Raw genomic sequence first — 70,938 nt, forward strand, 5'->3', positions numbered from 1 at the left:
GACTCTGTAATGGGACAAAACTGATATTGATATTACGCCTCTTACTTTGCACTCTGCTTGTTTAACAGGGAGTCCCCAGCCGTGCCCTTGTATCCATCAATACGAAGCCGGTATTTATTTCCCTCGTCAGCCACCTTAAATGTCGTGTACTCAGCGTATCTGACGTCACCCTCAAAGTCTTCCAAGCCAACTCGCAGCTTCATCTCTTCTGCAGCGGTCATACGGTGAAGATTGTCGTTTCCAAGCCAGAACTCACCCTTAAGATTACCAAAACCAGTTTTTTAAGCCACCCAATCAAGATAAAAGTCAACAGATCCATCCATACGTCTCTGAAAAACAGTCCATCCCCCACCGTCCGTCACCATATCACACAGAACTTTTATTGTTTTACCGCCATCTGGATTGACCATATATATTCCGTTGCTAACAAACCCATCTTGAAGAAGTTGCCAGCAACTTTTTGGTTCTAAAAAAGATCATATGAAAGAGACACATTTAGTTTTTATGGCCTGTAAGACGCTTTTTATATAGCACCCTTTTAAAGAACATCCAATTCAGTTTCAAAAGATCGTTAAGTGCTTCAAATATAATGCTTATGACCATTCCTATAATCGAAAACATCAAAATGATGTGCAGAAGAGTCTTTCTTTTTTTTTTCGCGGGGGGGGGGGGGAGGGGGGAACTATTCTTCTATCTAGTAGACGTGAAAAATGATTAGTGATCTCTGGCTTTTTGATATCATGGATTGTAACGGCAAACACACAACGCACAGACATACAGCAAAGGATGCTTTTTTTAGCTAGGTTATACGATTGTTAGTTATTTAATGTACTTACTGCAAGGTATCCCTGTGTAACCCACAGCACACAGGCAGGTGAACTTGTCTTCTTCGTAGTCAGGGATGCAGATTCCTCTTTCACCACAAAGAGAGTTTTCAGACTCACATATACTCTGTTTTCGAAGATACAGAAGACAACTTAGCTTGTCAGTTTTGAAACACAACTTTTTTGAAAAAAAAGTATAACTAAAATGTTCCTTATTTCCCTCCCCGCCCCCCGGCCCCCGCCCCCTTCCCCACAACAGAATAACAAAGTAAATTATGATCCGGTCATTCTATTCCCGGCGGCCGGGAAGATCAGGACTTGAGATCTGGGAATGCATGGTTAGACAATCTATTGAGTCGATATTAAAGCCCCATCTCACAACACATACAGTGAGCCAACTCTTAGGTTGTTGGGAACAATAGAAAACAGACATGTGACGTCTCAAAAATTCACATTTGTGAAATTATGGGATTGATTAACATGGTTGGCAGAGGTGTAGCTGCCTTTAAGCCATTGAGCCCTGATTAAACAAAAATTGGGGTTAAACTGAGTTCATGTATTGGTATGTTAAAAGCGCTGTAAAATAGACCTTTTTATCTTATATCTTTTGTTTTCCCATTTCAGACCGGTGATGGTAAAACAGAGAACTGTTTCTTTCAAATGTCGTCCTATGCAAGTGCATCCACATGCATATGTGTGTACTATTTATGAACAAACAAAAGCAAATTCCCTAAAGAACCTCACGTGGTCTGAATAAACGGGCCCAAAAGGTCTACTGTATTCAATTCAGGCTCGTGAAGCAATGTCTGTCACGGTCATGGGCGCGCAAAAAAGGGACATAATTCACTAGGAAAATCATCCTGGTTTGTCAAGTAGATTCGCTGCAGGAGTCTCTGTTGTTTTCTTTTATTATCTTGATTATGTTTATGAAAGGTTTGAACCCAGGAGTCATTTCAAAAGTAGGTTGAGTTTCATCGTCCGGGTGAACGCAGTCCTGAATAGGACTGATGTTGTTGACAGTCGTGTTTATTCCGCATTGATCGTTGTTAAAAGACAACCTTGAACAAACCAATCCAATCCATCCTAATGGTTTCTTAGAATTTAACAACTAATACAACTTGAGATTAACAGGAAAAAACGGCTGGCTACGCCCCTGGACTTGCATATTCAGAGAGAACAAGATAAAAAAAGCCCCCTTGTCAGTAACCAGTCTTTTAGTGCAAATTTATGAGGAGATATAAGCACGGCTTTGGTCTGATTACTGTGATTACTCCATTACAAATTCTTCTAAAAAATTGTCTTGGATCGTAACGTTAACGATCCAGGCCTAGTTAGGGAGATTTATTTGGAGTAATCGGAGCATAACATTGTTCATATGCTCTCCAACATTGCACCGGCAGGGTAATTTTTAGCAGAAGCACATTTTTCGTCTTGTTCTTTCTGGATATGGCAACCAATCCCATAATTTCACAAATTTAGTTTTTGTGCCGTCATCACTTCTCTTCTCTTTCAACGGAACCATCACTGAAACTTCGTTGGTGTGGTTAACCATGTCAACCTTTGATGGGCTTGGTAAATTAATGCCCCAAAACCCATCCTGATGCTGTTACCAGGCTATTGTAAGGAGGGGTCTCTAAAACTTTTTCTCTGTGAAACTAAAAAAAGTCCTTTTCACTTTAAATAGTTATATATGATTGGAGTCGACCTTTTGATAGCACAATGAGGATAAAATGGCAGTATTAATACACTTCAAGCAGAGAGAACAACTAACCTTCATTCCCCTATACAGCATATCTTCGTCCTCTGTAAAGTTTTGATGTCCACTAAATCGATCAGAGTCGCTCAACTGGCAGCTAAATTTTCCTTGCATGTCGCTTATCGTGGCAAAGTTATAAGACAAACAACGGAAATCTTGCACACACGCTAATTGACAAACGGATTCAGAATCAACTGAAATATTTTGAATTATACCTGCCGCAAGCTTTTTTCCATATATAGCCTCAGAAAAGTTAATGGCTTGGAAGTCAACGTGGTTAATACGGCTAACAGCGAATACAGCCGTACAAGCCATCAGAGCCAATATGAAGAACTGATTCATATTTGTACGAGCGGGGAAAGCAAAACACAGGTTCACAAGTTAGTGAACTAAACATTTAAGACGGTTGCATAGGATTTGGATTAAACTAACCACAAATATTATTGTTTCCATTTTGGGATTAATGGCGAACGGTGGGTTTGATACGACTTAGTTTTTCATCGAAGCAATAAAGAATTAAGAAAAAAATGTTTAAAAAAGTCTTTAGGTATGAAGTCACAGAACTAGGCTGCGACAAAACTGCGATAACAAATTAAGCCTTTTGCTTTTTTCTTAGATTAACTGGTAAACTTGGATGAGTACAGAAAATGCAATGAATAAAATTGAAAACTACTCTTTCCTTTTATAATAATTTATTCATTAACCTGATTTTGTGGGCGCGGTGAACTAACATGATATGGATTATATATTATGTTTGGAAATCCATCGAATATTAAGTTCGATACTGTTGGATTAGATTGATAAAGTTCCATTGGTTGATTATGAGATGGTAAGGGAGTAAGAGAGCTTTTATTATCTCGCGTGGGATTATTGCATTGAGTACACTAAATTACTAACTTGTTGTATTCGGAATCATACACGGACCGGCACCGCAAATTAATCGTACTTTACCGTCGAGAATTAGTATAGGTATAAAACTCCCTGAACAAGAGATTAAGGCCCTCTTCGCACTACGAAAAATTTTGCTTACTTTGCAAAAGAATCTGTTGTAGTGTGAGCCATTTTTTCACCTACCAAAATTGTTGTTAACAGGGCCTAACTGATGAAACTATGAATTAGTGTCACTTAGACACTCGCTAGCTCTATCTCGGACGTACACGCAAATTCATACCCCCAGCGTAATACAAGGGGGCCCCTAGAGTTTTTATAATGTTGCAGAATTCCGAAACGATTTTGCCTTCAGTGGAAAGCTTTGTTCTTCTCGGCAACAAGATGAGTTATATCTTATGGGTGGTGGCCCTGCTGTAGGCCTGTGACGTCACCAACACCCTCGCCATCTTGCCCGCTATCTTGGATTATACCAAGAAGGACTCTTATTTTAAGGAACTTGATTTTAGCGCACAGTCGGTCCAGTCGCTGCCCAGGCACTATCAAGATTTTAAATGCTTTTAACTATTTTTTTTGTTTTAAATGCTGTTGTCAATTTACTTAGAGGTAACTAATGTAAATTCATTTTAACCTTGTATTTTTTTTTAAATTTATTTTTTATTTCTTTCTTTTTTTTTTTTGGTTAGACTCTTTCTGTATATTTTTAGAGTTTTAATTGTAGTTGTATTTTTAAAGTGATGTTATTCTTATTTTTATACAGTTTTATCCATTTGTAATCATTTTTAAAACGACCCCACAAGCTTTGAGCTTTAAACCATATTGTGTTTAAATAAAGGATATGTATGTATGTATGTATGTAAAATAACAAATAAACATGTACTTTGCATCATTTTATCCAAAAGCTTGACTTTTATTGTTGAAAGAAGTTGAAAACATACATTTTCACTTAAAAATAGCTTGACCACCTGCTACTTATAACGTCATATCTCGTAACTATAGTAACTGACCATCACTAAACTTGTCACAAAATGGTGAGCGCGGGAGATAAACGAACAGCTACCCCAAACGTCAGGTGCGGACGTTTTTAGTTGTCTAGGAAAAAAAATCTGAAAAACCTCAGAGCCCCCAGCCCCCCTCTCTTTTACGTCCAAGGCCAGGGCTAAGTGGCGAATATACCACTAGTAGCCGGAAACTTCATTCAACTCTGTAATATCCGATGTATAGTTTAAGCTCTAGAAATAACAAAATTGTTGGAAGTATGCAAACTGATATGATAAACCATCCTTTAATTAACTAGTTTTTATCATGATGGGAATTGGACTGCTGATGTTTTTACTTGTCGACAGTTTATTTTTATGAAAACAGCTGAATCAGAACCTTTTTTTCAGACATTTTGTCCCCAACTTGACATAGGTGATTTCTAACTTTAGAGTTATTTGCATGTTAATAAATAAAACCCTTATAATGAAATAAAAAAGAAGAGGAAATCTTAGTTGAACGGAGAAGAGAGAAAGCTAACGAAATAAAGAAAAAATAGTAGCGAATCTTCTAGAGAAGGAAGGGAGAAACTGAGAAAGAAAGAGGGAAGGACCAGATAGAAAACGTAAGGCAGAAAATGAGTTTGAACTCTGGAGTGAAGAGATAAATATGTACACTTTCGGTGTAAATTATCTACTTGACAATGCATGGTAAAGCACGTCCCTCATTACTTACACTGGTGCAGAACTCGTGGTCCCATACTGCTGGGCAAGCTCATTTTTTTCCCTCAGAGCAGTTTCAAAACAATCCTCACTAGCTAATTAAACATAGGGTTCAAAGACCCTAAATTTGTGGTTAGGGATAACAAAATGCAGTGAGACTTGAATGAATTAGTCCCTAAACCAAGACTTGACTTAGTTTGATTGTGTGAGTCTACAGGAACATTCTCGTGCAGCCTAATGCCTTTGTCGCTAGTTTACAGAGCAGTTCGCGTAATTAAAAGCGAAGCTCTTGTTAATGTACTTGTAGTTTAATTACTCAAACAATAGGTGCGGTCACACTAGACATCTTCCCCAAGGCTTCCCTGTGCCGGGGAAGACACTTCAAGTTGGGTTTTTCTCTGGGTTTTGATCACATTCATGTTTGCGGCACACAGCCAAAATTCAGGGTCGGATACCGTCAGTTACTAAGAGGAACGGATGTTTTACTGTTATCAGAATGATAGAAATTTGGAAAACTCTGTCATACAAACTAAAAAATCAAATGTGCGTGTGTGTTTTTACATTAAATTCGAAAATGTCTCGCCACGAAGCGATTCAAGTCAGAGATCTAAAAATTTTTCTTAATACAGGGGCTTTCAGGGTATCCAACAAGAATAGAAGAAAAAAAATGATATCGTTATTCTGACGAAAGAGGAAAGCATTTCTTTCGTTTTACCCCCGGAAGCGTCGTTGTGTGAGGTCCGAAAATAAAGGCTGATTGCTGGTTTGATAAGAGTCATTTCCAAGGCAGAGCTGGATGGTCCATTGAAGCACCCTATTTAACAATGAAACCTAGCCCTAAAACAAAATAGCTGCGACGCAATATCGGGGCCTAATTCTCGAGGTTTTAAAGAGGTTACGAGGCTACTGTCCCCAGTGGTGTGGTCTACGTCACCCTCTTCTTAGTCACTGAATTTGTCACATATGCTACAGTAAGCTCAAAAATGGGCTGATAGCAGACAGCAGCCAGTGGCAACGTTGTATGCTGTTGTGAGAGCATACTGTTTGTGTGTAAAGAGGATGTGTACTGTTTCCTCTCACCAGTGCAGTATCACCGTTACCCCCATCCTCAGTAAATACTGTTGAATCAGACAATAGCTTTTTGAACTCATTTTTTGGGGGATAAATCAAACTTAACAAAATTGTATGAAACCAATTGTAATATCTCAATAGACCAATAACAACATCTTGATGTTTTTAAGCGTCTTGATTTTATTTGATCACTTAAAAGAGCTCTTAACATCACTTTTATGAAGGCTATAATTAGGCTCATACATGTAAGCAAACTAGACAGCTGTATAAGAGATAACACGTTTGTGGCATTCTACTCTAACACTGGTTAAGCTATTATGAATATAAATTGTTACGACAACAGAATCTTTTGCGGGGCCCAGTTCGTACCCCATCCATTTAACATTGGACCAGCATACAGTGTAATGTAATATTTACATTGTCCTTATTACTTATGACACACTCTGCACCGTGTAAGGTAATCTCAGACAGTCTTGGATCCTGGATTCCATGTTGTGGATTCCTGATTCCAGATACAGAACTCCTGATTGCAAACATGCAGTGGATTCTGGATTCTAGGTACAGTGTACCATACTGGACTTTGGATGCCTTTGTCAGTAGCCCTTAGATCCAGATAACATTTTTTAGCAAGAATTCCAGATTCCTTGTGATGAATTCCGGATTCCAATTCCCAGGATTCCAGAACCCAACAGCAAAAATTTCCTAGAATCCATAATCCGGATTACCTTAAATAGGATAATACACTGTACATTGCACATTAGTACATCTTGCCTAAAAAAGTATGGTGATAAAAAAATATTAAACAACATCAGTGCTTGTCATTTGATGCTACAATATGCACACGTACAACCCAGATCGTTTTCCCACGTCCCATAATAACTTTATTGATTGCATGTATTAATGCGTGAACAGAGGTGAAACAAAAAGTTTTACCCTTCTTGATGACTACTTTAATACAGTGCATAATTTAGTTGTGAGAATTGATGGACACCAATCTTGCTCTTCTTTCCGCTTCCATCTGCTTCACACGGCTCCACAACTCAGGTGTCAAAGAACTCTGCCCACAGCTCAGTGACATCAGACGTGAAAGCAGCAGTAAAAGATGAAAGTCCTCAGCTGTCATGTTATTCTGGTTCTGCTGCCTGCTCTTAACAAAATCATCCTGAAGAACCCTCTGCATCTCAGGCGACAATGAGTACTCAGCCAACCGTGCCATGCCTAGGAAGGCTCGCATTTGTTGCATGGTATCTGCTGAGATGCTGTTTAGAACTCTTTGTGCATTCTCCGGTGGACTGCATGGTCTTAGGACCAGATGACAATCAGAGGGCAGCAGTGATTTGCCTTCTGAGAGAATCATTACAAGTAGGTTGGTTTTGAACTCTAACTTGTTGTAGCTGAAGTCATACTCCAGTTTCTGCCATGAAATGACATTTTCCAAGGCTTTAACATTCTTCACACCATTTTCGTTTAGTTGCCCAGCTTCCAAAGCAGTCTCATCAACAATCAAGTTTGTCCTTTCTGACATCTGAAGGATGCCGCTGGTTAACCGATTTGCTGTGTAGTTCTTTTTTGGGACAAAGTTCAAACTGTTCATGTTGTTCAAAGTCATGGACAGAAAATGACATTTGGGCACCAACTGTTCCACCAGTTGGTGCATCTCTTGTGGAAATGACTGCAAAGGTGGACACCCACTGACATTCAGTGCAAATTTTCCAACTGTTATTATTTCTGTCCAGTTGTACACAGAGGAAACCAGATGGAGAAGAATATACTCTGCCGCCAACGAATCTCCATACGCAACCTTTGTAAGCAAGGACAACAACTCTTTTCTCATTTCAGCTAGATTGGTGTGTGACACATCACTGATGGCATCAGGGAGACATGGATTAGAGTGCGTCAAACGGTGAAATGTTAAGCAGTGGAGTCTCGGAACAAGCGATGGTGGGGGATGGTGGACAGCTTGTTCTTCAGGGGTGGTCAAATCATCAGGGGTGAGGACTGCTGTATCTTGCACACCCTCCATGTGTTGATCAAATACAGCAAGACCAGGATCAACAGACAGAATGCCAATGAACTCAATCATCTCATTAACCTTGAATGTGCTTTCTTGATCATATAAATGAACTAAGCAAGCTGGACCCTGCTCATTGGGAAGGGGGAAATTCAGATCCATGCTTAGACAGCTGGAGGGAATGTTACTGTTGCCTGATGTGTCGATGGCTTTGGCCCTTTTAGTAGCCTCATCTTTATCGAGAGCATCATCAACTTGCTGGTCTAAAGCAAAAGACAACAAAACAAGGAAACATTAACACTAATGATTTTAAGACAGACCTAATTGGTGCTGTTTGAAATAGTTACAGTCATATTGTAGCGAAAGCTGAATCCCTATGGTTGTCAAAGACAACAAACACAATACAGGGTTTGTACTTTTTCCAGGCTTTTTCCAAAACAATAATTTTTTTTCCAGACTCAAGGCTATCGAAATAATAACATGTGATCAATAGAGAGCTTAAAAAAATGAAGGAACAAAGCTTTTTCCATGATGTACTAAAAACATATAGGTGAGATTAAATAAGATTCGACCATTATGAAAAAAAATTCATTTGTAAAGTACTTATAGAACGTGTTACTTTAAAAACCTCAAGACTTTTTACCTTTTTTTCAAGACTGTCTTTATCTCTATTTTCCAGACTTTTTCCAGGTCTAGAAAACTGCTTGGCAAATTTCAGGGCTTTTTCAAGAATTCAAGACTCTGTATGAACCCTTACAATATTTTAAGTGGGGTTGAATGCAAGTGTATCTTAAATTGAATTACATGGTACATGTAGGTGGTTATTAACCTAACAAAAGAAATGTACAATCAAGGAAAACAGTACATTATTTTTAATTCCTTCATGTACATACTATATAGTACAAGTGTGCTCACAGCAAGACATTGGGAAGGGTATGCGGTTACCGGTAATAACTAGTTTGTGTTTGACCTGCACACAAAAAAGCCATCTTTCGTTGCTCCTTGCTGGTAGAGATGTTTTGCCAGGAGGCAGAAGAAATCCACAGTAAGATTTCCATACAGCCCTATACAATGACCATCAGGCATAGATATTTTGACTCTATTCATACATTCTATTTGCCATTGTGTGAAATGGAACGACATTGCTAAGTGATTTTGTTACCTCTGCTGTGCCCTGTGTCCCTGATGCATATAAATCCCCAAGGACACAAAATAATTGTGCCATGCATCCCGTAGGATGTTCGATCGATTGATCAATATTGTAGAATATCCTGTTTGTGTGCTTTCTGTGGCTGTTCTTGTGGCTGTTGTTAAACGACACTTATGTCTTTTAGTCTTTGTTGTGCTTTACAATCGAAGGAGTATATTATTACTTCTTTACACTGTAACACAGAGTTTTGGGACTCACTGTTTTTTGAACTGCGACTCAATGGTTCTGGACTGGGACACATATTTTTTCACAAGATGAGTCCCAGGACACGCCATAAACTATTTGTAGCAAAATCACTGACTGCTGCATGCATAATGTACTGTATAGGGTTACACTTGTATATGGAAATCTTACCACTTATTAAACAAAGTTAAGGCCCCAAGGTACTGTCCCTTCACCTAGTAATTATCTTACGGACGGAAAGCAAGTATTAATAAAGGAAAATAGATTAAAATTAAATAATTAATTAATGACTAGGGTTTGTTTCAGGGCTAAACCCCCCCTCCCCCTTCCCAACATTACCGCTCAATGAAATACCTTAAACCAATATGCAAAGAGAAATTAGTACTTAAAGAAATAAAATACAAGATCTTAAAGATATTTACCGTTCTGATATGTTGTACCCTGCTCCATTTCCTCCTCAAGTCCCCTCTTTATTCCTGCATTATTCTGCTGCATTACCCGTTGAGACTGCACGCCAAAAGGCACGTTTTCCGCCGCGAACATTTTCTTGGCCCATTCAGTTTCTCCTGGGATTGGAACACAGTAAAAAACCTGCCTCTCTTTGGTGACATTTTGCGGTGACTCCAATCGTAGCTTGAAATTTTCTGGACAGCTGACCATGTCTTGATACATTCCGCACCGCATAATTGACGAATTATTTGATTTGTCCACGGTTTCATAAGTAGCGAGGAAGAATTCGGGATCGAACATATCCTGAACCATGCAGCGGAATCTGACCAAACTCTTAGATTTCAGCAAATGACTTGGAGTGTCATTAAGCGAAGGAACTCGTCGGAGAGCTTCACTGCTTTGCAATCGACTTGAAAAGAACTCGCGAACGCGCTCATGGTCGACTTTGCCTGCCTCTTTGAATATTCCCTCCGCTACAGTTAACGGGTTTGTAAGCCAATCTTCTATGCAAGGCATGATAAATGAATTTTTCGACCCAGAACACGGTTGTAAATTTCTCCAAACACTTCGCGAGCAACCCTCGTGGTCAGTTTTCCCGGGAAAATTACAACTTATTGCGCATGACACAAGGCTTTGTACTGGCCAATTGGTTGCAGGCTCAGATCATCCCCCGCTTGACTCCGCCATCTTGAATTTGGGTTGACGTTTGAAGAGAATTGAACTCTTGAGAAAGAACTATTGCTCACTTGGCCTGAAAATGTTTGCTGATACTATCCTTATCTTATTTATTTCAGTAGCCACTGCTCTTCTTTCTGAAGGTATGTGAAGCTTTTATCCATGAAATTAAAAGGTTGCTAGCTAATTTTTGCTTTAGCATGGAAAGTTTTTCCAGGGCGTTACAAATCAATAATTTCGATACTCCATAAAAATCGATAGTAATCGATAAAATTAATATTCATCAATCGACCAATTTCAAAAATCGTTAAAAATCGATCACACTCATTCTTACACAGGAAAAATAACGGATTCCCGGGGAATTTGGTTGGGAATTCCCTGGTTGGGACTTGTCTCACTTTGCCAAATTTGAGATTTTAATGGGTATTCTTTAGATACCCTAAAATATCCAAAAATGGGAATCCGATATTTTTTCCTGTGCTTGTGATTTTGTTCGATTTCTATCGATTTCGTCGATTGGGCTATTGCATTTACATGTAATATCCGTACCTCCCCCCCTTTTCTTCTTACCCATGAAGATTGGCTAAAATTGCATTCACCCCTGAAGACTTCCATAAAATATGGTTTTACCCCCTGCAGAATTAGGTCATACCCCTGAAGAATTTCTTGAAAATTAAGGCTTCAGCCCCAAAGAATTCCATTTTTTTTTCTCTACCCCTCATTCCATGGTTCCTCAACAGGGAAGGTGGGGGGGGGAGGGGGGGTGCAGATATAAAATGCAAGAGCCTATTCTACGGATTTGAATAAAGAACTATTGAAACGTTTAGAGCTTTGTATTTTGAAGCTCAAACATTACACAGCTGCGGTTTGTGTGGTGATTCAATCATCCCTATAGTTTCTAATTTTTTTTTACCTCTTTCAAGAACCTCTACTAACGATGTAGCACCCAGCTACGTTCATAGGAAAATAGAAGAAAAATAGAACCAAAAGAAATCCCTAATTGTTTGATTCCCCACCTACAGTACTTGTTGTATTTATGCAGCAACTTGAAATCTTAGTGACAGCCCCGGGAATGACGACTTAAACACAGTCTGAAAGTAACAGAATTTTACTGTTAAACAATAATCAGAATCTGACAGAACACGATACCACATGATGCAAATCCTGTGCAATCTTACCTCAATCTAAAGCTTCAGAAAAGTGAAATTACAATCATTTGATTAGAGCCATAAACATCTTGATAAGTGCAAAATATTCACACAATTCTATCCACACTTTCTCGCTTATCCTGGCCTACATTGTATGTTAAGAAATATATTTATCATAAAAAACAGCAACTCTGTTGAACTCAATGCAACAAGTTGGTCATGCAGGCTAAGTAAAAACAGATAAGGACAGGGAGGCTGGGACATGTGACCTGACGTGACAAATCTCATGCTCGCAATCCCTGCATGGCTTACAACTGGAGTTGAGAAAAACGTGCTAAACCTTGTTTAAACTAATAGAGCACACTGACTTTGACAATTTCTGTCTTCTGTCTTTTACAACGGACTTCTGTTTCCAAAACTCTGCAAAACGAGAATGAGCTGAGTACCAGCTGAGACTCGTGCCGTTGATCAGCGTTGATAACCTGTGAACACACCAATGACGTTGAAAACGAACGAAAAAGTTACCAGTAACAGGCAGTTGCAAGGTAGAAAGGTGAACAAGCTACAATGGTAATGACCTGGGACACTCTCTTTTTCAACAATTTATTATTTGTTTTTACATATGTAAACTCATTTTATTAATCGATTCTTAACCAGTTATATCATTTTTATCGATTTATCAATTAGCTTTTCGATGATCGATTTCGATTGGTTTGTAATGCCCTGGTTTTTCACTTCAAAAAAGTATAGTGTAGTGTACTGAACACTAACTTTAATAAAATGACCTAAGGTTTAGCCATGTAAGGTTGTTCAGTTCGTAATTATATTATATTGCTTCCAATATATCCCATACATGTATTTCATTCTCTGGGTGGATTTTGTTCAGGATCACAGGCCTACCATCCGTGTGAGCTGTTTCAGGCAGCGTGATGTACATGACATTAGTGTGCTTCTTCTAGACTGCGAGCAACAGCAAGTTGGCTAACAATAAAACAACCAATAATTATAGCAATGAAAAAAAGACTGACGGATAGCCAATAACATTGCAATTTAATTTAACAATCAGGCCCCAGTTGTTCAAAAGCTAGATAGCACTATCCACTGGATAAAATTAAATATTAGGGAAACCAATGGCATCATCCAGTGGAGAGAGATATATGTGGCTACCCTATCCACCTTTTGAACAACTGGGGCCAGTTTGACTCAAAGATTGTCTATTGCATGAGTTGTCAAACCAAAAATCATTGTCATTTAAGGGACTGTTTCACGGTTCTGCACATGTGTGAGTTGTGACAGGAGCTGGTTGTTTTTAAACCAATCGTCACCACTCTCCGCCGCTGACATGAACATACATGTACAATATATTTTACACTCATATATGAAATAGATAATGGTACCCTGTTTAAAAAAGTTATTGATTTTGTCTTAACATTATACATGTAGCCCTAACTTTCTTTTTTCATTGTTATTACTATTCTTTTGCCAAGGAATCACCTATTTGCTAGTGTACAGAACAGATAAGTACAAAAAGTTAACTGCAGAGGTGGAGAAGGACAGTAAGAGATGTAAGTCACACTTTGTGATATTTTTTTCTTGTTTACATGTAAATTCATACAGGGGTTCACTTGAATTCTGGTTGGTAAGGTTTAGGAAGGCTTAAAAAATACACAGGCAATAAAAAAAGCTCCGAACCCTCATGTTGCCTAGCCTTAGAGTTATGTGCAAAACCAAGATTTCTTTGTTTGTTGTAAGAACAGTAGTTTTCATGATCATACAAATGTATTGTTTGCAAGTAAATTTAGTACTTCCATAACCGTGGGTATCCGAGGATTTTTTTTTGCATGGCAATCAAGTGTAGCATTTTTGGGTTGGCCATAGGCCAACATGTCTTCGGCTGAAGGCGGCTTGAGCGGTACCTCTGGTACTCAGGGTAATAGTGAGTTCTAAAGTGATGAGTGATCACAAAAATTAATTTTTTAAAATTATGGGATTTGTTGGGATATTTTGAAAAAACAAAATCCAAAAGGCCTACTTGCCAAAAATTATCATTCCATGGCAAATTGTCTTGGAGATACTAGTCCCATTTTGCCCTGATGACTCCATACAAATCCTTCTAAATTTGACTTGGTTCCTAATGTTATGAACTGAGTTAAACTTAGAAGGATTTGTATGGAGTCATCAGAACATAACTGAGCTAATACAGCTGTATCTGAAGGACAATTTGCACTTGAATGTTATTTTTTGGAAAGTGGGCCTTTTGGATGTTGTTCTGGCATACAGTAATACTTTGAAAAATCCTATAATTTCACAAATTTAATTTCTTATGACATCACACTTTAAGACTCTATAGAAGTGCTAGTATAGTATTTCTCATACATATGTATATGTATGTACATGTAGGAATCCCATTTTGAAATGAGATAAATGGCAGAGTGCAGGTGGAATACATGTACACTGTACATGTACAGTCGACTCCCAATAACTTGAACCCTCGCTAACTCGAACCTGGCACTCAAAATTTGATTTCCCTTGCATTTCCTTCATACATTTGCAGCAATTTTTCTCTCAAAACAACCATGTATTTTCTCTTTCCTTTTAAGCTTCTTTACTTTTTTTTCAGTCCAACAGGGCTTCAAGTGTCCCTCCACTTCCTATATTTCCTATATTTTAAAACTTTCCCTATATTTTCCTATTAATTTTACTTTGTAAATCTTCTATAATCCCTATAATTCTATCCGAAAATAGAAATATTCAGAAGGTCATGAACTTCTGTTGGTGGAATGTGACCACTTGAGAAAGTGAATTTTTCAGACCATCCAAGACCAAAACTGGTGATGATTATATTATTAGTGCATGTAAATGTACTTTATTTGATGCTGCTGTGAGCAGTGATCTTTATCCAGATATTGTCCAGATTTTAGAAGGAGTATGCGGCAACTTTGTGTGTACTCATTTTTCAAACGGAAGAGGATCGAAACCCACACACTTCAATTGGTTGCTTTTTAAGTACATGTAGCTAGTAGGAAAATAAGAATTTCCAATCACTGTGATGGGCTCTCTCTAATAGTGTACAAGATCAAAGCTCAGTCTGACAGAATAACTGTACCATTCTCACCACAAGACTAATTTTGCTCCTATAATTGCAACTGAACACAAAGCCAACCCTGCAACTTGTAACGTTTATATAGAGAACCGAAACAATTACCATGGTCTTGCCTGATCAGAAAGTGGCATGTATTTGTAACTGAACAGTCGGAAGCTCTGAAGCTATAAAATTCAAAAGTGTTACCAAAGAAGGAATTACATAAAATTGTGCTCCACTCCAAAGACTCGCATTATCTACAAAAAAGTGAAGGGTATCAATCGTTAAGTTTCTTCATAGTTGGTTAGCTGGCATAACCTCGAGTTTAAGCTATAATTCCTTCTTTTAAATGTGAACCTGCTGATTACTCTTCTGGAGAATTCTACATCCTGCAAGCATCTCACCGGAAATCAATATGTTTAAAACAGACCAGTTTCATGTCCTCTTAATGTTAGAGAAACTTCACAGCATCAGCTACCGACCAGGAAGCAAACAGGAGGTTAAAGTTGTGTAGGCCCACTAATTTCACTGCTGCATTGTACATGTTGAAAAAATTCGAACAGTTGCAAACACGATAACAGTATTTTCACTGTACTTCTTCAGGGTCAGTGTGTGTGTATTAATCTAGGTACATTTTTTTGCTGGCTCAAAGTTAGTGACCTTAATCTGTATAAGTGTTCACAATGTTGGACTAAAATTTATTATGTTCCTTACCTTCTGCAGAGGTGCAAAACTGGCAATGGGATTATGCTTTAAAAAATCCTTATATTTTCCCTAGATTATTTTACCATTTTCCCTATATTGACCCTAAATTTTTAAAAATCACCTCTATATTAAGCCCTATATTTTTGCTTGAAGCCACCCTAAGCCCTGGTCCAATTTTCAAATACAATGTTTAGTGCTTTACTGATTAATCAAGGTTTTTGCTTTTATTTTTTAAATATCAATATATATGTTGTGGTTAATTTTTTTCCTCTGGTAATTTTTCTTTTTCTTTTGTTTCAACTTCATTAGCATACATTTCCATACCCACAACTACATTGTCGTTTTCTTCATCAGTGTTAGTGAACAGTGTTCTTTTTATGTTACTTTTCTTAGTGGAGAAAAGAAAAGAAACTATATCAGACCTTCCAAGACAAGGTGGACAGAAAAAGAAAATGGGTAAGCACTATTACAATACAAGTATTTTAAATATATTATATTATGTGATAAACTTTTTCTGAAGCTGTCACACATGTACCATGCATCATGGGGGGGGGGGGGGGGGCAGTGGAGTGGTTGCCGCTAGACTTTTATATAAGTGATGTTTATACTGAGTTGTGTGGATATAGAATTTAAATGTGTACAACTTGGAGTGTACACTGTACTCACCTCTACCCCTCTGTGGGAAGAGGGAGGGTGGGGGGTGGACCAGAGCAGGTTGGAAATTGCCGTACAAACCAGTCTTGTACAGAAACCTGTAACCCCCAATAAGATTTTGTTGTGTGTATATCATCTTAGTCATGAGTCAGATGTGTGTTCAAACCAGTAACTTTGTTACAAAATTTAACACCATGTTCATTCGCCTATAAGCCGAGTGATTTTTACACGGATGAAAGCTAATGTTTAGTGAAATTTGAGCCCAAGAGGGAGTTTCTGCTTATAGCCAAGAGTTTTTGTAAAAATCTTTTTTAGTACATTAAACTTCTACTAAAATGGGTATGTATTCACTTAAAAGCCGAGCAAATAGCAGTAAAATATCAAATCGATGCCATTAGGAGAGTTGATCAAACTGTTAAAATGCTTTGAAATGCCGTTCATCAGCCGTTATTTTTTGCCTGTTTAACAGAAAAGTGTTAGTGTACATTTTCCTGGGGAAGGTCACGTTTTTAGGTTTTACTGTAGCTAAAAGTCTTGTAACAAATGGGTCTCGGCTTATAGCAGCATGTTTGCGATTTATTTTTCATTCTTGGTTATGCTGATTCTACACATTTTCATCTGTAAAGTTTAGGGTCTCAGCATATAGCCAAGATCAGCTTATAGCCAAATAAATACAGTAGTTATGGTGACTCCTCGGACACATCTTGAGAAAAATCATGAGTACCAGTCCAGATCCGTTGAGTCCTAGTTCAAAATTATGAGTCTCTGGGTCATTATGTAATCACACAGTTAATCTGAAGACAGACTCCAAAACTCTGTATACTCCTTCTATTGTCAACACAACAAGACTAAAAGAAATATGTGTTGTTAAACAACAGCCAGAAGAACAGCCACAGAAATCACTCAAACAGGATATTCACACCAAAAATATTTTCATATCAGCCACAAATTATATGCTTCTCTGGGGATTTTTATGCATCAGGAAAGCAGGATGCAGGATGCAGAGGTAACAAAATCACTGCCAATCAAATGTCTGATTTACGTGTTTTGTTGTTTTTATTTTCTGTTTGTTAGAAAGAGTTGAAGAAAAGCTGAAAAACCACAACAGAGATCTCTCAATGGTAAATATTGAGCATAAGATCCTGCAGCAACAGTCTTTTACTCTGTAGTGTGTCAGTAGAATCTGCCACACATGGAAAATGATGTGATTGCCTTTAATATTCCAGTTGTGCATGAAAATGCTTTTGAATCAAACTGTACTATTTTGAGGTGACATTAGTGGGGAATGTAACTATTGCTTTGTTACATTGAAAATTTTAAAAAAGTAAAAAAATAATAATAATAAAATGTCAATGTTATGTTGTTGTTGTTGTTGTTGTTATTATAATTATTATTTTCATTTTACAGTTTATTTAGGTGTATTTTCATACACGTAACTTGAAATAATACTAATGCCTGAACATACCTTATTTCCTGCTTAGGTTAAAATGAAGTCCATATTTGCTATTGGCTTTACTTTTACTGCCCTTATTGGCATGTTTAACTCCATGTAAGTGCCTACACTGAAGTGTAGTTTCCCATTATTTATGTCAAACCTGATAATGCAAGACTTCGTGTTTTTTGAACGACTTCAAAACCTGTGATGAGTGAGTTGATCTATATCAACTCATTTTTGCACTGATATTTAGATTTGGGGTTATTTTGGTGTAAAAAATTGGAAGTAAAGTTTAGCTGTGTCTTTATCACATATAAAGACACTCGTTAAACTTTAATTTTTTTTCTTTTTTGAATTATTAATGAGTTTTTGAAAGTTATTCGCAGTTAGTTAACCCTTTAAGCCCTGAGAGTAATCAAAAGAGAAACGAGATCACACAAGATGAATTTGATTGATATTTTGATAACCTCTCCCTAATACAGTAGTTCCAAAGGAGATGTATACATGTAGGGGCTGTAAATGACAATTTCAGTTCTGACATTAGGGTTTAAAGGGTCAATGTCATTTGTATCTTTTATGATGCAATATACAGACCTGTACATGTAAATGTTACATCTAAATTTGCTATAAATTCTTTTTTATTTCACAATTTGTTTTAACATACCGGTATATCAAATGGAAATTCTTTCTGCTGGAGTAATTTAACGGGTTCATAATGTTTCTCTATACAGTTTTGATGGCAGAGTAGTGGCAAAGCTACCGTTTGTTCCTCACTCATGGCTTCAAGGATTATCTCACCGGAATTTGATGGGTACAGATTTCACTGACTGCTCCTTTATTTTCCTCTACATTCTCTGTACCATGTCTGTTAGACAGGTATGTGAACTGTGTTTTTTATCTAAAGCATCACTTCATATGATCAAATAAAAATACGGGGCTGTCACTAAGGGCCAGGGGGCCAAGGATTTACCCCGGCTACTTTCAAGTGCAAATTCAAGTTCAAATTCAGTGTATTCACACATATTCAAAAAATTTACACCTAATTATACATGTACAATAATAATAGGATCTCAAGAAAGGGAAATCAGAGCTAGTATACAATATAAAATATTACATTGGAAAAGTGTGTAGTGGCCAAAGGGGAACAGCTTTCGAGTTGGCTACTACTATAGTGCAGTTACTAATAGCAGGGGTTTCATTTGCAAAACTAATTAGTTAGACATTGGCGGCGTCCACCGCCTATTGCATGTTCACATAAACCAAAGAGGAAACAAAAGAAAAAGAACCAAAGGAACTTGCTAGCCATTCAATACACTGCCTGCTACGTAATTGGATAATTATACCCAGCAACTTGAAATCTTAGTGACAACCCTGACAATATCACTTAATTCTGTCCAAATTGTAGATACTGTATTTATGTGAATAAGTGCCCAACCTCGAATTAGTGCCCATCCCAAATAAGCGCCCATCCTAAAGGCAGAAAAAGTTAATAAGCGCCCAGCCTCGAATAAGCGCCCACCCCCTCCCAATCAAACTCAAATAAGCAGTCACCCCCATCCCACCCACTTGAGTGAATAAATATTGATAAGAGACTTGTCCGAGGACGGAGATTTCGTCAGAGTATTTTACAGAAATCTTGCCTTGTTCCTTCTTCGCGTTTTGTTATTAGCATTTATTGCTTTGTTGCAAAATAAACATACTTCACTTGCTGAAAAATGGTGAAAATTTAATAAGCGCCCAACCTCCAATAAGCGCCCACTCTCAAGGTCCAAAAAGTTAATAAGCGCCCAGGGCGGTTAATCGAATAAATACGGTACATGTAATAGCCGGTAATAGCCTTGTTTTCATTATAATACCAACATCAACATTATAGGTAGCCTTCCCCATCATGATGGATGAGCCCGACGATCATAGAAGATCTATTCCCACAGCAAAATTAAGGAAAATAGGTCTCAAAATGGTTGCTTAACTATCGCAATCAAAATTATTCTTGAGGTGCACGTAATATCTCAAAGCTTACAGAGTAATACCTAAACACCCAAACTGGAAAAGAGGCAAAATTAATAATAAAGATAACATAGCATAAATAGTATTTCATGCACTTTATACAGTGTACATGTTCATCTCGCATGAACTTTAATAAGGAAGACGAAAAACACCAAGTAATGAAAACTCTATGTTCCAGGACAGCAGGCGAAATTGGCGACTTTTGCAGCAAATTATTTTAATCACCTGCACTAAACTGTACATATACTGTATAGAGAGAACCTGTATAGCTGGTTTCCAGCAATGTGATAAGGCAGCCATGCTGCTGGCAGGGTTGAAAATAACGGCCGGTCAATGGACAATGTCTGGCCAAGATGACCAGTTTTGACTGGACAAACTTTCGGTTTCCTGGTTGTTTTGACCAAACACGTAAATACTCGTAACCGACCTGAAATAAAAACAATACAGTCATTTTCACACCATTACGTTTCAAGAGGACGAGCATCTTTTGTCACTATATTTTTTTGCTTGGTAGGCTAATACGTTCAAGTTTAATCTGTACACACTGTAAGTTAAACAGTTTGACTGGTCAGAGAAGAACCTTGATCGAGCGCAATTTCTTTGGCCGGTCAACACGACCGACAACAGTCCCAGTTCTTGCACACCGAAATGTCTGCTCCGAAAAAGCTGTAAACCAGTTATTAGGGGAACCTGTATCCATTGGACAGTTGGAAAAGTCCTGGAATTTATTTCCCTTAATGGTCAACCAACATGATGGTCTTACTTGTAAATGCTCTTTTTACTATTATTTTTTTCTTTTGGCACAGAAGAGGTAGAAAATACATTATACTTCTTCACGTCACTGTCTTTTTTTTCTAGATCTGTGTTTAAATTCTTAAACCTGTCAACTTGTAAAGTTAAGGCTAACTCACAGTGGTCATTCCTTGTGTGACACAGATCAGTGTAAATCACTGACCCTCTGGTAACATGTCGTCGTCAAAACTTACATGCAATACGTGCATGTAGCAAAATGTCATGTTTTATCACTGCTAGTATTTATCCTGAAATAAATATTTAGTTATTAGAAGTTAAATGTATTTCAAAAGAGAGACGGATAACAAAGTGTTGTCTTATGTTTTTGTTCCACAGAATATTCAGAAGATGTTAGGTTTTGCACCTTCCAGAGCAGCAAGCAAGGTTGGCGGTCTTCTTGCTCCACCTCAAGGAGCTAAATAAACTGGAAAGGAAAGATATCGTGCTGTCATTACCAGCAGCCAGCTGCTCATAATATGCTGTTAGAGCGGTTTTCATTTGAGTGTCGAAAAGTAATTGGTTTTGCCCTTTCTACACGATGCGATTGGCTTAAAAGATTCGCGCCACCTTTTCATCCAATCAGAAGTAAGACCAAAGCCAATTGTGACGCGCTCGCATGCATTTTCCCGCGCTTTGCGTCAGCCACATGTAATTACTTCGAGTTTTGATTGGTTCAATGTATTGTCTGTGTCCTATGTGATTGGCCAGAGTAATTACTTTGGTTTTGGTTTTACGACACTCAAACGAAAACCACTCTATTGACTTGTTCTTTAAAATTCAGTTGACTGCTGTACGATTTCAAGAGAGGATAAAGCTGATGACGATTTACAGTGGCATTCCGTCAGTGACATATCTTTAGGCTTTGCTTCTGGAAATCAATAGTAAGAGTTAACCCTTTCACTTCTAAGGGAGTTCGCCACAAGAGGGACAAACTTTCTCCTGTAGAGTTCTCTTATGAATATGCATGCAAAAGAAATGTCCAGCTACTATGTTCCATCATCATTTACCTTAGCTATTTTCACACTATACCGGATACGTACAGCTCTTGCGCCGACACGAAAACCATACATAAGAAATGTGATTGCTGTGCGGTTTCTATAACTGACCGAAGATTCTGTCCACACTCTTAGTTCAGTTGGGGCAGTGTGAATTGTATGAACAGGTACCGCTCGGACCGAAGCGGAAGTGAATAAATACGATCCACTGAGACGGAAATAAATATCCAGCAGTGGCATTTAGTTCACCATACCCTCTCGGCCAACCGCCCCCGGCCGGCCGGCCGGCTGGCACCATGTTCGATGTGTGTGAAGGTTGCTATACGGTATAGTGCCAGGGACATGTAGCCTTAACACAGACCTGTTTTTTCTCCTTACATGTGTCATCATACTAAGTATTTTGTGTATTAGTTATAAGATATAATATTAGCATGAAAAGAACATTCTCTAAAAATTAGAACCAGACAATAAACTCTTGATACGAAATTAATAGTTAACTTCATTCTCTTTGATAATTTTGATTAGGGAGTTTTAGCAACGACCTAGTGACGGCAACAGGAACGGTAAAAGTGCAAAAGATTTATTTATTTTACAACTTTGCATGTGCATCAATTTTTTTTTGTACCTGTTTTCGCTGTCACAGCGCGACTACAACTACCCTGGTTACCAGAGGTCTTTCTCGCGTGCGGCGGGAATTTTCGGTGTTGGCCGAAGGTCGAAGCCACGAGCAGCGAAGCCGCGAGAAAAAACTTTTCGCGCGGGTCACTGTATAGGCTTGACAGAAACCGGAAACCGTGCTAGAAAAGTGTCTGGCACCCAGGGTAGACTACAACGTGAAAGTGCCTAATTTCTCTTTTTATGGAAGACGCAAACAAGTGACGACGCATTTCTTTCTAAGGAAACAACTCTAGCTAGCGGTTGTACGTTTGTCTCAAGGTTCGTCTCTGAGTTGAATGATGTATTTTGTTTCTTCCCAAACATACCCCTCGTGCTGAAACGTAGCCTGTAAACAGACGCTGTTTTATTTTTCTTTTCGTTCTTTTCAAAAAGATCGGCGAGCTCACGAGCGAAGCGAGCGCGTGTGAACGAGCGCGGAGCGCGAGAAAGAAAAATAAAGACTACACCCTTGCGCTGGAGGTCAATAAATCCCCTGCAGGTTATGGAGAAAATAGAGAGTCTGTGAACAAGCTGGCGGAAACGGTTCTTGTAGTTGTTATGTAGACAGTGTGATCAACGTAGTGTAGCGCTGCCTCTGTGAGATTAAAACACGAAAGCCCGGGGTCTTCTTCTTCCCTGTCGCCGCCGTATCGGAAACCGAGAAGATCCTGAGCGCCGGTTGGAGTAAATTCGAGGACGCGCGCGCGCGCTCACGAGGGAAGAATTATTGCAATGTAAACAAAACCTTGCTCATAAACATGCAACTGAAAAAAAACATTGACGTAGTGGGAGAAAGGCCTGCTACAAAGTATATCCAAATTAGCTGAAAAATTACACCGCCTTAAATTACTCCTCATATTTTCTGAAACTTGCCAAAAGGATAATGATGCGAACTATTTGATTTTCCAACCTAAATATCCGGTTTTCCCACGTAAATGGAAAGAACCGTACATTTTCTCTCCCCTACGCGTGTTCCCCTTGCGTGCTTCGCGCGCCCTATAACAAGTTAAACTGAAAAAAACAACAGCAAACGAACAACAAAACTGATCAAAGTGTATTTGCTTGATATTTCGGTTTGAAAGCAAACGTTTTAGGGGGCTTGGTGGAGGGCTTAGCACCAGAATATATACAAAAAAGGAGTGGAAAAGTTAATATTTTACTAAATAATACGAGTCTCGAAATTGTTTGCCCAAGTCCGGACTACTTTCCAACCAAAAGTTAACCTTTTATCCGGTGGACTCCGGCCCGGGATCGGTCGAACATCCATGATGTTCTCTGGAAGGTTGGTCCACTATCCTTACATCATAGCTGGAGCTATATTTGTCTGTCATCATTTCCAAAGCATTTCTGTCCTATACTCATGTATACTGTTTGCATGGTTAACTCGAGAAAGAAACTCATATCATTGGATGTTGTCTGGTGTCGGCGAGCTATAAATAGGAAAAATGTCGACCACCCACGCAAACGAAGTAAACAGTGACCAAAATTTGCGTATATTTTAGGAAGAATTTATATGTAAACTCAGTTAAAAGTGTAGACAATATTAGTTAATGTAGTTCTCAGCAAAGAGATACCGTACACCCAGATCTTTTTAAGTAGGCCATTAAATCAAGGAGGGAATGATGATCACGCATGTTTCTGGCTTGTGCCCACAGGCCTTTTTTATACACCAATGAAAACATAGAGGCACCCCACGACTTTTTTCAGTAAAATAAATCCTTGCATAGAAATTTCTAAAGCTCAAGAAAGGCTAATAAGATATTCGGAGTTTCATTAACTTACTCACAACTTATTTTCTGAGGCTGCGTTTTTCACATTTTCGGTTTAAAGAAAAACCTCCTTGCGCTGGAACGTTCGACTGAACCTCTGATCATAGCAACGGTTTCGTATGTGACGAAAGAGCCACAAGTTCAACTTTCGAGACGAGCCACCGAGAACCTCTAAGACATCCAAACAGCCGAGTAAACAGTTTTTAGAGCATGCGGGAGACTCTTCTGACGCTAGTTTGGAAACAATTGATGTCTTTGATGCCTCGGTGCATTTGTACATTTGTCTGCGGTTAATACTGTGAAGTAAAATGCCAGCAGGCCTAAGACTAGAGGCGCAAGTGTTACAGTTATGGTCCAATCCAGATATTGTCATAATATAAAGGATCGCTATAAAATGATAATTAATTGTTTACCTTGGCATTCTGTTTTCCGCAAGTTTTGATCGCAAGTCTTTAGAAATTTTATTCGGCGACGAACCAATCAGTGATGCCTACGTTACCTTAAGTTATCCATTTTTCTTTCTTTTATCATCTTCTTAAGCTTTGTTAGCCTTGTAATAATAACTTACTAAATGAATAGTTCTTCCTCGAAAGTTCCCTGCATGCACGATTCGAGAGAAAAAAAAAACCTAGCTGCTATAATAAGCTAAGGTATGTGGGCTTTGATGATTTCGTCCTGACTAATATTCTTTCTCACATCTCTAGTTTCCTTTAAAGGTACAATAAGTCATAATTATTCAATGATCAAAAGATAAAAGAAATATTGAAAAGACTAAAACATTTACTGGCACAATGTGTAAATCTCACAGACCTTTTTCCGGTTGCACCCAACTTCCTGTCAATTCCGACAGTTCCTCCCCTCCCCTTCTCCGGCCGAAATGACGCAAGCGCAGTCTGATCGGAAGTGATACATAAAACAAACATGGCGGCTGGGTGAAACATCCACAGTTTATCTTCGGTTTCTTTTCACGAAATGGGCTCTAGATTGAGGTATGATGCTAATATTATAGCGTTTTGGGAGTAAGTCGAGATAGTAATACATCTTTCGTTCATCCTAGGCCATCTCCAGAAAAGATTTTTGAGTGTTTCTTAGAAGTCACTGCTCCTATCCCAACCGGTGGAGGTACGATTGTCTTACTTTATCGTTTGATTGTGCAGAAAGTTGTCCGATTCTCACGAATAAACTATTTAACGCTGGAAACCCTTGGTATAATATTTCTTCTGAGACTTCAAGTTGTGATTCGCAATGGAAGTTATTATTCCTTAAAAGTACTAGTTTCATGCATATGTTAAAATATTTAGCTCACGTGTAATAGCTGAGAAATGGGCAACTACGTTGAAATCAGCATACTTTGAGCCTCAAACATTTCGCTTAGTTTGGAACCACGTAATTATCTCTACGTTTAGAGCTGATATCGTCGTGACATGATCAGTTTTATTAATTTTTTAGCGTCCTTTTTTAGTGTTTTTGTTCGTAAGCGTATGATGAATGAAAATTAAGCTTACTTAATCTAATTTCCTCTTATGCATAAATTTTCGAATAAAACTAATGTGCGCAAATAACAGGTTATTTCAAGTTAAAATCTAGATTGTTTATGATATGATGTTTCCCCTCTTAACAATTTAGTATTATATGTTTACATTGCCCTGGACCAGTTGTTGAACTTCCATTGTTTAAACCGACTATAAAATATTTCATTTCCGTACACTGCTTGTATGGCTTTGTTTGCGTTTAGTGTAATTCATTCTTGTGATTCGTACCTGTAGAATTAAATGTTTTGGTAATATCTTGCAGGTGTATTGAGTGCACCTGTATTTTCAAGATTACATGTTCATCAGTGCTAGCATAATTGTATAAAAGTGCCGGCTAATGCCAGTACAATGTGCATGCAGTTAAATTACTGAACCACAGTATTCCCTTTTTCTGTCCACATCTACATTATTATTAATTTATTTGGCAAAGGTTGCCTTTATGCCATGATGAGGGCTGGATCCTCTTCCCTGAGAGAGAAAAATAATTAATTACATGATTGAAAAAGAATCAAAATTAATGCAATACATGAATGCAAGTCAGAGAAGAATTATTGATATATAGCACATTGTATATGTTGTGGTTCAATAAATTTTATCCTTGGTTTACATTTTATTTCTCTTTGTTTTAAACTCATTATCATACATTACGATACCCCAAAGTAAAGGGAAATAAAATTATGTAAGCCTCCAGTGTACTATTTATATACAGGAAACCATCCACAAAATGATTTCAACAGAAAATTTTGATATGTTTAATTATACTTAAACTGTACTTGAGTTTGTTGAAATAAAGAAAATGTAGCTTGAAAATTGTGACATCAATGTGGGTAAGTTGTCACTTAATAAACTCAGTTGAATCACCATTAACTAACCGTCCTTCCTTGGGGGTGGTGGGGGGTACCTGCAAGACCATGCAGTCAAGTAGCTCATCATAAAAAGGACAATTTTTAGAACAGACACTTCACTGCCTTGTCTGGGGGGCTATGTATGTCACTAGTCTGATTTTTAAAACCTCTTGTTTCGTGTATTGAGCAGCCGGGGAGCCATGTCATTGTAGTAGTTTGCTGTTGCATTTATCTGTTGTTTTGTGGATAATTTCAGCAGGAAGCCATGTCGCTCTCAGTTTTTTGCTATTAATTGCGCTTTTCTTTGTTGCGGTTGCTGTTTCAACCCATCTTGTTTTGCTTGTCACCATTTCTGCTGTCCTATATAGGATTTACCCTAACATTGGACCTCCTTAATGGAGGTTCGACTGCAGTATGAAACAGTATACATGATTTGATGTTTAAAGTCCATAAATTTAAAATAAAAAAGGGTTTTTGTAAATTAGGACTTACGCTATATCCTGGCTTGTGTTTCATTTGTGTGTGTGATTGTATTTTTTGGTTATATGATTTAGGAAGTATCCCTTTTCTTCCAGGTCCAGAGATCAAGTTCATTCATCCCACAGATTTTGATGAAAAAGTAGGTACAGTATACATGTATAATGCATATGCATGAGCGTATAAGTTAAAATGTGTTTTGAGTTTAGTTTTGAGTACCAGAGTACCTTATAGCACAGTCAGTTAGTGCGCTGACTTATTAACATAGAGTATTTGACCTTCTTGAGGGTCTAGAATTTCATGACTTAGTGACATAGCTGTCTCAATCTCGGGCTTTTTCATGGCTTTTTCCCCTTTACACTCTTCTGTTGGGCATTTTCCTAAGCTTTATAGGTTTCTGTGAGACAGGTGCAGTATTTCTAGTATGATTAAGCTCTGATTGTATGTGGTATATTTTACTTTTGTTCTGTCATGTTGTTGTGACTTATGGTAAGGTTATTCTCTGAATTTTGTTCTTGTAGGAAGCATTGAAGGCAATTCCTCAGTTCTGTTATCCATGTGTCACAAACTCGTAAGTAAACCTATCTTTTACTGCATGTTTGTAACCATGTATGTAGTTGGTCTGTTTATTTGTCATGACTTGACCCAACCACAAATACAAATGCAGTATCCAATACCAAGTGGCTGAGTGATACATGCACTGGACTTCAAAACTCTGCTGTGATCACCGCCTGGATTATTCTATTTTTTTTGCATCCTGCATGAGCTATTAGGAAAAAAGAATGGTCTAAATTCTGAAAGAAGTTGGGATTATTTTTTTCTTACAGGGAAGCCGTCCAGCATTACACATTTGTGCTTACTGACATTGAAGGGAAATACAGATTTGGCTTTTGTCGTTATTCCCCTGATGTTAAGACCTGCCTTTGCATTTTGAGGTAATTAGCTATCATCATAGGGGTCGCTGGAAAGGTGCCAAATCTTTCTTGCTCTTATTTTCAATTTATTTATAAATTGAGGCAAGTAAATTGGTTTTATAAAGCACATCGCCAAAACAAAATCCCCAATTGTCTTTTTTCAGCTATTTGCCATGGTTTAAGATTTTCTATGAGCTTTTAAACAGGATATCAGACTTAAAGAGGGCCAAAGAGGTGAGTAATGTTGTGTTTAAGTGATAAACTACCATATGCTGTTTAACAAATCAACAGGTCAGTTTTTAATCCTGATAATACACGACTGGGAGTTTTTTGAAAAGCTTCAAAATCACTGATATAGATCAAGTCATTGTTGCACTAATTTGGGGTTATTTTGGTCCAAAAAATTGGATGTAAAGTTTAATAGCAGTGTCCTTATCAGATTCACTCATTAAGCATTAATTTGTTGTTGTTGTTTTGTTTCTTTATGAATTATGAGCATTTGAATTTCCATTAAAAGATTTACAATGTTACCAGTAAGACCAGGTGTGTGGGTTGTGTTATAAGAATTAATCTGTAAGCAAAGTATTATTTCATAGTAGCAGCCGACATTTATTTAGGACCTCTACAGTCAACCACAGTGCTCAGGGTTTGCACTGGCCCGTAGAGCAGTGGGTTGTGGGTTTAATCCACGAGGATGGACCAATACTCAGTATCAAGTTACTCTTAAAATATTTGAGGAAGTCAAGTGGCAGTTCTTCTTTTACCGACTTTGCCCTTCTAGTACTTATGACAGGACCTTTGCTCTGTGATACCTTGTCGTCAATACTTAATTTCACGTACTTAATTTTGCAATTTTGGCAAAACAGTATTTTGCAAGGTTTTATTTTCACTATTTCAACAGGCAATTTAATAATTATGACAAAGGGCATTAAATTTCAATTTTTAAGCTTTCTCAATGTCATTTTATTTTTCAAAAGAGTCTAAACCTCTTAAAATATAAACTGGGACAAGCAATGTTGTGAATTCTTTGTGAGTTGATGTTTATTTTCACAGCTGAAGGAAAAAAAATTGGAGCTTGCCTAAAAAATCAGTTAGCAATTTGACATACAGGTGTATTTGACAATACACTGTGTACATGTATCCTGTATGTGTTGTTGCTATTATACATGATAATTATATTTTTCAGTGATTTGAATAGTATAGAATTATTCTATATTACATGGTTATTAAATTTCACAAGGTTTTATTTTGGTGGCTCTTAAATTTCACAATTTTTTTACAATCACAAAAAAATTGAAATTAAAGACCCGTGAAATTAAGTACCAACAAGGTACGCATAACTTGATTGTTTTGTTGGTGTTCTTCTAGTAGTATTCTTTGTATTAATTGCATGATTTCACAGTTCCATCCCTTCTAATTAGTTTGAAAGCCAAAAGTTGTGGTTTACTTCTCTGGCTGTTTTAAAGTAACCTATATGTGTGTGTGTGTGGTTTTTTTTGCAGGATAATGAATTTCTTCCTTTGCTGAATTATCTTTTAACTCAATCTCCTCCAAAACCTGGCAGTCCTTTAACAGTGAAAGTCAGTGAAGAAAGTAAGGTGAGTCACAGTGAAATGCAGTGTACACCAAAGTACAAATTATTAAGTAGTTAATATGTACGTGAAGAAAATTTTTACAATATATTTAATGTTACATTTTTGTATATATTTTTTTGTTACATATTTTTTACTGCCTAAACATGGCAGGATTAGCTCAGTTGGTAGAGTGCTTGACTGCAGAGCGGGAGGTTGCAGGTTCGATTCCTAGGACCGGACCAACACTCAGGGTCTTAAAAAAACTGAGAAATGAAGGTACTTCCTTTGCCCTGCAAACAGCTAGACCTTCACATGGCTTGAATGACCTCGTAAAAAAGTGGTCTCATCTCCAATAGGGGGCAGAAAAGGTTACTACTGTGGATCCCTAATAAGTCCTTTCTTACCAAATCCATTGACACTTAAATAAAGTGCATGAAGTGCATTTAATATGTGAAACCCTTGATATTCTCATACTGTCTGCTAAGAGGTGGTCATTAAAAAATAATATTTATGGTTGTGCGGTCCTGCACCCGCGCACCATCAGAAGCTCTGTTTTAAAATGATGTTAACACTATAGCATATCCCATACATTTACAGCATGATATCTCTATATTTAACAAACAATGGGAACAATATTGTCAAGGTAGTGTTATAACAGTGTGTACTAATTGTCTGAAATGTTTTGTTTTTTTGTGTAGGAGTTTTCATTTGTTGTACCAGATGTATCAAAATTACCAAGTATACCAGAAGATGTAAGTACTAGTTACAATCTATTCATTAAACCTGTACTGTATGTATTTAATGTTCATCATGCAGTTTTAGAGTCACAAAATTAAAGGTTGTAGCTTTATATTAACCTATTTGCCCTTGGAAATTTTGCAGAAAAATGCCATTTAAGATTGTCAAGCCATTTCTGTTCACTATCCGGCCAAATGAACCAAATCCTCTCACAATGCTTTTTTATAAGTCAGGCCTTTTGTTCTTGATAATAAATACCAGCATGCATGGCGTGCACATGCATTCACTATGATTATAAGGCTTCATCAATTGAGGAAAGTTTCTGCAAAAATCTGAGGATCGTAAATTTATGTGAAAGGAAGTATTATATGGGAGGAGGCATGTGGTGTGACCTGGCTGAGCAGTTAACACCTCCAATTCGGGATCTGGAGGTCTGGGATTCAAGCCTCGTCTGTCGCATTGTTTCCCTAGACATGGACCTTTACTCCACTTTGTCTGTCGATTCACCCAGGTGTATAAATCATAGTTCCCGGTGATATACTGCTGGGGGGTAACCATGCATTGGAGTAGCATCCCGTCCAGGTGGGAGTAGGAATACTCCTAGGCAGATGCTTTATGCTAAGGACACTGGGATAAGCTCGGGCCATTTAGGCCTTTGGCTCATGTGCGCCTTTGTACCTTTACCTATGGTCAATTCTTGGGGATTTTGCAATCAGTTGTAATGGTCATAGACTTTGTTATTACAACATCACAAGTGGTACATGGGACAAGGATCTGCACATGGGTTATGAATGTTTTAGCTGTGATGGGGTTAATAGATTTGTGTATACATTGTACAGCAGTGTTCATAACCTTAAAAAATAATGTCAGGCAGGAGTAATATGTAATGTTATAAAAAATATATATATTTAATGATAATAAGGGCTACCCAATTATTTGCATTTTTTGGTGTAAAGGGTCAAGTTTCCACTGTTTATTTTGTTTAAATAAGTAAAGTCAAGTATTAATGATACCACCAGTTTTACCCACCTTGACAAAAGAAAATTCTTTTCCATTTATCAGAGAAATCTCACTGATTACTACGCTGCCGTGGACCCAACAAATATGATCTTAATTTTTGCCAGGTAATGGATGATTGAATAGATATATATATGTTGCACTTAATTTTTTATCTCAGGTAATTGTTATTATTTTTTTGGTTCCCCGCAACTTAGCCTACATTACCGTACCCAAAAACAAAAGAAAAACAAAAATTACCTGATATTAACTACGACTATATTTACATTATGTGTAATGTTGCTATGCAAGCAATACTTTACGCCAGTTCACTTTATTAATGGAGCAATAGTCTAGCAGAGTCCTTAAATAATTGTTATTAGCTATTATGTAGCTGTCATTATTTTTTTCTGTAACTTTAAACTTGCTGTATAATGTATAAGCACTGTAGCTGTATAGCCAGTGACACAGAGTTAAATTAAAACATTACAATGGTTATGATGAGCAAGTTGCAACTTGTATTGTTGACAATAGTGAGAGTCAATATCTTTTCACTTTCATTAATGTTTAGCATGCTGAATGAACTAGCTTAACCTTGAACTGTGTGGGGTCACTGGTTTTTGGTGCACATGTAGGTACAGGTTATTGAAGTGTGTAAGAATGTTACCCGGTATTCACTTTAAAAGAGAACTTTATTGATAATCACCTTGAATGTTTTGATTGTTTTTTTTTTTTCTCTTTTAAGTATGTTCTTTGAGAGGAGAATAATAGTTACATCCAAGAAGCTAAATTTGGTTAGTTTAAAAGACTTCAGTAGTCTCTGCATTTTTGTTTTCTAAACATTTTGTAATAGAAAGCATTTTCTCTTGCATTTTAAGGATGACAAATCCAAACTTTAAAGATGATTTTACTTTGGAAAGATTAAAATGAAGAAAACTTTGTTTGAATTACACAGGCTCACTTCTATATGAGGCTTAGTATTGCAAGCATTGAACCCTCATACTGACACCTTTTGTTTAATATTGATGGATAGCCCTAGAGTTAGACACCTACACCTAGTTCTGGTCACAATGGCATTAATTTTGTCTTTAGAGATAAGTAACAGCAATTCAGTAGTCCTGTCCCACTCCCGGCCATCTTAAAATTAATGATCCTGTACAGTTGTTGTTGTAATTGTAATTGTTGTTTTTTTGTCTCATCTCAGTATATTTTTTATTTTATTTTAATTCCATGGAGAGAATAAGGCCACTCCTACTGCATGGGATAGCCACTGTCCAGCATGCTCACTGAAAATCTTTGATGATTTTTGTTTCAGTTGACAGCATGTACTTATGGAGCAGCTTCTCTGCTGTACCCTATGCATTGGTAAGTTTTTAATCTCACACCACTGTTTTCTTTTCTTCCTTTTTTTTTTCCTGGGCAGGAATTTGCGCTTTATCATCACATTCTGTAAAGTTATGTAGATAAATAATGACTCAGCAATTTATTTCAGTGTTTGTCATTTTGATAACCAATGGCACAAATTGCAGGCCCTAGTTGTTCAAACTTTGGGTAGTGCTATCCATTGGATAAATGACTATCCAGCTGATAAGTATTGGGGACAGAGATTCATCCAGTGGAGAACATTATCCTCCTTTTGAACAACTGGGACCAGTGATTCCACTGAACTTTCCGTATGTATAAGGTAAATTCCTTGCATCCCATACATGTATGTGTCCTTGAGAGTAATCTTATGTTTCTTTTTTTCATAGGCAGCACATGTTTGTTCCTATTGTGCCACCGCATCTGTTAGACTACTGTTGGTAGGTTTATCAACTTCTATGTTACAGCCTTGCTTATGCACGCTAGAGTATGTTATTGCTGGATTTTTTGGCATTTGAAACAATATGTTATTAAATCCTTTGTTGGTGTATAAAAACGGATGTGCAACTTTTTGTCACATCAATATAAAATACTCAAACATAAAAATCAAGGAAACGAACTAAAACACTAGCCACCACCAAATATTAGCATCTATACCCTCTTGGCCTTGGAAGGGAATTTACACATGACTCAGGCTGAAATGTTGTACATGTAGCAATGCTTGTTTTAATGCACTGGCCGTCTTAGGAAGAATTATATAAAAAATTTAAGCAAATATATAGGAGATAATATGCAAGCAGAGCTCTTGCTCTTCTAGATAACCCTTGTTACTTGCAAGTTATCCTTGTGCAAGGCTGAACAGGTATTAACAAGTCTATTATCACCTTGTATCTTTTCTTTCAGTGCACCAATGCCTTTCCTAGTAGGAGTGCATTCATCATTAATGCCGGTGGGTACACTACACGTATCTTGTCCTGAACTGAGCTGGAATGCAGTTTTTTTTTTCACTTTCACATTTTTCCAAATACTTCAATTCATCATCATTGGTCGACTGAAGAGCAATCAACTGTATGTCTTCTCATCCAGTTGGCTCAGCTTGGTCTTAGTGCGCACAATGTCTTCCTCTGAGACTGAATGCTTATTGGAGTCGATCTATTCCTGGTCTTGAAATCATGTTTCCATTCTTTCTTTTTCAGAAAGTGCGTCAAATGCCTTTGGATGAAGTTGTAATTGTTGATGCTGATACAAATGTGGTGGAGAGTCCATTTGATGATGTCTCGCAGCTGCCAGCTGATGCTGTAAGTCACTTTTTAATTCACCAAGTGTATTCCTGTTTTTGGTAACTTTGAATTTTGGGACGAAAAAAATTTTTCGGCCTTATTTTCGCCCCAGGTTTAGCTCAAAACTTAAGCTCAAAATTGCTCAGAGCAGGGTTAGTCACCTGGGCCGAGTTGTTCAAAGCTGGGTTAAAATAACCCAGGGTTAGTGCGAGATTTGAATTCAGATTTGAAAGCTTAAAAAGCATTTCAGTTTTAATTTTTCTTGTCTACAAGTTGATGATTGGAAGCTCTAAAAATAACAGAGAAAATTACCCGAGAAAATGCTTTTAGACGCAGAAAAAGAAACCTGTGTTAAATTTAACCGCGAGTTAAGCGCTAATCGACCTTCGAACAACTGGGCCCAGAACTCAAATACGGTGACATTTATTTCGATTCGTACAAATTGCGATCTGTTGTTGCGCTTATCCCTTGTATGCGCCATGCTTTTAATGGTAATCAGTACACATCTGTACCTCAGTCTCTTGCTATTTAACGTTGATGTCATTTTCTTTAAATGGCTCTGCGAATATTTTTAACTGACCTACGTTGCATTATAACAGTTTGATCATTATTGTGCGTCAGTTGATCACATGTACGCACTGCGCTATATCTGTTTTGCTAAGCTTGAGATAGCAGAAAATGCCAGAGCACAAATTATTATTCAACACTATGACCGATCTCTTCAATATTTACTAGATTGTTGGCTAAATGGACATGAAATTCAGTGATTGTTAAGTACGCTGATTCAATTGCAGGAAATAAGTCTACGAATTTTGATTTAATCTCTGTTTGTGAAGCAGCTTTACTAATAATATTATGACTCACCATTGTGTCTTACCCTGATGCATATCTGTTTTTCGAAATCGCACAAATCTACCTACTTCCAGCGGTTTGGAGAAAGTACACGGGGCGTTTGTTTAAATGATGAGTGATAAAAACTTCCTAGAAACATTCAAGAAGTAGGAAATGTCGGTGAAAAAACTCCCGTTTTCAGTTCCGCATGAATTGTGCCTTCAATGTAGGAATTACAAGATATCTCAAACTTCTTATCGATGTTTGTAAAACTTCGCATAGCAGGAAATAAACTCCCATATGTAGCGCACAAATTCCTAGGGAAAATGAGAACAAGGGGTAAAATTCGATTCAGATCTAAATCAAGTGTGACGTTAAATTTAATTTAGAGTCCCATGGTTAGAAGTTATGATTTGTGAATGTTTTTTTTTTTTTTTTTTTCTTCATTTCAGGTTTCTACCCTTAAGAGCACTCTCAAGAAACCTGTTTATCCAATTGATGATAATATTTCCAGGGCTTTTTTATGTGCCATGGTCTCGCTAATAGGTGGATATAGAGATGCTTTGAAGCTTAAGCCTGTAAGTTGGTGATTTATATACTCATGTTTATTACTGTTTTCGTTGAGTACTAAAAATCTATAGACCTGACCGTAAGAGTCGAGATATTTTTAGATATTCAGAAGTTCCCGGTAAATGAAGCAAATGTGTAGATATTTAGACGGTGGGAGGCTATTGAGCTATGATTTGAGTTTCTCTTTAACGCTTTTTGAAATAGTTTTTAAACACCCTGTTCCCAGTGCTTTTCCTGAATTTTTTCTCCGCGTGAGAACGAGCGAGCCGCGAAACCGAGACGTGATGCGGCAAAAAACGCGGAGGATAAGGCGGAGAATAATTTTAAGAGAAACCTTTGGGATATGCAAGCACTGATCTAATTCAACGGATTTTCGTTTGAAGCATGTATCCAAAATGGTGGAAGCTAAGAGCTGGTACCACCCTGAATCGACAGAATCTTTTTCTTCTACTTTTTGTGGTATCTTTCAGTAATTCTTCAGTACTGGATGGTGTGAAAAAAAGGCATTCCCACGTAGTTATTTCCCCTAACCGTTTCAAGTTGTTTTTCTTCTTTTTTTAACCAATGAAAACATAATATGACATAAAGAGGGTTTTTCATCAATTGTTTATTATTTTTTTTCGATACTTTGGTCAGGCCTAATACTATGAGGAAGCGAGCCGGATGGTTCATGTGTTGTTTCACCGGTTAAAAACTTAACAATTTTAAGTCTGTTTTAACAGTAAATCTATTTGTTTTTGATTTCGTCTTCTCTGTGTTTTACTTTTCGTAACTTTGTGACTTGTAGTTCACTGTTTTGTTGCAGATGCACTTTTTAAAATACTTGACTTTTCTTTTTAAATGATAATTTCAGGGTGAGAAGATTTTCTTCGACAGAGATGTGTAAGTGATCTGTTATAATTATCCTATAATGAGTTATATTATATCTCTGCTGTTTTAAAGTTGTTATCTGGCCAAGTTTGCTTATTTTACTGGACGATCTAGGCTAGGTGCAAACATTTCAATTTTGAATGAAAAAATTTGATAATGGTGCATAAAGGGCTGTCACAGTTTATGACAGGAATACTCTTTATTTGTTTGCATGGCTTATGACGGTTTCACTGTTGCGTCGCAGATTTGTGCAGTCAAGGTCAAATAGTATGAGACATTTATTGGAGTTCATTCTTCAGTTACAGCTCTTTGAACAGGTACATTTTGTTTTGTTGCATTTTCTGTTTATGAGTCGTTGTCATAATTCTTTAGCACTCTTCAATCTTTGATGAATTTTTTACCAAAATATTGTTTGTAATAATGACATACGAACATATGAACCCACAATTGACCTGCTCCCAACGCCAGTGGCTTCATAGCTCAGTTGGTAGAGCATCGCACCGGTAATCGCGAGGTCACCGGTTCAAACCCCGTTGAGGTCCTGAATTTTTCTTTTTTTTTTCAGGCTTCTTTACGCAATTGCATTAATTGCGTTCACTGCGATGATCATTTCTTCATTTTCATTTTAATGACAATACTGTTAATGTTCGGTTTGTGTGTTAATACTAACGTTTGTCACCTTTGATGTTGTCTAGTTTATTGCGGAGAGGTTGGATATGTTAAATGCTGGACGGGGTTTCAACGATGCCTTTGAAGAACAGATCGGTTTACAGGCGGAAAGTAAGTGACGACTTGAAACAAAATTTTAAACTTGTGCACGCTTATTATGCAGATTGGTTGCTTTTGAAAGAAAGTGTGAAATTAATTAACGGGAAAAACACTATTTATCGAATAATGATTGATCGATCGGTTGATTTGATTAATAATTGATTAGTCGATTGATCTTTTCCTTACACTTATTTCATCTTGCAGATAGAGGCAGTTGGAAAACTCAATATCAACTTTGGATGAAAGAAACAATGGTATTAAGATTAATATCTTAAAAATAACCTCCTAGTTACCAGTTCTGCCAGTTTTTTTCCCGTTAATTGTTCCCTAGAAGTCAATCTTGTCGTAAAGCCTTTGTGCCTCTTCAATCGTTTCTACTTCGTAATTTGGTGATTGCACCATCCATAACACCGAACTATAATGATTGATTAAATAACTTGAAAGTTGGAAGAGTTGTTGTTAGTAGTGTTGTTTTAGGCGTGACATGATTTAGCTTGCGTTTATCAGTGCCTTCAAGACTTAAAAGATATAACCATTCGATTTTAATTCTTTACAAATTATTTCATTACCTCCGGTTGTTGTTTGATTTACAGAAATCTGGGGGAGCGTTCCTTGATAAGGTATGTTTCAACCAATGTCTTCTTTTCAGCTCTCTTTTTTTAGTTTTGATTTAAATCCCTTATCAAACTTGGAACTAGTGGAAGCTTATCACGTTGGAGAAGGAGAGAAAAAGAGTCCAAGACGTCTCTCTAAGACAGACCTTGCGATATGTTCTCCTGATAGAAAGTCAAAGCCGGAATAGCACTAAGCGCGCTATGACAGGCGGGATGAAGTCTAGATTTCCGTTAACAGAGAGTTGCCTTTTATGCAAAACTTTCACCAGGGCAGATAAATGTTGGGCGGTGAAACGAGCGCTCCGCTCTTCATTTAATGTGTGATGCGGAGTAGGACTGGCACGAGCGCTCTTTCCGCGCTTCCGGTGCGCTTGAAGGCTGGCGAAAATTTCCTTTTTGCAAACCGGAAATCCTATTTTCTTTCTGTAATTTCAGGCTACAATGTTAAATAGATAATTTCGTTTCATAACAATATCAATAAACAGTTTCATTTGTTTGTGTCTGTATGCCTATAAGTCAAACTTGTTGGTCGTATAATGCCAAAATTTGAGTTTAATTTGAAAGTGTTGAATACCTCCTCCTTCCACTAAATATCACCTAGTCGTCTTTCGCCGTTTCGTTTGCAAAAGCTTAACACTTCTTAACCTCAATTTTTACATATGTTAAAGGGGGATAAATTTTATACAACATAACAAAAAATTAGATTGATATATTTTGATATAGTGCCGTTGTACTGCTTCAAACTTTGCTTCTCGGGTGCAAGGCGCCATGGCGATTCGCGAAATGCGTCGCAAATCTGGCAACCGCTTGTAAACAGCATTTATTGAGGTTAGTTGTAACGTTTTTTCTCCGTTTTTCTCTCTAAAACAAAACAAGGTAAACAGTAAAAACTGAGGGGAAACTAATTTTGGAGTTTCGAAGAAACAGAAAGACGTATGAGATGTTTTTTTCAAAATTAAAAAGTAGGATGATGGAGATTGAAATTAGCATAATTTCACCTTGCACGAGCTGCACGCATTTATAAAAATATATGAAACACGATCTGCTGTCTTTTAGTTTTGCCGTGGATGACATAGATGAGATTATGCTCGGACGCGCTCGTTTCACCGCCCAACCTTTATCCGTCCTGACTCTCACCAATCCCAGTCGCGCCCAGTTGTAGCTTACAAGAAAGTTAATGTAGCACCGCTTGTTTGTTATAAGCTTCTGGCTTGTTTATTCTGCGGTAACCTGTTCTGATGGTGCTTTCTAGATGCACTAACATATATAAAGTCGAACTTCCCGTAAGCGACCACCCAAACTGTAAAGACATCTGCTTTATGGAAGATAAGTTGCCTGTATTGCATACAATTTCTAAGTTACGCCATGTGTAGTTCCATGTTGTCACTAAAGTTCTCCGTATCATGATTCAAAGTAGCACAGTGCACACTGCGAACATAGAGATCAGGGAATTCGTCAAGTTAAAAACAACAGAAAATCATTAAGCTTTCAGGCCCAAAAAGTGTTCGCGGTCGCTTACTACGAGAGGTTGTCGTTTACTAGAGGTTCCAACTGTAAGGCTTTGAGTGGGAAAGTTTTGGTGGTTTGGATTGGCGGTCGCTTATGGGAAGTGGTCGCTTAGGAGAGGTTCTCGCACACGGAGGGTCGACTGTACCAAGAAACAGAAAACAAAACAAAATTGAATTAAGCGTGATATAAAACCTCAATATATGATAACTCAAACAACAGCAGTGTAGATCAGTTAAAGGGGACTCTTGCCAATCTTCGAAATGTAAGATGGCGGCCATGCACCACCATCTTTGCTGCAAAATTAAGAGGAATAACATCACAGAGATTCGTTTCCAGAATATCATTACTAATGATCAATGCTGTTGTTAGACGGAGGAAAAAATGAAGAAGCGGTACAAGGAAGCCAAGCACAACTGGAAACACGTGAAAAGTGGAATAAAATCTCAGCTAGCTGACGTCAAAGGTGGATTAGTAGACAAACTTAAAGGAAAGGTAACCATCCCGAAATGATCGAAGATTTTATTTACTTCTCCTTATATTCAATTGAAATTGTTCGTAGAAAGAAAATATATAAATGCTGAAACGTTCAAAATTGTATTATAGAGAATTATTCTTCAACACCAAAAGCAATTTCTTGAAAGTTCGCGGAGAACCCAGAACCCATCCGGCCCCTTCGAATTCCCCTTCCTAATCTCTGCATAACTTGAAAGAAATTGTTAGTGTTATAGAGTATTATTGTCCACAATATAATCTCCCAACAGCTAAATCTTCATTCTGTCGTTCAAAATTGTGTTTACAAGGTCAAATAGCTATACAGTTATTATTGCTTACTGGAAATACGCGAGTTTATTCTCCTCTGAAGTAATCATGTTAGTATTATTTTACTATTATATTATTTAAGGCGGAAATGTTTTTTAACAATTGTATGTCTGTGTTTCTGCGTGTGTTTGTTTGTTTGTTGGTTTTTTTTTAGGAAGATGACGATTCTGGCGGGGAGCAAAAAAGAGCCCATACAAACCCGGAGGCAGTCAAACCTTTCTCAGTTCGCAAACTTTCTCCATTTAACAAACGAAGAACTATTTCGCCTGGCGAGGTACTAGTGATTTCCTGCATGAGATTGATTAACTTTCGTGCAACAAAAGAAGCATTATTTTCACTACTTGAAATGTGAGAACGAAATTCCGATAATTTTAACACTATTTGGAAATTTCAGCTATCTGAACTGAGGTGTTAAGACAATCTGAGAAGACATGATACACCCATAGCAGTACATTTTGAAACGCCTTAATTTTCTACCTTTATCGTCGTCATCATCATGTCTCATCGTGCCAATAGGCGCATAAGGCCTCAATTTTCTACCTTAGTTTCCTTTCATGGTTTACTTTATACAAGTCCACGCTAAAGTGATACTCTGAATGTCCTGTGAAGTGAGCCAGGAAGGAAATCCGAGCGGTAAAGAAGTTGAAAAGTTGCCGCGGCTTTTGAAATTGTTGAGTCTGAATTGTTTAAAGGGGTTTTAAGGTTTAAACTTAACGTTACACAACGAACGCTATTCAACTTCCTTTTGTAACAACATGAGACGTAGGCTCGATTTCCACAGCTCTGTCCGGTGTCTGTCTGTTCCTCCCAAGAGAGAGAGAGAAAAAGAGAGTAGTGCGGGCTCGTTTTTCAGAAAAGCAGCTGGTAATCGAACTTATATATATCTTCATATATACAAGGTGTCCCCTTGGCACCAGACTGATATCAAACGGTTCAGAAAACTCAAGTTTTATAGGAAATACACCGAATAAGACGTACACTGTCAGTATCCAGTGTTACGGGAAAAAACTTCACCATTACTTCGTTTTCTTTTAGTTTGAAAGAGTCAAAATCGAACCAGGCTCAAAAGTTGCTCCGCCCAGGCCCCCTCCTCCCCGGCCATTTCCATACGCATCAGACAGGCGCCCTCGAACGTCAGCCTTATCGAAAGCGGAAGGCAGGTCCTCTCCAAAGATGATTACAAGACGTAGTGTTCCCAATCTCGTGGCAAATGTGGCAGTTGGCGAACTTATCTCGTTAGACGACTCTACAAACTCTTCAGATGTTAATGCAGACAGTGTTCTGTGTGCAACGGACCCTAAGGTACATCACCAACCATCCATTATTCATAAACTGTCGTTAAACCTTTCCATATTATACACCTAAATAATACGGACACCTCTCACTCTATGATGGACAGACAGTTCTTGTCGTCCCAAAGACACCAAAAGCCTGAAACCAATACAGACAGACAGACGCTCATGTAATACGGACAATTTTCTTTCTCCCTTTTGTATCCGTATTAAAGGTTTGACTGTAACTGGGCCTGAAAAACGGACTAAAGTGCGCGAGGACGGGGACTTCTTCACATACAGATTAGCGTTTCGTTGATAAAATTGGATAGAAAACATTCGTCGTATTCCAAAAATGTTTGTTGTGCCACTCATTGAAATGACAAGGGCGTTATTCAGAGACAGGCAATAGGTAACTTATTACATAAATCCTACAGCGATAAGTTATCGTAACCCGTTAAATGAGAAGCATCCTATTTGTTTTATTATTATTATTATTATTATTATTATTATTATTATTATTATTATTATTATTATTATTATGTCGCAGTATGAAACTTTGGAATGCTGTCCACATTATGAGTAGTATAGGGCGCATAGCGTAACCTATACCACTTGAGGAGCTATACTTAGAAGTAAAAAAAGGTCGATACGAAACCTAATACGATCCTAAAATACATAGTGATATGAATCTCTCTACTTAAAAAGCCAATTTAGAATATTATTAAATTCTGATACTCTGTAAAACCTTCGCTATCTCTACTAAAAGCTTATTTATAATAATATCAAACTCTAATGTTCTAAAAAATCTAAGTAAAAACATCAGCAAGCTTGTGTTTCTAGATTTCTAGAGAAAAAACAAAACCTAAAAACTGAAGTCCTTAGCGCCCTAACTAAGTATTTATCTTAAATGTTCTGGCAATGTTTAAAGTGTTTGAGATGACCGACTTCTGCATCCGCTCAAGTACGCTCCGTGCTCTCGCTCCAATTAGCTTCCTCACCGACTTCTGTAGGTGTTTAGAGTAACCACCCAGTACGTCAATTATTATGTTGTATTGTTCAACCCTGTAACCATTGTATCTCTGGTTCAGCTCCCACATCATGGGCCCATACTTGAGTGTCTTTTCCTCATCTTTCTTAGCTGTACTCTCAATCAATGGGCAGCTCATTTCAATTGTGCAGACTTCTTTCCTCTCGTAGCTGACGAGTCGCGCGTCGATCCGATTTGCTCTAACTTAGTTGTGCTCTGCATAGATGGGAATATCCCAAAACGCCTCACTCGTGGTGTTCTGGTAGGCTGGTTTTGGCATCACCGGTGAGTACCATGGTGGAATCTCTTCTATTAACCCATGCTCTCGCAGGAGCTCAAAAAACAGAATCTTCAAAGCTGCATTATGCCTGTATAGGTACTTGGTTTGTGCCAGGGAGGAACATCCAGCCAATACATGTGCAACGCTCTCAGCTACCTTCCCACATAACCTGCATAGAACTTCGCCGTCGGTGGAGGTTTGCGTCTTCTCCTTTGTGTAGAGCTTCGTAGGTAACAACTGCTCATACAATTCATACATGCCCGCGATGGTAATGTAGGGCATGTAGCCCAACCTTTTAACCATGCAAAGCAGCTGGTTATGTTTAGGCTCTCATCTTCCCATCTGATACGGAATAACTTTCCTTGCCACTTTTTGTCTTTAGCGATCTCCAAAAACTGCTTCTCTTGAGATTGCTTCAACAGATTCCCAGCTCTTGCTGCAGTCACCACCTTTCCTTCTGTTGTAATACACACGGGATTTAGGGTATCAAGCTGAAGTGTGATGTTGAGTTCTTCAGCGAACTTAGCTGCTTCCTTTACGAGCGACTGGTGGCCTGATGCCATGTCGTGTTCTTCAAATTCTCTAACTGCTTCCACAGTCTGGTCCGGGTTCTGATACAATTTCAGTAGCGATTTGATTTTAGTGATCTTGTACTCGTGTTCGACTGATCCGAGGCCTCTACCCCCTTCCTCCCTCGGTAGATATAACAAAGAAGTCAGGCTAGCTGGGTGCTTGCCACCGTTCGCAACTATAATCTTCCGAGCTGCTCTGTCCACATCTCTTAACTCTGATAGAGGCCAATGCTGTGTCCACATTAAGTACCGCAGAACCGGGAGTGCATACTGATTAGTTGCCTGCACACGGTTACAATCAGACAGGGGTCTGGACCATATAATAGATATCCTGCGTAGATAATCTTTAGCCGCACAAGCTAGGGCCAGCCGTTCATCCTGTCGAGCGTTCTCTAGCACGCCCAGGAATTCGTAGTGATTTCCTTCCCCAAGAGCCGTGATGGTAGTTGTCTCGTCCATCCTCATACCAGACTCGTCTAGCATTTGGGCTCCCCTCTTCACGTGTACCACTGAGCACTTTTTCTGATTCCAGTGGAGGCCGATCCGGTGTCCTGCATCGCTCCTCTAGTCTCTTTCAGCACTCGGTTCAGCTTGCTCTCGGAGGCAGCAAAAACCTTGACGTCGACGATATACAGGAGATCGGTGACTTTGACTCCTATAGGCTTGGATAACCGGTATCCCTCTGTTGCCCGCAGGTGCCACGCTACAGGGTTCAGGCACAGTGTAAACAGTCTAGGACACAAAGCGTCCCCCTGGGGTAGTTCCTTCATGAACCCTATTTGTCTAGAAGTCTCTCGCCCTTGCCTTGTTGTAGCTACTACTTCAGTATTCCAGCTCGCACACAACTTGCGTATAACCTCACCCAGCCAGACGGGAAGCCTGTGTACGTCAGTCATTGCGCATAACCAATCATGATGGACGGAGTCGCAGGCTTTGCGCACGTCAATCCATGCCATACTTAAGTTCCTTTTGCCTCTGTGACAATCCAGCATTACTGCTCTATCTATTAGCAAGTTATCCATCGTACCGCAACACCCTGATTTCGCTCCTCTTTGCTGGCCTTCCATCAGGCCATAATGTTCAAGGTGTTGGTCCATGGGTGCCAGGAGGCAAGATTTAAACCACTTATACATGTTATTCAGACAAGTAATAGGTCTTTGATTTTCACTGAGGAACTCGCCTTCTTTCGGAATGAGGGAGGTTTTCCCTTCAGAAAACCACTCGGGGTAATCTTCGTCGCTCTTAGAAACTTCTTTGAAGCTCTCGACCACACCCTCGTGCAGGGTGCTAGCACGTTTCCACCAAAAGTTAGTGATTTTATCAGGCCCTGGCGCACTCCAGTTGCGCTTCTTGGACAGGACTTTGACCGCTTCCGCTACTTCGAGAGCCAATTGGTCGCCTGTCGGTGGCGGTACTTTCTCGTGGATCGCGAGCTTTACTTCCTGCGTTCTTATTCCCAGTCCCTCTCTCTTCCCACAGCTTTCTCCAAAACCCGCTCGCTTCTTCAATGTTTTCAAACATTCGCAAATCATCTCGAGCACGTTTTCCAGGATCTTTATATCTTGGCCGCTCGTTCTCTGGGTCCCTCTTCAACATCTCACTCAAATTCGCAAACACTCTTCCAGGGACCGTGTTAAACTGTTGGTTAATCACACGCGAGACCTCTTGTTTCTTTTTCCTGTCAAACCCACGTTTTAACTTTCGGAGCTCCGACTTTTTTTTCTCCATGTAGCTAATCAAACGTGCCACAGAGATGGTTTTGCATTCTTTTTGGAGGTGAGACCTATTTTTCCTTCCTTTTTTCGTGATCTTTCTATTTCCTTTCAACCTTTCGATTTCCGCTCTCGCGATTGACAGTTGTTTTCTGATCTTCGCCGCCTCCTGGTCGTAAATTTTTTTAAGCTTTTCCTTTATGTCCTGCGGTTTGTCTCTCTTTATTGGCCCTTGTTTTTTCCATCCTTTCATCAACAAAAACGCGCAAACCACCGAGTAAAGAGCGCAATTAGCTAACCACAGAAAACCAAACGGGTTCTGCGTTGGTGTTACCTCGTAGCGCTCCATTAATAACTTAATCGCTTGGTTGATTTCTTCCAAGTCTTTTGTTGATGGTGTTTCTTTTTTCCTGGTGTCAATGTCACGTTGTGAATAGTCTCCAGGGTGGGTGCTAATTGTTTCCATTATCCTGTTTGCTGGCTCTAAAATGCTACACCTTTCTTGATCACCGTTGTTAAGCTGTTGTTCTTGGGTCAAGGTGGTATGCAAATCCGGATCTGAGAAAAGATCACCATTGTTACCCTGTTGATTTTGGGTCAGGGTTGTATGCAAATTCGGTTCTTCTTGATCAGCATTTTTTGCTATTTGGCGTCCGTTGTTTAAGGCCCCCTCTGCGTTATCTCCACCTCTCTTCGCTTTTATTCCGTTAGTGATAGTACTAATAAGGCTGCCTAGGGATTTTTCAAGTCGAGCGGCTTGGTCTCGTAAATTCTGCTTTGTAAACCCCATATCTTCGTGCCCCATTTGATCCCATAGTTCTTTCATAAGTTCCATATACCCCTTTCGTCTTCCATTATCCTTAACTGGCGGATTCTCCGATTTTGCGAGTAATAGCGCTTGCCGCTTGCACTCCAACAGGTCGCTGTTCATTTGTTCCGACCATCTTATCCCTCCTGCTCTCGCATTCCTCCCGTTTAGCGATTGCTCTTCAAAATCCGCCATAGTTTCGGTTTAGCGTACTTCACTTTCAACTTCTAATAGTAGAAATCCGCCCTCAGTCGTTTCCTTGTTAGATAAACAAGATGCAAAGTACTCAGAAGAACTTAAGAATATGCCTAGACGCTTCGAGCTTGGTTTGCTTTCGTTTGGGCAAGGCTATGAAATAGAGTTATGGAGCTACCTCAAAGCACAACCTCCCTACTTGCCGCCATGATTAAATAATAATAATAATAATAATTATTATTATTATTATTATTATTATTATTTATTTATTTACACTTCAAAGTTGATCACCTTTTCACTTTATTAACCTTTGTTGCTTTGTTTAACAGTCAAATGAACCTGATGTAGATCTCAAACAAGTTGATCGAACTGCAACAAGCGATGATTCAAGCGAAGTGTTCACCCCTTCTGGAACTATAAACAACCAGGAACCTGACTTTACTTTACGGCGATCAGGTTCCGACAGGCGAACATCAGAAGGAAGCGAGGTATCTCTAGAAAGGAGCAAATCTTCACCATCCAGACCTAAACCGCCTGTTCCTAAGAGACCAGCTTCTGTTAAAAAGAAATCTCTTGGTTCAGTGGACGCGTTATTAGAAACAGGTTCACCAAAGGATGACACCATATCCCCGCTAAGGCCAGTTTCGTTGTCTTTATTACGGGACACAGTGGTCTCACTGCCACCTGACGCTCAAGAATTTTTGTTTACTGAATCCGAGATAAACTCGTTTAATCTCAGTGCGGGTGATGCTAAAACGAATTTGAATTCTGCGATAATTACAAAGGAGTCTGAACTTCTGGAAAGATCCGTTACTTCTCAAAATCATCTTGGCGCAGTGGATTTATCCAGACCTGAAATAAGAAGAGATAGCGGTCCATACGACAATTTCCCGAGGATAATTCCGGCTCAGGAGTCTTCAGATAACCTAGAGATAATCCGGGAGGAAAAAGCAACCGATAAACAAAGCCAAGTGTGTAACGCACAGCAAAGCTGGGTTAGCTTTGATTAGTGATTATTCTTTTAGTATTATTAGGGAGCTTAAGCAACGACGACAGCGACGGCAACGAAAAGGGCGAAAAAAACGCAATAGGTTTTATTGGCAAAACATCAAAATTTGCACGTGCATCACGCTTTTTGTGTACATTTCTTAGCCGTCGTTGCACGACCACAATGGAAGGGTTTGTTCGATTGACCTTATTCCGTGACGGGAATACCTGGAGGAAAAATCCGGAATAAGTGGGAAGCAAATTGCTTGGAATAAAACGAAATAATCACTCCATTTTTCTCGCGTCGCTGTCGGCTTCACAACAACAAAGAATGTATTCCCAAAATAAGATTAATCGAAAGCATCAGTTTTTCGTAACAAGCTAACATGAAAATATTCATTAATTATTTTCAATCCCTCTGTTGATAAGTAAATTATAAACAGTTTTGTTTCCTCCGTCATTCAATGTATGGTGATCCAGATTCCGGAATCCGAGAAGTTTTTGCTTGTAGAATCCAGACCTCAAGGGATCCGTAATGCCGCTCAAGATTGGAATTCTGACTCGAAGTTACTCTTACAAGGAAATCCGGAATGCATAGCTTGAATCCATAATCCAAGACTGTCTCGGATTACCTCATTATATGGGGCAAAATGAACGAACCTGTGGTCCAAGAATACGTTCCCATCGTGAACACTGTTAAAACTAAGACAAAAACAAAATAATAAATAATTGTACAGGCGTCAACGCTCGTAAGCTATTAAACCACGACGAGTTTACTAATTTTATAACTACCGAGCGTTGTTTTTGAATGAATAGTAAACTTGGTCAAATCCTGTTGACTGTACGAGTTAATTATGATGTATAATTTTAAATACATTAAGAATTGCAATTTTATTGAACATTTGTTTATTAAAACCGTTTTATGACGATGTACAAGAGCTTGTGTTCTATAGTTTTAAACTTTTTGAAAAGTACCTCTCAGTCTGAGGAGGGGTGGGCGGGGCTGTTTGCTGCCACGTTGGTATTATTGCGGAAAGATAAGGCAGCTTTTTTTTCAGATTAAAATAAACTTTGTATCTTAATATTATCTAAGATTTTTTAAGTATATGTCGACTTTGTACCTATTAGTATAAATCGAATGGGGCGGTAAGTCGTCAGACACAAGTTTCTATTACAATATCAATACAGGTTCTAAAAGGCCAGTAATTTTACATTGCAAGAGAGCTTTTAACACATCTAACATCTCGTGGCATGGATTGATTGGAATTTTGGAGCTTTGTAAATTTCCTTTCGTTAACATTTCCCTTATTTCTTCTCCCAATTCTTTTACCTCCCTCGCCATAACTTTTCTCTTTCAAAGTCTCTTCCCTTACGTACAATGATTTGAACACAGCAAATCAATAGGCCATAACTCACTTTCAAAACGAGGCTGCGAGCAGAGGTTTCTCTCTTGCCTGGCTTTTAGCGTTAAGGAAGTCGTTCGCCTCGCTTGTCAGTCGCGTGATTAGCTGGTTTTATACATCATTTACACGACTGACAAGCCACGCGAACGACTTCGTAAACGCTAAAAGCAGTGTAAGAGAAAAACCTCTGCTCGCAGGGTAGGTTAAGTGCAAAACCCGTTGTTGTGAAAATGAGTTTCATTTGCATGAGAATAAAAAATCATTTTCACATGAATGGCTTTGCACAGAGCCTCGCTTTGAAACAGAGGCTGGAGGTAACTCGGAAGTGGCTTTTTGCAGGCGCATAGACAACTGTTGTCATGGAGACATAAGCCTAAAATCGACCTAACAACTGACTGCTTGATTCGTGATCATAGCGCCACTATGAAGAATTCATTAATTTTTCTTATACGCAAGAACCTTGTTCAAAAGACGATTTATAATTTAATGTGGTGTCAAATTAGGAAAATCAAGGATAAGAGGTAAAACTGCTATTATAATGACTTGCTGGGATTGGCGTTAATGAAAGTTATCGAAGGTGATTCGGAGAACTCCAGCTTTAACCTTTGAAACGAGAAGAGGAAAACTGAACTTCAAACGAATAAGCTATTATTTGCTAGCGGAGGGGAAACCATTTTGTTTGTGTTTTTATTATAATTATTATTATTTTTGTTATCTGGGCTCGACATGCATGATGGGACTCTCTCGGGTGGCATGGGGCACAGACATTATGGAATAGCTGCGGCAGGAAAAGACGAAGGCGAGCATATGGCTTTGCCTGATAGCATATTAGATCGGTAAACGTTCTGAACATTTGACTACTGCAATAATAAGTCTGATATTTTGCTTGTTGTGGTTGGTGTTGATGTTTTTTGTGTTTTGTTTTTTATTATATTTTTCAATGCCGTGTTAATTCAAGAAGTCTGGTTCAGGATCGTCAGATTCTTTCGATCGCTGACTCCAAAGTCTCCAAACTAATTGAAGCGAGTATTGCTTCATAGTTGTAGCCTAGTTTAAAGGAGAACTTGGGACAAGTTTGGCCAGTTATTCAGCATGCTCCTTTAACCTTGAAAGGAATGGTAATTACAAGATAAAACCACTTCAAGATGAAGAATGTGCAACTGTATCAACAAAACAGAAGAGAATTAGTCATTATCTTGTCGGCTTAAAGATATTTTAAATTATTCAGGAAATCATCCAGAATCTGGGATTATTTTGTTGAACTTGTTATACTTGTTGCGTTGCAATTCTTCTCGTTCTCCTTGTCTCGTGCTTTGCATTTTAAACAGACATTAAACACGCGGACCGCAATCGTGGCGAACTATAAAAAAATTCGGTTCAGTTACTGGCCGTACGTATGATTAACTTTCACCGAGGCAGCAATGATGACAAAACTAGTAAAAAGATCACTGTCATGGCGAAGGCAAGAACCAGCTTTCCATTTTCTCGGTGCGTTGTTACTGAGACAGGTTTTAAAACAGTACAAGAAGCAACGAAAAGAATTACCAAAATTTGAAACCAAACCGGATTGGCAAAAGTGGATAAGCGGTCTGAAGCTAAAGTAAAGCCTTATCCCATGTCTCCCTGCATGATTAGCTAATATTCTTATAGCATACTAGCTACTTGGTTTGCTGATTAAGGGAGATAAATACATCAAATTACGAGAATAGAGAATGATACTAAGATGCAACGCCCTGAACTGATGTGTTTCGCTGATGTAAGTGTCCTGTTTAAACTTAAAGTCCTTATAACAACGAAAAATCCCGTAGCGTAGGAAATTCCAAAATATATTCCAAAATACATACGCATTAGGTTACAGTCACATCAGTAACGTTTAAGTTAAAATGTTCCTCAAGTCAATATGTAATTATTTTTGTCTTACTTTTATTGGCAGTATTCTTAAATAGCAAAACTGCAATTAGTCTTTCTCAAAATTTTTTTATCACATTATAAATGATTAAGCAATTCAATCAACTGGCTGCAACCCATCTTTATGATGCAGTGCTTTCATGAGGCCAGGTATCCAAAATAAGAATGCAGACAGTTTTTTCCTGATTCAGAATATCTCTGGCTACACCGGACTTTCATTCTTCTAATACTTTAAGGAAGTATCAGTATTCAAATTTTCTCCTCATCCATATCCGTCAAAGCGCGTTTCAGTTTTATGACCCTGTATTCGAAAGTCGCTAGAACTAAAAATTTTGACATTAAATCCTTCTCTATCTTTTTATTTCTAGGCTCCATAATATAATTCGGTTTCAGCCCTAACCTTATTACCCATATATGGTTGTTAAGTCGACTTGGTAAGTGTTTCTAGATGTTTTTTGACCCGGTATTCGAAAGTCGCTAAGACTAAAAAAAATGACGTTTACCGTTCTCTATAATTTCCTTATTTCTCGGCTCCATAATATTATTGGGTTTCAATCGTATCCGTATTACCCGCCCGTGGTTGAGTTGGTTCATGGTGTTTCTTTGGGTGTTAAAATTGTCGTTCGTGAAGATATTACATTTGCATTTTAAGACCAGCCAATTACAGATTATTCTCTTTACGTTGCCTGCTTCTCTGTCATGTGCCAAGAAAAGGTCAAAAATAACTTTTGTTCAAGATGAAAGGTGGATATATGAAAAGCGCATTTCCGTCAGGAGCTTTTGCACACTCCAATTGGACTTATGACTTATTAAGACTTACAGTGTTCTTAGAGCAACCGAAATTGCTGAGACTATCCGTAAATAAGCTAGTCGATGTCCGTCTGCCAAGTGAATGTAGTCAGTCCTGAATAGAACTGTTGTTGACAGTGGACTGAAAACATCAGGGAAACTGAACAAACAATTGACAATGTAAAACGATCGTTATTACATGATAAAAAAGGGATGGCGGGAAATACACTACGCACTTGCCAATAACAACAAGGGTGAATTAACCAATCAGGTAAATTCCTGGCAAGATACATCATATCTCACTGTGACTCTAAAGATGAATAAAGCACAGGTTGTCGAAAGTCATGAACAAGTCAAACGAGATTCCTATTCTAGCCTGGACAACACTCAACCGGACAATCATATTCAACTTAATTACATTTGTATGACATGACTCCTGGGTCCAAACCATTTACTGTCTAAGTTAGCAGTTATGTAGTGATGTCATGAAACGTCAGAACTACGTCATGTTCCAATCAGCGACCCATTCTGCCTCAATGTTGGATCCGCCATCTTGTTTTGTAATTTTCAGATTTTGCATCAGTCTTTCTGTACAGCAAAAAAAATAGTAATCAATTACAAAATCTGGCCGCTCTCCGCTTTCAGGTTTATCTATTGTTAAAAAGTTGACAACGACCCATACTATTTTACAAACTTATCAGTGAAAAGCAACAATAAAGATGATAAATTAATTCCGATCCAAAAACTGAGTGAGCAGATATAATTGAATCAGAACTAATATGTTCAATACGTACTAAAATAAATGAGATAAATTCTATCACACGTTTGTGTCGTGGTAGATAACATAAATTTAATTATTCAATTAGCGCATCAAACTAAAGAAACTTGTTAATTACGTTGGCATGCACTGTCGTAACCTGCGATCAGTCGGTTTTTTTTTTTCGCGGGAAGGGGAAAAAAAAAGAACCTTTTCCCCTGTCTCCAAAACAAAAAGGGAAGAAGGACACCTGATCGCATGATAGCACTGTCACTGAGCTAGTTACAGCTGCATTTTCCTTCCTGAGGGCCGTACGAACCCGTCACTTGCTCTTATTTTAAATGACTAACCTACGTTTACAGAGAAAGCTGCATGTGATTAGCCTGATTAGCCATACTATACAATAAAATAATTTCATGTTACAGACTCGAAGTCCTGGGGGGTTTTCTCTTATATAAGCTGTATAAGTATGTACGGCCCCCTTTGGTAGGGTTTTTGCGCCGTTTTGTCTGAAAACGGGTGCAGGGCTTTGCCCATTGAGGTCGACTGGAATCGGGTATGGTTTTTGAGGGAACTACGGGAGTGTATGAACGTATTTATTGTTTCAATTCCAAATGAGTGAGAAAGAAAGGGAAATATGCGAATACGAAATGGATTTGAAGAATTTTTTTGTTTGTACTCTAATCTTAATAATCATAACATGATTTCGCCTAAAGGCTAGGTCTGAAAAAGGGTATGGATTTTAGCTGTCTAGTCTGTAAAAGGGGTGTGAAAAATTACATTTTTTTGGTCTGAAATCGGTCAGGATTCCGGGCGGCACACCCCCACCAAGAATTTCCAGGAGTACCCCCTCCCCCCCCCCCCCCTCGGGCACGAAGTGTACACTGACACGTGTACACGTCTGCACGTCGTGGTCAATAAGCCTATGATCAAATGAAGAGGGAAACTCTCCAGATAACGAGTCATTGAAAACGAAAGTTCCAGCTCATCTACTTGCTATCCAGTACAGGTTGAAAAGACTCCTTTTTACATGGTTCAGTTCATGATCAGGTGTACATTTATCAAGTATGCTGTTTTCTGAGATGGAAGTTTGTAGGCTTTGCGGCCCCAGAGGATTGTAGGTATTATAGTATGTTATTATCATTTCCACTACGAAGGCTAACATCATGGTGGCTTCTAGAGCTTTCTTCGGGGACTTCCGATTATCCGTACGTCTGACCCCCGTAAGAAATTCTTCCCTAGATGTCGTCTCCTTTTACAATATTCCAAACCGTTGCTTAATTTTTGCAGATACTATTTAAAACAGATACAACTGCTATCACTCACAAGTCTATAATGGCACCTAATTTGTTCTGAATTTTGATATTTTTTTCCACGGTGTTTTCCAACAGCTAGAGTGGACCACCCTGTCTAATTGACTTGTTAGAAGCTTACGCGATGAGAGACACAAACAAAGTGTCCTGTTACTCTAAAAGACCGAAAAATGTTGAACAAACGAGTCGAAATGAGACTTTATACACGAAGACAACCGTCTAATTAACCCTGTCTTAAAAGATGTTTTTTCCTATACTGTTCTGTACAATTTCTTGGCCCCGTTTGAAGCAATTGGTCAATGCTAATCGCATGTCTTTATATTGTTGAAATCCCCCCACCCTCCGGCCCCCCACAAGGACTTCAAAGCGTTTTACTTATTCATTTTATTTTCTCATTGTTTAAAGTCTGTTTGGGTAATGTGAACGGTTGATCGATACAACTTGCTTTTAAGATAGTCATGTCAAATAACCCAATGGTTTCGTGAAGTTAATCAACTGGAAAGACACACGATGCCATTTTAGCTTTTCTCTTCATTAACATCTTTCACGTATATTCAAAACCAAGTCTCTTGAGCCGAAAGGAAAAAACTTTAGATTCCACAAACATGATGTTAATTAAGTGGTATGAAGACAAAAAAAATTCTCCAACAATTAAATTGCCATTATTAGCCTCTCTATGAGTTTGTAAATATATTTATCTCTTGACAAGTGGGTACACTGGAAGGTGACGGTAGATAACAGACTTTAGAAGCTTTTTCTTTATGTTTTCAATCAAAAGCTTTATCTTAATCACGCGCTAGAATTGCTTATTGTTGATTTTAGTTCCCGATTAACGCAGGAAACCTCGTAAGGCATTTATGCAAATCGTTTTTTGAGTGGTACTTAGAACGGCACGGCGCGAGGAAAGATGAGATGGGATTAACCAGCGGTTTCATAACGTTTGCTAAATTCCCTGTGGAATGGACAAAGCGCCAATGAAAATCGTTAAATAAGACAAGGTAAGTTCCCTATACTTCGCAATGAAGATGTGCAGGTCTATTATTAAAGTGGACCTGGCCTCTCTGACTCATTCCTCCAATAGGTGATGGATCATATATCTGGAGCTGATAAAAGGATAAAATAGTTGGCCATAAGGCATTGCAAAGAGTACACAGGCGGGTGGCGAGATAAACGAGCCTTTGTTTACTTCTCACTTGGAGTGAAAATAGCTGTTAACTACTGAGGACGCACACTGCAGAAATGAAAAGCGTAAGTAATGTGCTTGTAAAGCTTAGCGTTTGAGAAAAGTATTTTTTCCAGAAATAAGGTTCAATTGAATCTTTAAAAGGAAGAATAATTCATGGTCGCGTCGCAGCTCACTTCCCGTCGGTTTGTTCCCGGAAAGAGTATTTGTGTATTTAGAAGGTTTCTAATCGAAGAAGAGTGTTGCAAAAGTCAACTTTGCATTCAAATTAACAAATAAGCGATTTATTATACGTTCATGCGGCTCATACCTTGTTGTTTTCGTCTTTCGTCGACCTAATAGTGAACGGTTAAAATTCAGTGGAATTGTTTACGTATATGATCTAAACCTAAAGACCTCTAAAGACGTTTTCAAAACAATTGAACCTCTTCTACCTACTTCAAAGAGAAGTTTACCTTAGCTTTAAGACCTGAAGTTTATATAACCTTTAGATAAACAACTCATTAAAATATGCCTGTCGACCCTGTGCTGCTTTGTATGGCAAATGGCTGATTCATATCTTAATGTAAATTTGCCCAATAAGCCCTTTAATAGGTAAACCAATGTGGTAGGTTTATGGACTTTAATTTAGTCTTAGTAACTAAACTGAGGCCAATGAAAGTGAAGTAGGGCGGGCGCACTACATATAAATGCTCGGAGAGTAATTATTCTTCTACGGTACATAAAAACCGACTGTTATTCTTCAAACGGGGTATAGTTCCTAAAACATCGTTCTAGATTAGTGCAGCAAACTAAATGTGCAAAAAAAAAAAACTTTCAAGAATGTTTAGGCTTCTAGTCTGGGAGTTATCCGTACACGCATGATAATGGCGAGTAATTCTTTTCCGTTGTCGCGACATTTTGCCCGCAAACTCAGCGATGTTGATTGATTTACTTAAAACAAGATCAAATGCTGTATTATCAATTCAAGCTATCATAAACATTTATCTTGTGATAAACAACCAAGGGCGAAGTATGTAGGCAAAATATCTTGTGTACCTGTTTTTGTATTAAAAATGACACATTATTACTTACAGAAAACATATTAAACAAACTGTTGATTATTTATGGTATTAAAGCGGCGTAGCAAACATGCACTGGTGAGTTATAGATTGCCCAATCGATTACTCGATTAACTTTAAGCTCAGTTAAAAGATCTACGTTTAGGACAATCGATTAACAATTCTCCTGAAGATGGAAAAAACATGTTTTAGAGGAAAAAGACGAAGCTCCATTTATTTCTAGCGATGCCTGGAAAGTATTCACTCGTTCAGTATCATCGGGTAAAAAGTGAAATAGAGTTAGTTAAAACTGAGCCTCCAAAATGGACTTCCTTTCAACATTTGTTTTTCTAATAATTACTCATTTTTAACACGCCTAATTTTCAAGTCGTTAAAATGGTCTATTTTTGAGCATTGGACATTTTTCAGTCAGTCCGCGGAAAATGTCCGATATATTAACAATGTCACAGAGTTGAAGTTATTTTTTTTACTTGCGTGAGGTGTGGACTAAAAGCACAGTTCTAAATGCACAATTAACAAACAAGGTAGAATGATTAATTGCTTTAATTTTGACAGTATAACTTACAAAAGCCAACGTAAAACTCACTACTCGGACAGTGTCACGGTATTTTTAATTTGTACCAATATTTCGTTTCCGAGTGAAAGATAATAACTGATGTAATAAGGAAATGCCTTCATATCCACGTCGTTTTCTGGGAAGATTTCAAAAAGCTCAAAATAAGTAAATAAATAACTGTAGTTAAAATTAGGCTTTGCTCGATCAGCGACAATTTCATTTCAAATATCTAAGTTGACAGATTGAAACTAAAGCCGTATAAAATTCGGCCATACTCATCATTTATATTGATTTCAATCCTTTAAGTTGCATCGGATGCATTGAGATCAATGTATTTAGCGGTAAAATGTTGTAGAAGTGGACTCCAAAGAGAGTTGATTTGGCGTTATTAAGCAAACTGAAGTGAATCACTTAGAGTCCACTGATTTTCACTTAAGAACACTTCATATCCGAAGTGTGCAAAATAACAATGCCTGCACCTTTAGCGACAAGAAATGATAGTCTATTTGCCTTGGTCAATTGTTTTTTCTTGCCAGATTCAACTTATAAAGTGGTATAAGAATTCCGTCCTTATGGAATTAAGGAGACGGAATTTGTTAGTTAGTTATGTTAGGAAGCAAGAGCTTTGTAGCAAGATAAACATTGAATTGGATAAACATTCTTAACCTTATCAGTTGCTAAGAAGGACTATTGCGAAGAAGGTCATTAAACTAGACTGAAATTAATTTATAATATTATAACTTGAAGCAAACTAGTCAGTAATTGAAAGGCGTTAAATAAAGGCGTATAAATAACGGTTGGCGAGAAGGAGATGAAGGATGGTGATAAAATAATATCCAGTAGCTGTAAAATCTTGCAAGGGTCACTAATTAGAAAAAACAGCAGCGAATTGAAGCGGATCTTGTTGTAGATCAGCAATGATTACACATTCAATAAAATATTTCTCCATTGATGTCTGTACAGACTTGCATTTAGTGTTATATGTGACTGATTATTCAACAAACTTATGACTCATTGAGATGAATTAACTAAATTAGAACCCTGGTAGTTTCTATCCAATAAAGACTGACGTTTTTGGTCTATATAATTACTATATTTTTTCAATTACTCTCAGTCTATCACATGTAACTTTTACGATCAAAACGTTTGAACCGAGAACAAACATATAGATCGAAGAAAATAGCTGTCATTTCTTACTTCATTACCAGAAGTACACAGGTGGTTAATCATTTCATAAGACTCTTTAGGTAAGTGTTGCTAAGTGGAAATCTACTGGTCTCTTAAACATATCTCCTTTTTGTTTATGGCGTGAACTTCAGTACCATTGGTTGATTAAGAGTTTAGTCAAAAACTTTACTCTCTTTTTTCCTTTTTGTTTTTTACCTTATGTTAGTAAAAGGCCTCATACACTGACCTTTTGCTAGATTTAGATGTAAGATTAAGATATTTGAAGTTAGTTGCTGCCTTATCGGGCGTAATCCCTTCCCATGTTCGATAAACCAATGGAATTACGTGCAAGTATGAGGACCAAATTTATCAGCTAAGCCAGTTGTCCGGTTTCTGTAGATATCATATTAAAAGAAGCCGAAAAAGCGTTATAAGCTGTTTAGACGACATAAGCAGCACTCTGTCAAGGTTAATCTGTAGTCTAAGGAAGAACACACTCGATGGCGCGCAACGAGAACGGAATAGTTAACGGGAGACAGACAGTTTTAAGAACATGTACATCTATTGATGATAATTGAGAGGTTTTGTATAGGTTATTACAATAAAGCTTTACATTGTATGTTTTAGCGCTGCCAACGCTTGATTAATGAAGGGTCTTAAGATTAAACTTGAATGTAGCGCCACTCCAAATGCGTTTTCATTAAGATATTGTAACACGTAACATTTAATATTAAATTGTTTAAAATTAAAAAAAAACGAATAACTGTCCGATGAAAAATAAATAAATAAAAGCAAGGGCCATAAAGACCCTCATTTTTAAAAACACTGAGGGTGTCTCGCCTCAAAAACAATGACCTTTTCAAAAACAAGCTATAGAAAAACTACTTGAAACTTTACGTGATGGTATCTTACATCAAAAAATACACTTAATGGATTCGTTTCTTTATAATAGTATTCAATAAGTAATGCCACAAAAATAAAAAAAGTGGTAACAAAATTAGAGCTCACAAATTCAATTCTTTGAAATGAAAAAAACAACAACAACAACTGTCTTGGTGTTGTTTTAGAAACAAAATTGGTACTTTCGTTTCTACAAGATCATTTTACTGCGTCACCATGTTATTTTTATTCTCTTTCCTACTTAGAGCGAGTTCGTTAGACCGTTTTCCAGAATAAGAACTTTAGAAAACATTTGTTTGAGCCATTCACTACATCGTAAAATCTCCAAATCTAGAAGAAGTACAGTATTGTCTCGAAATCCCGATAAAAGAGATTTTTATCAAAATTTCTAAGTATTTCTTATTTCCGAATACAGTAGTCAATTGCACGCACTCTTAAATAATAGTCCTCGTTTTTTAAACTAACTGTTAAGAAGGGTTAAACTTGAGTTTTGTCTGATCGTTTCGCATGTTTCATTGATTTCTTGCATAAAAAATGCTGTCTTAATGTCATGAATGTATTTGTATTACGAAGGGCTTACACCACGCGAACTTCATGCCATGACATTCCTGTGTAAAAATCTTTGTCATCGCTTTTTCAACATTTCAGTTAAACTCATTAAAAAACATGTGTTTCGTCATAGTGGAATATGGTACATGAGAATATGTCCGAATTATTTTTAATGATATCTTTCAGCACCTGTTAAAAAGAAAAAGTCGACAGGAGATGAAAAAGTTATAGTTATCACTTTATGGAATCAGTGAAAATTATGAAGCGATTTTATGATTCTCATCTGAGCATACTTAAACGCAACTTAATGGCTGTGAACCTATTAAAAACGTTTGTAGAACATGAAGAAGGATTCTAAGAGGCGGGGTGGTGGTGGATTTGATATAAATTGCATACTGGAAATATGATAATATAGAAATACTGTTATAATTGTAATTACAAAAATAATATATATTTTTCATTTTTTTCATCTATTTTTTTTTTTTAAGGGACTTGAACGTTATAATTATATTATAAGGGGTCATTCAATTTTTAGCAAATTTCTAGTACAACCAAATTTAGAAAAGGCTAAAAATTACAAATATGATCGTTTTTAAATACTTTTCAGCACTTTTTGTAACAGATTTTTTTTAACACATTTTTTTTGTAGCATACCTGATTTAGTACAGGTAAAGGGACTTAAAACTTTTTCAGCATTTTCAATGTATTGTAGCCAGGTTGTACATCTATTTGAATTTGTAACTTTCTTTTAATGTTTATTTTTACATGAGATCTAGATTTAACTGAGGACTTTTCCAGATTTTAGATATAGCTCACAGGCGTTTCTGTGCATCCGGTGTGGCTATTGTTTCTCTCCAGGCATTCAAAAGTTTTTTTACTATAGTATTAAATAATAACCTAACATAAAAAATGTTTAAACTGACAGTTAGTATTTTTTCACAGGTGCCTGCAGATTTTGCAGTTTTCATCGCATTCATTGTCGTGTTTGTCAGCGGATATCAGCAGGATATAAAAAAGGGTAAAATGTGATCCAATATTTTGAAATTCACTTTATTTAGCACATAACGGGTCACTAACGAAGCCGCGGGTCAACACCAGAGTTATCTGACTAATATCATAGGTGACGAATTACTCCTTAATTTTGGCGCGAAAATTCAGCGTTTATACTACTGCATGAGGAATTTCTGCAATTTGATTGGCTTAGAGCAGTGGTATTTCAGCTTAATTTGAAATACCTACATGTGAAAATTACAAACCTTTTGCGGGTAGTAGTATAAACAAATAATAGCATGACTTGTACGTGATATTTGGCATAAATACCACTCGTGATATTTCAAAATTGTCTCAAATTTCACTCGCTTAACGGCTCGTGAAATTACGTATAACAATTTCGAAGTATCACTCGTGGTATTTATGCCAAATATCACTACAAATCATGCTATTACCTATACTAATTTGTAATTACAAAACTGCCATGGCAACCCTTCCGTACGTCTCAGTTTCAAGATGGCGACGAAGTTTTAAAATGCCGTGAATGAAGATGTCAGGGCACAAAAAGACGCTTTAGAAAACCTGAACACACAAGAGAACATCAAGAAGGATTCTAACAGGTATTTTGCCGAAAAAGTCTGAAAAATTCTGAACTTTATAAACCAAATTTAAGGTCTAAACATTTGAGATAGTGGAGTTCTCGATCGATAAGATCCAGCATAAACATGTAAAAAATCCAAGATTGCCAACGTAATTCGTCACCCATGATATTAATAGGTAATCAAATGGAATACTCGTGAAATTATCCTAATAATTTCCCTCGCCTGAAGGCTCGCGAAATTATTAGGATTTGGACAAAACGCGCGTGAAATTATTCCCTAATTTTACTCGTCACCATTTGAATACACATACTAAATGTTGTCTGAACCCTACCCTCGAAAACGCGGTATCTGAAACGTTAGAAATCTAATAAACGCCGCGGCGTTAAAACGAATAAATACATTGTTAATACTAGAACAAAATTATATTTACGCTACGAATGTGTAGACCTCTTAGTTTTATATTGAAAGGTTGAAGAAACAAAAAACGCCTTGGCGTGACAACGCTAATGAAAACTCCAACACTTAAAATACTACGCTAGTTATTTCCCTAGTTCGATAAACGTTGAACGCCTGAAAAACTTATAGAATATAACTCACTGGTTCGTTTTACAGGATCTCTGATGTAGAGATGCTTGAACCAGACATTCCCTCCTTCAATGCAAATTAAAACAAAACTGAATGCATTGGCAGGCAACAATTCAAAGGGTTTATGATATTTCGGTCAATATTTTTCGGCTAACAAAATTAGGCTTTCTCAGGGCCATAGTGAAACAGAAAGGAAATAGTAACGGCCCCTAGTATTCAAATTCAAATTTACAAGACTGGTTGTCCATGATAAACTGAAAATGCATTCACCATGATAAACAAGTAAAAAATACAATTAAGTAATTAATAAATGAAGTTAGATTTCCTCGTTTATTTTTCTAATACTAAAAAGACGATTTGGTGTCAATTTTATGACGTCATTTTCCTTCAGTATAGTTCATTAACAGTCAGTTTGTGTTTATTTCGCCCCCTCATCCTCAGAACTTAACCCGGGAAACTGTGAGACAGTTGTAAGTAACTTAGCCAACACCCGTCTACTTCATATGAGCGTCAAGCATTGCTGTAACTATACCAAGGTGCGCTACGAATGTATCAATGGCTACAAACTTATAGAGGGAGACAAAACGCATCATTGCAAAGATGGAATATTATATGGCAAACAGCCGAGATGCGGATTTCCAAAAGGTAAAGTACACGAAAAAAAAAAACTGTCTGACATTGATACTGATAATAATTGTTTCCTGGTAATGAACGTTTTTATTGTAAACGCTTTTCTCACAATTATTACTCTCACAACTTTCACTCTTCCCTCAAATTACTATGACCATTATCATTATCCACTATCGTTAGCAACAATTATTGTTATAGATCGCCACCGTCATTACATGTGTCATCTCTTCCCACGTCATCATATATATAGACGCCAAGCCTCGAGTTATTTATCCAGCGCTATGCACCGACTCTGAAGAGGATAGTTGTTTAAGTAATAATAATAATAATAATAATAATAATAATAATAATAATAATAATAATAATAATAATAATAATAATAATAATAATAATAATAAGGCTCGGTGTCTTTCTGAGCTATCTTGTCTGCGAGATGCTTTTAGAACCGCTGACACTCGTTTCCCATTCCGCCATTGGTTCCAAACACTAAAGGCGTAAACGAACCCATTTCTACATCTAACACCCGCTGCTGGTACTTGCGCTTCTTCTCTTCTTCTTGCTCTTTGAACACTTCCGATGTTGGCTTGCTCTGGTAACACTTGGAGTTGACGTGCGTAACTCTAACATCAAAAAATGCCGTAACTCCTCTTGCCCAGAAACCTCCCGCTTTGATGTCCAACCTTGCCTTGTAACAGCGCTCCTCAAATGAAATCGCTCGTTGTCCAGGGGTTGAAGGCGTGGTTCGATTTCGACATTATTGCAGATCTTGTCGATGAATGTCGTTAACAAGTTCCGTACACCGTCATGTCTCTGCGCTACAAACCTCCCCTTTTTACAAGAGAGGGCGTGACTAACGGTGAATTTATCCCCACATATGCAATAATAATAATAACAATAATAATGATAGTCTTTATTAATTCGTAAGATAAAAACATACTTTTTTATGTTACAAAACTTCCAATTTTGAACTAAGTTACATTGCATATAATTACAAAGCTAAATTATATTTAAATAAAAATAATAAAAAAATCTAAAAATACCATTTAAAAAACTAGGTCATATATAAAGATTAGGCGATTAAAACAGGATTTTTTTATGGTCGAATCGTGTTTAATTTTGGCCGGTAATTAGATTTGTGTCTTCCATTGTATTCTGTGACCTTCAGTTTAGGTATAAGGTTTGGATTTTGATGTTAAACCTTGTCGAAAATTTTCCTACCTTGTTTCAGTGATAGATCATAGATGTTAACCGCCTTAGATATGTATCTCGGCTTGTGACACCGGTCCAGGAAACACTGTACAGTCGTAAGCTCTGCATTAACAGCACCGTAGACCGATAAACCATGGGTCAAATTAGGGATAACTAGGCTTTGAAACAGATAGTCTAATTCTGCCTGAGTACGACCCTCCTTCCTTAACGAACTCAGTATAAAAAGACATTTGTTAGCTTTAATACCAAATCAGTCGGTTAACAGTATTTCGTATTTTCAGGATTTTGTCTCAAATTCACTTTAATAGTTTTATAGACTTACTTAAAATAATAATAATAATAATAATAATAATAGTAAAGTATGTAGTTAAACACCGACGAGCGAAATTTCGTCGCCCTTTTCAGCAATACCATTTGTTGGCGCAACCTCTTCATTTGCCACCGAAAAACGCGCAAAACTGGACGCCCAAATGGAGTCAGGTCCCAAAATAGTGAATAGCCAAGGCTTGCTAATTACACGAGCTCCTCAAAATGCGCGAACGCTGATGGCTCTTCACTGATTTGGTAAACACGAGGAATTGATAACTGAAGATCTCTACGGATCAATGCAAATACCTACAAAATATATCATGTGATTCTTTTTGCAGTTACAAGTTGTGGTAATCCACAAACTATCCGTCACGGCTACTTTGTTGGATCTGAATTCACTGTTGGTAGCACCGTGAGATACAGGTGCGTCCACGGCTACAAACTGCATGGTCCAGCCGTCAGTAAATGCAAAAAACATGGTTCATGGACCCGGCGTCCAGTATGTGTGGGTGAGTGTAGGTGATGATATCGTTAACTATTTCATGGCTCAAAGCGGTTTTCTTGTAAGCTTTTTTATTACTTGTTTTATAAATGACTTGCACAATTTACTGTGAATATCAAAACTTGCAGGTAGAAAACGGGGAACCTAATAGGTAATAGCGTTAATAACCCTTATGATTAACATTTACTAGTTTTTTAAGTGATTTTACACTGCGTAATTTTAGACACTGCCCTGCAGCTTTGTTTAATGATAAAAATTTATGCATGATGCTCCCAATTGGCGTTGAGAGACAGCCTTCCCGCAAGAGCTCCTCCCCATCGCCAAGAAGGGAAGAACGTTTTTAAAACATCTTGCACAATAACGCTCTCCTGGTTTAAGGATTATCGCACGTCTCAGCACCTCTGATCCGTTGCCTTTTTTCTAGCCTGCATAACAGGCGTTATTTTTTTCGCATATTTCAATCAAGTGAAGGCAAGCGCGAGGCGAGCGAGGAGCGCCAGACATGCGTGACGGGAAAGGCGCAAAACAATTAACTTCCCTAGTTCGTATGTCAACTGGCATTTCTCGCTGGCTTCGTACATGCCTTCGTTCGTCTCAAATGAAAAAAAAAAAAATGACGCCTTGTATGCAGGCTATCCTTTTTTGGACTTTGCTGCCAAAAAAAAAATGCTTAAGTTAAGTAATAATGCTAATCTAATTTCTCTGACTAAATATTTTAGATAAAAGAGTTATGAATGTGAACGAAGCTACAGCTTTCATTCGTCACAGTCTCTTGGATAACAAAGTTCAACATCAATGCAACAATGCTTCCTGCTTCAAAAATGGTTTCAGAACACGTCGTTCGCTTGATTTGGATTACAATGGAGGCCTTGATGTGATTTTCATCGTGGATGTATCCAATAGTGTCTCTAAGGATGACTTTCAGATTGGACTTAAGTTTGCCCAGGAGCTTATCAGAGTTTTAGCTGCCACAGTAACGTAAGTGTCTCTTTGATCAGTCAGCGCAGGTGTATTAGCGACGCGCTAATTCAACCAGGTACCAAAATCATAAGAAGGTCATGCAGGGCAGATCAAATAAGATAAGATAATTAAAGGTGAGATGAGATGAGATGAAATGGGATGGGACGGGATGGGATGGAATGGGGGTGGAATGGGGTGGGATGGTATGAGATGGGATAAGGTGAGATTTGATCAGATCAAGGTATGTGTTATAAGATTAACTTAAGATAATACATGTGGAGGTAAATGTGCTCCAAAACTCTGATTTTTGACAGATACAAACATCTTATTTTTAATTTCATGCTTACAGCCGAGGAGACGTTCGTTTGGCAGTTGTTTCCTACAACAGTAAACCCGAAACAACTATCAATTTTGAATCTCCTTCAGAGAGAGTAATAAAAAAGATTGGGTCTCTAAAGAAGCCTGGCGGCTGCGGGGCGTCTCTAGGAAGAGCCATGTACATGACGCGGCGCCGTTTAGTGCCGACTATGCGAAAGAACAGCAATAAAGCTATGTTTATAATAAGCACTGGCACCTTAAATATGGGAACAAGTCACCCCAGAGCAGCAAGGCTACTAGAAAGCGAACAGTCGTTTCAAGTTTTCTCCATAGCGATCGGTAAAAACCCCAACAAAAGAGTCTTGTCAACTGTGGCATCTCAGCCAGAAAAGAGTCACTTGATATTTCTGAGGTATTACGGTGACGTGTTTGATGCTGTAAGACGAACAGTTACCTTGAAGCAAAGAGGTAAGACCTAATGCGTTTTTTTTTGCTACAGTGACAACCACCCTAATCCCCCCTCCCCCCCCCCCCCGCCCTCCATTGCGTTAAAGTAAACGTTCAACAATACATATTTTGCAATGTAGTCGAACATCCATGTGCCACTTGGAGGACCTTTTTTCTCATATGGGTGCGCGGCCAAATGCAAATGTAACAATGATTTCCCATGTCTGCCACGGTGGCCCCATCTCCTTCTTGCTCGTTTCTTGGTTCATCAACGTCAATCAGCATCTCTCAGTTTTTAAAGTAGCTTCAGCTAGTAAATACAGTAAATGCCAATGGAGCTCTACTAAAGATAAAGAGGACACGATCTACAGAAAATTTATTTCCCTTTGTTTGTTTGTTTGATTTTTCAGATCCCGCAGAATGCGGAGTCAGCGTTACTGAGCCAAGACAACGAATTGTACGAGGCAACAAGGCGACAAGTGGTGTATGGCCTTGGCAGATCAATATATACTGGGACGGTAGGCACTGCCGGCTGTCATTAATGCTTAGTCAGGTTTTAGTCGTACATGATCCAACCCCTTGTAGATTATACGAATATGGCTACAATGTTATTTATTTTAACTCTATTTTGACATTTTACTTTCTTTCGTTTGTTTTTTTAAAGAAAAGATAAAGAGTCCCTTACGTTCGGTTTAGCAACTCCATTCACCCTACTGAGCCTGCGCAACAGACAAAACTAAACTCTGCAACGCAGGCAAACGCAGGCTATATTCACCCCAACAGCTGGAATTCAACTGGTATTTTCCTCGTTCTCTTTAGGTGCGCATGTCTGCAAGGGAGCCCTTATTGACAAAGAATGGGTCATTACTGCCGCTCATTGTTTTTATTCCAAGACGTGGAGGCCTGTCGTTCGTCCGGCTTCAAGGTAATTTACAAAGCTCGATGCAGGGAGTTAAATTCCATAGTCGAGCACCCTAACTGTTAGGCCCTTATACAAACAATTATCTTAAACTCAAGTAGTTTAGGTTTACCTTTGGAAAATGATTAATTGGCTATAGCTTCGGCACAGATTATGGAGCGGAAACCAAATTTGCCACATATAAAGAAATCATCGTCCTTAACATTTTAAAGTAAAAATACTGTGTCGATAAGTCACGTTATATGTCACGTGAGCATTTTGCTAAAAATTCTAAATAATTGTCAAATTGGTGGCGGGTGCAAAAACATTTTTCTTATTCACATCCAATATTTCTAACACTTCACGTTTGGAATGACCGTCCATTGCAATTCAATGAAAAAGAAAATATGAGAGTAAACATCATTTTAAATACCTAAATTTAATCTTGAATTTTTTTAAAAATTAATTTTAAACTTCGCCTACATTTACTCCAACCGTAGAAAGTTAGGTATGTTTGTCCTCTATCAGAAACACCAATTTATTTATCCAAACAAAGGAAAATCGCCAATTTCCTTCATTTTCAATTGTTAGTCTCGTGACATGTCACGTGACCATAATTTAACGTTAAAGCACAAGAAGACGCCAAGATTTACTTTTGGGGAAAACTTCGATTCATTTTGCTTTATATAATTTAGCGAGAGAAATTGCCAATCAATCATATGCTCCGAACCCACCTTGGGCCCAAGGCCTTGAACTCCTTAAGAAGGTAAAAGAGATTCAATTCCCGCTCCATCCGCAAGTATCTCTTTGGAATCCAACTTTTAATATGCCTGAAACTTACCTTTGTCCCTAGTAAAATGATTTAAACATTAAAATTTGCTTAGTTAATCAAAACTTTAACCGTGACTTTAGTTAAGAACCAACCAAACGTTTTTTGTGTGCACCACAGTTATTTATTAATGAGAGAAGGGCTAGCGTTCAAGAGGTCATCCTTTGAAGACTAAGTTTTCCTCTCGAGATTTCTATGCATACGTAGGGTGCAAACGTCATAGTTGCAATTGTTTGTCTTCACAGATACACGATAAAAGCGGGAGGACATCATCTGGGAGACAGAAAGACCAGTCCGGAACAACTTATTGAAGCTACTAAAATTTTCATTCACGACAACTACAAGCGCCGAAATCATGAAAATGACATCGCTCTCGTGAAGCTAAATCGCAAAGTTAAACTTGGAAAGTATGTCAGCCCGGTATGCTTACCAGAAAAAGACAAGGATTTGGCAATACCTGGAAAACATGGTTATGTAGCGGGATGGGGAGAAAAACAAACTCACATGAAACAGGAAAGAAAGTCTTCAGGAAGACAAAGCCGCAAGAAGAGCCGGTCCAGAGTCACACTCCATATCGCGTTGTCCATCTTGTCTAAAAAAGTCTGCATAAACAGCACCAAACAAGCATTTAACAGCAGTTTGATGTTTTGTGCTGGAGAAGGCGAAAAGAGTGGCCAGCAACCCTGTCGGGGGGATGGTGGGGGACCCTTTTTACGAGATCGCTATGATTCAAGATCCAGAAGGTATCGTTGGACGGTAACGGGGCTAGTGAGTTGGGGCGAGGGTTGCGGAACAAAAGGGCGTTACAATTTCTTCACTCGTGTTGAGCCATATTTTGATTGGATAACAGAAACTATGAATCCGCCAAAAAGAGGCGGACGAAGATTACGAAGGCAGCGTAAGAGAAATGGAAGGAACTAGTATGAAATCGGGAAAAATAGCGCAAGTGAAATAAAAAAAGATACCCCCAGACAGCTGCACTAATAGAAAGGATGAAATATATCTGGTGGTAAATGGTTAAATTTGGAAAAGGAGAAGACCAAGAGCTTCGTTTTGTAAGATTCACGTCGTAACTTTGAAAGAGAGGGTTTTTGAGGTGGGTCGGCCCGATCATAACTTTCCACTTTTTACAAATAATAAAAATACAATTAAATATATTAACTTGAGAATAAAGTTCTACCTTTTTCGTAGGGTATGGATTAAAAGATAAAGAGCAAATTTTACTTGGAGAAGGCGGTTAATCAATTTTTAAGAAATCCAGACGTTCATGTTGCATGTTTTCTACGGTTATTGTAATTCGCAATTCATATAGATATACACTGTACATTGTTTCGGATCTTATTGATTTTGAATATATTTAAATGAGGACCTCAATCTGAGCCCCCAGAAAGGATATGAGTTGATTTCCTGGTTTAATATTGTTTGCTGGACGTTTGTTACTTCATTTTTAAAGTAAAAAGTATGATTATTACAAAAACCGGGTCGAGCCACTTTATGCCCATACCAAGAGAAAGCTTATGACTTATACTAAGAGGTATATTAATAATGGAAATAATATAATACCGAAAAACGAAGGTATGTTTGAAGCGTTTAACTAACACAACAGAAATGTTCGGTAACTGTATATAATTTCATCCGCATCTCTTAAACCACGTATCTGAAAAGAACACTCGCTTTCTCCGTCAAGTTCAGGATTACATAAACGCAGAATTTATTTACACGTTGTTGTTTGAAAAAACCTTTATTTTTCTGTTTGCTGTGTCTTTCTCTGAGTCCTGTTCATACTGAGTTTCTTCAAGACTTGCTTTGCTAGAAACACATGTAACGAAAAATAGCAGAAAAGAACATTTTATATATTGCGAGAAATTTAAGAAGCCAGTTGCTTTGGATGGATGTCTAGTATTCAGGAAATGTAATAATGTAGTTCGAATAGTGAATAAAGTGCCCCGGTATTCCTCAAAAGTTTGACGACGTTACTCAGACTTGATTGTTATATGCATACTGAGACATACTAAAATCGTTAATTTTCATACTCAAATTCATGAGTTCTACTAACCATCAGAGGAGCGAACGATGTTTTTCCCACGTGTGAGAAAAATGATACGTTCAATCAAAAGCCACAGCAGTGCATCAGTGCTTGCGGCCTCGCCTCGCCTGTTGCCTCGCAGTCTTTCCACTACTAAATTTGTTGAGTCCGTAAACGAGAGTTTTACTCTCAGAAAAGTGTTAAGGTGATTCCTTAGTAAAAGAATTTAACATAGAATGTAAACGAAACTTGGTACACTGATGAAAGAAGTCAAGAAGATGATAAAAAAGTAATTAAAAGTGGGGGTCACCGTGCTCGTTTTCACATCACAATGCTGGCAAATATGGCTGTTTTGGACCCTTTGTCGAGTTTCACGCGCAGACCAAAACTAGACAAAAAGGAGAGATTTTTTCAATGGTGCATATGGTATCCCACAGAATTTGACTTAAATGCATTGTTTATCCACTTACATACCATAAAAATGCATTTTAATGCCTTTGTTTTTAGTTTACTCCTCATAGTAGACTTAATTTAAACATTGGCTATTCGACCCGTTGTAGCTCAATCCCTAAAATTTACTAAAATTGCCAAAAAATTGAAGATAGATTTGTGCCATTTTTTTTCATTGAAAGGAAGCAAAAAAATTCAAAAACATCGAATATTTCAATATCGTTTCTCTTCAGTCTACTTCATTTTAATAATGTTTCTTTAATGCTCTTTTTCACGGCGGCCATCTTGTTATACACAGTAAGCGGTGCGCAGTGGGAAACCAGCGAATCACCTTAACAACGATCCTTAATAGCGGGGCTCGCGCGCACGCATAGCGGGCCACCATAGCTAAGAAAATCTGGTTATCTATGTATCCAAGAAATTCCGGTTCTTAGAAAATCGTCCGTACGTACGTCCGTCTACCCGTTCATGTAACCGGAGGTGAAAGTTTGCATTTCAAGAACCACGCGCGTTTTGGCGGTAAGAGAGCGAGAAATAAAAAACAACGAAGGCCAATTTCTTGGGACGAAAAACATGAAAATTTCATAGCGGCGATGAGAAAATGAGAAATGCTAGCAGTCATCAAGGTGAAAATGAGCTGCAGTGAAAAAGAATTGAACAGGAACACATACATTTCCTCCATAAAACGTGTAACAGGGAAGTTTGTGGAATTTTTATCGTTGTAGTCGTGCAAAACAACGGCAAATATACAAAGAAGTGTGCTGCACGTGCAAAGTTGATATTTTTGTGGCTGATTAGACCAATTGTTGTTGTTGGTTGTCCTCTTCGTTTCTTGAACATGACACGATTTTTTTTTTTTTTTTTTGAGTAAACTATAATTATTAAAGAGAGCTTCGCTTTTATCCCTGGCAGAAATTTTCGCGCGTTATGATGGGGTCCCGTAACTCGGAATATCCTTGACTATTTGCGACCGGAGCCAAGATGGCGTCTTGTTCTGAGACATTTCTGGCAGACGAAATTTTAGCGATGAATGAAGTAGTCGAACAAACGAATGCCAAGAAAGCGACGAACTTTGGCTTGTCAGTGTTCACTAGTAGGTAGAAAATTATTTTCATGCTGAATTTGCAGCAAAAGTCGTAAAAATCACTTGACAAAATCCCCAAAATGTTTGTAAATTGTAAACAAAGTTCATTCTAAGTGACGTTTTCAATTTTCCAAAAGGTTATTTTCTTCATTTTTAACCAACTGACTTGGTAAATACTAAAACAACTATCCCTCTCAGGGTTGGTGAACAGCGCTAGATACATATATATACTGGTATATCTACCACCATTCACCTCCCCTTCGGGCAATAGTTGTATAACATTAGAAAATTGTCAAGAGCATACAAAACAACAATATCACGTGAAAAGTGCTTTGCACTGTAGCCGCTTAAACGTTGTTTTCATGTAAAAAACAAAACAAAACAAGAAAAGACGTCTCACTCGTTCGCTGCTCTCTCTCAATCGATTTGTCAATAACTCGTGCTTAAATGACGTTCCGTGCGCATTACTGCCAACGAGGGGCCTCGCGAAGACGCGAGGCTGCGAGGCGGCAGCCTAATAGAGCCGTACGCGATAGTTCCAGGGGCAGAAAAAATCTCGAATCCATGTAGTAGTAATGTATAGTAATGTAATGTAAGGCAACATTAATTACTTAATGAAGAACAGAGGAAGTATTGTTATTGAGCGATACGTGATACAGAACAGAGAATCCACGAGCCGTGTCCATACTTGTGAGTCCCGTGTTCATCCCGACTTATTCCTACTTGCATCATGCGCGTACGGCTGCGCATGTGCCCGCTGGAATTTGTTATTGCATGCCGCTAAGAAAAATAATAACGCCGTGAAATGTTTTGTCTTTGAAGTAAAATTAATAATTCGGAAGGGTTCATTAGCGCACCATTATTCTGTACGTTGAATATTCGCGGACTTTAATATGATCTTTTTGAGGATTCTAAGTTTGCTTAGAAGACCACTAAATTTTACGTAA

The 70,938-nt window shown here is 37.9% G+C and overlaps 4 protein-coding genes and 2 pseudogenes across 8 annotated transcripts; 3 read left to right on the forward strand and 3 right to left on the reverse strand.

The window, feature by feature from the left end:
• The window catches only part of LOC140938441 (ficolin-1-like), a 3,964-nt pseudogene extending 1,042 nt beyond the window's left edge, over positions 1 to 2,922 (reverse strand).
• Positions 2,923 to 6,428: 3,506 nt separating this feature from the next.
• On the reverse strand, positions 6,429 to 10,680 carry LOC140938670 (mini-chromosome maintenance complex-binding protein-like). Its single transcript, XM_073388165.1, has 2 exons — positions 10,066 to 10,680; positions 6,429 to 8,513 (listed from the first exon to the last, which is right to left on the reverse strand). The coding sequence occupies exons 1-2, from the start codon at positions 10,607 to 10,609 to the stop codon at positions 7,207 to 7,209; spliced, it is 1,851 nt and encodes a 616-aa protein (XP_073244266.1). The 5' UTR covers positions 10,610 to 10,680; the 3' UTR covers positions 6,429 to 7,206.
• Positions 10,681 to 10,760: 80 nt separating this feature from the next.
• On the forward strand, positions 10,761 to 22,076 carry LOC140938671 (calcium load-activated calcium channel-like). 2 transcript variants are annotated; one of them, XM_073388166.1, is made up of 8 exons: positions 10,761 to 10,911; positions 13,404 to 13,481; positions 16,097 to 16,159; positions 17,432 to 17,478; positions 17,839 to 17,906; positions 18,524 to 18,668; positions 20,928 to 21,074; positions 21,348 to 22,076. In XM_073388166.1, the coding sequence occupies exons 1-7, from the start codon at positions 10,851 to 10,853 to the stop codon at positions 21,012 to 21,014; spliced, it is 549 nt and encodes a 182-aa protein (XP_073244267.1). In that variant the 5' UTR covers positions 10,761 to 10,850; the 3' UTR covers positions 21,015 to 21,074; positions 21,348 to 22,076. The 2 variants fall into 2 exon arrangements, with proteins under 2 accessions (XP_073244267.1, XP_073244269.1); XM_073388168.1 differs by lacking the exon at positions 10,761 to 10,911 and adding an exon at positions 12,391 to 12,461.
• Positions 22,077 to 24,908: 2,832 nt separating this feature from the next.
• On the forward strand, positions 24,909 to 47,502 carry LOC140938678 (DENN domain-containing protein 1A-like). Of its 3 annotated transcripts, XM_073388175.1 has the most exons (24): positions 24,909 to 25,001; positions 25,070 to 25,134; positions 26,965 to 27,008; positions 27,388 to 27,437; positions 27,694 to 27,801; positions 27,945 to 28,014; positions 29,283 to 29,378; positions 30,053 to 30,106; positions 31,155 to 31,216; positions 31,834 to 31,882; positions 32,404 to 32,453; positions 32,840 to 32,890; positions 33,354 to 33,399; positions 33,647 to 33,748; positions 35,014 to 35,139; positions 35,985 to 36,013; positions 36,246 to 36,318; positions 36,697 to 36,781; positions 36,974 to 37,023; positions 37,363 to 37,389; positions 39,262 to 39,384; positions 39,866 to 39,985; positions 40,747 to 41,013; positions 45,909 to 47,502. In XM_073388175.1, exons 1-24 carry the CDS (start codon positions 24,985 to 24,987, stop codon positions 46,587 to 46,589), a joined length of 2,445 nt encoding a protein of 814 aa, XP_073244276.1. In that variant the 5' UTR covers positions 24,909 to 24,984; the 3' UTR covers positions 46,590 to 47,502. The 3 variants fall into 3 exon arrangements, with proteins under 3 accessions (XP_073244276.1, XP_073244277.1, XP_073244278.1); XM_073388176.1 differs by lacking the exon at positions 37,363 to 37,389; XM_073388177.1 differs by lacking the exon at positions 27,388 to 27,437 and having other exon boundaries at positions 24,961 to 25,001.
• Positions 41,522 to 42,553, reverse strand: LOC140938679 (uncharacterized; annotated as a pseudogene).
• Positions 47,503 to 53,618: 6,116 nt separating the features above from the next.
• Positions 53,619 to 68,399, forward strand: LOC140938680 (uncharacterized). 2 transcript variants are annotated; one of them, XM_073388179.1, is made up of 10 exons: positions 53,619 to 53,734; positions 53,818 to 53,984; positions 59,095 to 59,170; positions 60,771 to 60,974; positions 62,816 to 62,986; positions 63,699 to 63,957; positions 64,289 to 64,725; positions 65,115 to 65,222; positions 65,524 to 65,629; positions 66,677 to 68,399. In XM_073388179.1, the coding sequence occupies exons 2-10, from the start codon at positions 53,976 to 53,978 to the stop codon at positions 67,350 to 67,352; spliced, it is 2,046 nt and encodes a 681-aa protein (XP_073244280.1). In that variant the 5' UTR covers positions 53,619 to 53,734; positions 53,818 to 53,975; the 3' UTR covers positions 67,353 to 68,399. The 2 variants fall into 2 exon arrangements, with proteins under 2 accessions (XP_073244280.1, XP_073244279.1); XM_073388178.1 differs by lacking the exon at positions 53,619 to 53,734 and having other exon boundaries at positions 53,754 to 53,984.
• The last annotated feature ends 2,539 nt before the right edge of the window (positions 68,400 to 70,938 follow it).

Source organism: Porites lutea, chromosome 5, assembly GCF_958299795.1.
Source record: "Porites lutea chromosome 5, jaPorLute2.1, whole genome shotgun sequence".
In the NCBI taxonomy this organism is placed as follows: Eukaryota; Metazoa; Cnidaria; class Anthozoa; order Scleractinia; family Poritidae; genus Porites; species Porites lutea.

What these genes read in the sequence shown, in the direction of transcription:
- LOC140938670 (XM_073388165.1), bottom strand. Translation starts at nt 10,609, where the DNA reads ATGCCTTGCATAGAAGATTGGCTTACAAACCCGTTAACTGTAGCGGAG. An exon ending in GGGTACAACATATCAGAACG is followed by an intron (nt 8,514 to 10,065) that starts GTAAATATCTTT and finishes CTTTTGCTTTAG; the next exon opens with ACCAGCAAGTTGATGATGCT.
- LOC140938680 (XM_073388179.1), top strand. An exon ending in GATCAATATATACTGGGACG is followed by an intron (nt 65,223 to 65,523) that starts GTAGGCACTGCC and finishes CGTTCTCTTTAG; the next exon opens with GTGCGCATGTCTGCAAGGGA. An exon ending in GTCGTTCGTCCGGCTTCAAG is followed by an intron (nt 65,630 to 66,676) that starts GTAATTTACAAA and finishes TTGTCTTCACAG; the next exon opens with ATACACGATAAAAGCGGGAG.
- LOC140938671 (XM_073388166.1), top strand. Translation starts at nt 10,851, where the DNA reads ATGTTTGCTGATACTATCCTTATCTTATTTATTTCAGTAGCCACTGCT. An exon ending in CACTGCTCTTCTTTCTGAAG is followed by an intron (nt 10,912 to 13,403) that starts GTATGTGAAGCT and finishes TCTTTTGCCAAG; the next exon opens with GAATCACCTATTTGCTAGTG. An exon ending in TGGACAGAAAAAGAAAATGG is followed by an intron (nt 16,160 to 17,431) that starts GTAAGCACTATT and finishes TCTGTTTGTTAG; the next exon opens with AAAGAGTTGAAGAAAAGCTG.
- LOC140938678 (XM_073388175.1), top strand. An exon ending in CTGCTGTACCCTATGCATTG is followed by an intron (nt 32,454 to 32,839) that starts GTAAGTTTTTAA and finishes TTTTTTTCATAG; the next exon opens with GCAGCACATGTTTGTTCCTA. An exon ending in GGGGAGCGTTCCTTGATAAG is followed by an intron (nt 37,390 to 39,261) that starts GTATGTTTCAAC and finishes TGCTGTTGTTAG; the next exon opens with ACGGAGGAAAAAATGAAGAA.